General features: G+C 45.5%; 1 protein-coding gene across 1 annotated transcript; it reads left to right on the forward strand.

Annotated features, from left to right (window-relative positions):
* Positions 1-28,845: 28,845 nt before the first annotated feature.
* st6gal2b (ST6 beta-galactosamide alpha-2,6-sialyltranferase 2b) lies at positions 28,846-41,711 on the forward strand (the record flags this gene model as incomplete). Its single annotated transcript, XM_084446475.1, has 6 exons — positions 28,846-29,246; positions 29,340-29,722; positions 33,581-33,678; positions 34,530-34,631; positions 37,117-37,291; positions 41,464-41,711. The coding sequence occupies 6 exons, from the start codon at positions 28,846-28,848 to the stop codon at positions 41,709-41,711; spliced, it is 1,407 nt and encodes a 468-aa protein (XP_084302601.1).
* Positions 41,712-72,089: the final 30,378 nt, after the last annotated feature.

The raw sequence follows: 72,089 nt of genomic DNA on the forward strand, positions 1-72,089 counted from the left end.
ACTTTTACTGTGATCAGATAGGGGTGTGAAGGGACTGACTGTGAATGCTCTTAGACAGTAGGAGTCTAGGTCTGTAATGCTATAATCGACTGTGCTGTTGCCAAGAGGAGAGCTGTGTGTGTAGTGACCAAAGGAGTCCCCTCGAAGCCAACCGCTAACAATGTACAGACCCAGTGTTCAACATACCTGCAGTATTTGGTGCCACCTTTTGTTAACAGTTTTGTCAAAGTTGTTTCTGTGGTGATGTGAAGGGAGGGGAATGCTGATTTGGCCTGGTATATGTTTGTCTCCATGTGGGTTAATGGAATCTGGTTCTATACCGGTCCTGGCATTAAGGTCCCCACAGATCAGTACACTTCCCTGGTCCTGGAAGTGATTGATCTCATCTTGGAGAATGGAGAAACTATTTTCCTTATAATGAAATAATCTCCCTCCCTCTCTCTCTCTCTTTATCTCTCTCTCTTTATCTCTCTCGCCCCCCCCCCCCCCCCCTCTCTCACTTCACGGCATATTCTTTGTAGCATCACCTTCACCAAACCACATCCTACTGTATCATAAGGACATTGATACCCGACTAGGTTTGGCTCATCAAACGGTATCATGAATGTACCAGTGACCTGGGTGATGCTTAGCCATAATCACTGATGGCTTCCTACATCAGTCCATGTTAAAACTGATGACAGTGGGCCTATCAAGCTCTCATACTGGATAAGTGCTTCAGGCTTGAAATAATTGTATATTTCCAAGGGTAGCTGAATTCACACCTCCATCCTAGAATATGAGAGACTGAATTAATATGGATGTTCTAATGTCTAGTGAGAATACACACCTAAAGTTACAGTATCACTTCACTTCACAACCTTTTCACTCAGCACACATCAGTACTTTCTCTATGAATTCTCTCTCCTGCTGTATTATGCCTTGTTAGAAGTCTCTTCTTCTGACACTCTTTTTGTCTGCTGAAATGTAGGCCTTCTCAAATATTACAATTTCATGAGACTTGCTTTACGTAAGAGAACAAGAGTACAGATGTTTGATCCTGATGTCTGCCAAGGTCATTTTTCTGTTTTTTACAGATTATGAAAGTGTAAATTGTAAGCGTTCAGATGATCTGCCAAACATTGAAATATGCAAATATTTGAAGATATGCTTCTGTGAATGTTGGTACACATGAAATCACTAAGCAGAGAGAAAGGGCTTCAAAGATTCAGATCTGTTCACACTTCTCACAGCTAGGTAATGGGTGGGAACAGTAGCTGGTTAACCCCGCCCCAAACCACTCCCCCAACCACTCCCCCACTGGACTAGCTGTCATTATCTGTCAGTGGTGGTCTGATGGGCTTTTCAATGACAATAATGTTGGCTGGTAAGTGTACCAGAGGAGGCTCGTCCATTGAGGTACAGAAGGATTGTCCTCCTCAGTTTTGGAGAGAAGAGAGGGATTACAATGTAAATATTAATATATATATATTTATTAATATTTGATATTTAATATTATCTCAGTTTTGTTTATAAATGTAATAAAAATCTAATTTTGAAATTCTAAAGATCCAACAGTGACATCTGCAAAAGGTGCAGCTAGAGGACCCATACATATCTTATGGAAGGGAGGACAGTCCTCCTTTAGGGCGGGTTCTTTTATATTAAATCAATGTAATCCCATTTTTTCTTGCAGTGTAATACCATTTTTTCCTCCGGCCCTGTCTGAACAGGATTTAAATATTGACATTTTGTTGGTCCAATCACATTCCAGATTTACCACAGTGAGTGTGACGACGTGGTGGTGAAGATGTATTAATTTGCCAGAAATTTACAGATGGTGCTAAATGCAACATGTAAAAAGTTAGTTGTGTCCAAAAGGGGTAACACCAGCAACCTTGTAAAACACTTACAAGTTTCACCTTCGGTAAATGTGAAGCAGTGCAGAATGTTTGACTGCTTTAGCGAAGCAGCTAATGCTAACGCTGTTGGCTCCGATAGCAATGCTGCAGTAGCAGTAGCCCCGATGTGACCCCAGAGATACGCTGTCGCTCCTCTAAGCGTAGAAGAAGAAGAAGCAGAAAACCCCTAAACGAGTGAAAAATAGGCTATAACAGTGGTTATTTCACCTATAAACGACCCGACAAGGCCCGGACATGACAAAAGACATCTACAGGAATGCATGGTGAGCAGATTCAGATTTGAAATTCGCTGCATGGAATAGTCCGGTCACCCTTTTCTATATCCTTATATACAGTACGTGACCATATGGGTATACCTCCATATGGGACAGGGTCTAGTCTGCCCTGAATCCAGAATGATACTCAACACATACAGAACACTGAACCAGCAGCCCCACAAAGCACTCGTGATCCCACACTTTTTGATCACCCAACCACATGGGCCCAGCCGGGGTGAGGTACAGCAGTGGTGCAGCCGGTGTGAGGTACAGCAGTGGTGCAGCCGGGGTGAGGTAGTGCTGACCAGATGATGGAGGCCATTCTTATGTGGTGCCGGCGTCTGCTTTCAATACCACACAGGAGACGAACAGCACAAAAAACAAAGGAATTAGAGAAGATTCTTGTCTGCAGTAAGTAACATTTTCAAGACACTACAATAGTGCTAACACACAAAAGAACTATGAACAATGTGCCAGTTTCTGAATCTTAAAAAATAAAAACATAATTACAACAACAACAACCATACATCAAAACATTACTGAGATATGACCACATTTCCTGTTTAGCAGCTTGGACGCCAAATTCGATTGGTGTAGCGAGCCAACGCCTTTGACAATCGAAAATCCCTGTAATACTATTGTGGACATTGGTCTAGAGAATGTGTATACCGAGTTTTGTGCAGATTGGTCGAAATTCCTAGGAGGAGATACATTTTAAGTGTTTTTCACAAAATCCAATATGGCGGGAAACCCAATATGGTGAAAATGATGTCATAGTTGAACTCGGCTTGAGCCAAGGGATCCAACAGTCTGTCGTTTTTGAAAATCGGGCTTACAGGTCAAAAGTTGCGTGCACAAACGCACCTCCAACTTTGACACGTTGGTGGTGCTAGAGGGTTCGAGCTGTGGACATGGGTCTTGGGACAAGACTCAGGGGACTGTCATGAATGAGTGTGCCAATTTTCATTTCATTTTCATTTCACTCTTTACCATACGGTTCTATGGGCTGCCTGCCATAGACTCCAATGGCAGAAGAATAAATAAAGAAAAATAAAAAAATAAGAAAAGGTACAAGAACAATGGTGGCCTATGCAGCTTCACTGCTTGGCCCCCAACAACAACAACAACAACAACAACAACAACAGTATGTTGCCTAAAGAGCCTGTAACATCAATACAGAAAATGTATTGAATTCCAAAAGATGTAAAAAAAAAAAAAAAAAAGGCACAGTTTTCTATAAGGACAACATGATAGGCTCTCAGTCAGAGGCGTCATGCCTATAGAACTTGAGGGGGCACGTGATTTGGGGGTGTATTATTATTATTTTTATTTTTTTTACATTTCTGTTATTGTTTGTTTACCATTACATTTTACAATGCGGAGCTATGAATATTTTCTCTACTGAGCTGAATGTATTATTTTAATTATTTCATAGACCACCTCGAAAAGCCACCATAACCTCGTTCAAAAAGCCAAACATACTCTTTACCGGTGGATTTGGTTTCTTCCAAATTAATACTGGACCTGGAAGCCCCCCCCCCTCGCCTCATCTCAGATAAACACGTTTTCATGGTCTGCTTGGCTGCATACATTTAGATTAAGGCCTGGTTCATAGTCAACGCAAGCTATGCTGACGCGGCTGTAAACGCGGATCTACGCAAGTATTTTGGTTCACTCTGAGCACGCGGGGGTCGCCGCCAGTGTCCCTATCGGTTCGTGTGTAAATAGCACTTGTGCTCGCTTAAAGTTAAAATTTTTGGCATGACACATGGGCCCTAAGGTTGTCCTTAACTGATGAACAGGTCCTCCAAATATTAGGCTATTCAGTATATCAGATTCAATATACTTCATAGCCTACTTCAGTATACAGTATATCATTTGGACCAATGCCAAGTGAGTAAAAAAAAGTAGATTAGTTTTCCCTTACTTTTATTTTGAAAGTCCTTGAAAGAACGCTACCGGTAAGTTTAATTTCACACTGCTTGAGTGGCAACTGGTAGTGTGCTGTGTCCTGATTTTAAACTGTAAAAATGCACAAAAAAACGAGTGCGCTGTGCGCGCTACTAACGCCTTGCTGCGCGCGCATGCATCGCTATCTCGTGCCCCCTCGGTTTTTGGGGTTGCATGATGCCCCTGCTCTCAGTGATTGGTTTTGCTCATTCATTTCACACTAAATTCACAATGAAGTCATGCTGCCTCTCGTTGAAGTTGTCTGAACTTGTCCACTAATGAGAGGAAGTGGTGTGTGGTTTTGCCAGGGGCTAAACAGACGTTAAAAGTTCACAGGAATATTTTAAGCACAATGCGGTCTCAAGTGACTTCCACTAGTGAGAACTACAATTCAACTCAACAAATAAATGGTTGATGTACTACAGGTCAGATGTCAGGCAGGTGTAAACTATTACCATGTGTGGTAAAGGACTCCATTTCCACAGCCAAAACAGTTTCTAAAGGCTTTCAATGAGCGGTGAAACAGCATGAGATATTTTAGAGGTCTGCTAGTGCTCACACAGCCGTGGGGAACAGAGTGTGGGTAATTACAGCTGGGTTCATTCAGATTCCAGGAGAAGAACCAGCACATTCAGACCACTGAAAAACACACACGCGCACATGCACACACACATACGCACACACACAAACACACACAGGCACACACACATACACACGCACAGGCACATGCACAGGCACACACACACACACTTCCTCCATTACCAAAGTTGTCATGGAAACAACCTAGTTCCGGCTGGCAGCAGGCTTGTGCTGCACTTCCAGGGTTTGAACCAAACACAGCGCTGGGGCTCTGCCCAGGACTCTGCCACATGGTCTGCCCCCCCCCGGGAAACAGAGACATGGTCTGCCCCTACCCCCAGAAAATGCTATTTACAAGGCTGGACTAGCTGATTTTTATTTATTTATTTATCTTCAACCACGTTGGCAAGAAGTTTTCAAGAAATCAGTCAATTAAATATTCAATTTCATATCACAGCTGTTCAAAATGTCAGTAATGTCAGCATCTTTTGGATGCTGAAGATAGCCCAATGCTGAAACGTCTGTCCAAAGTGGGCACCCATGCCTTTATTATGATTTTTATTGAATAAATACCCTGTTGGGTTTTTGCTGTGAGTGCTGGTACATTTTCTTTTTTCCTACTATTCCTAGACTGTGCACCCGGGAGTCTCTTTTTTCTACATGTATACGTTTTTTGAGTTGTGCGCACTTCTCTACTTCAAAATGTCAGTAAGGAATTCTGTGATGAGCATATTCTACAGTGTCATGATGGTCAAACACACACACACACACGCGCAGACACACATATGTTGTAGCTATGGTATTGAGACTGCAGAATCAAACATATTCTGTTGCCTTCTCAAACCATGCTGTGCTCCACGATCAGCACTCCTCCACAGGGCTGAGCAGAGTGATGGGCTTTCAGAAGCAGTGGTGGTCAGCCCACTGGTTCCAGCTAGTTCTGCCTGCCTGCTTTGCCAAACCCTGGAGAACAGTTTGGGGTGGACTCCAACTGCCTTTGATTTTACCAGCAGGTGGGTGTGTTATGGCAATAGACAGAAAATATTTGGGTGACCCAAAACAGTTTAGGCTGGCTATGGGGGCACAAGCCTTTGCATAAATACTGGGATTAACACAGCTCAATCACAGACCTTGTACGGATGGCCTCATTAGTTGCTGTTGCATGGGCAAATCTGGGATGGAACACTGGAGGATTGAAGGCAAGACCTGGCCCGGCTCTAGACCTGGCCCGGTTCTAGACTGGGGCTGCTCAACACAACCAACTGAGAAACGTTGGTTGTGTTGAGCACTTGTGTCATATTACACAGCTTTTTACATTTAAACCCACCTCACTTCTCTTAGGGGGACAATTCTATCGTAATTTTACATGGTGAACAGAGACAGGAAAGTAGTAAACCATCTTAGTGAACACAGATGCCCAAGGTAATGCTCTCAGTCCTTGTACTTTCAGATAAGTGCAGCATTTGACGCGACAGATCATGATATCCTCATGGATAGGGCTGCAACAAACGGCAATTTTAATTGTCGATTAGTCACCGATTATTGAAACGATTAGTCGACTTATCTTTTCCTTTTTTTCCTTTTTAAAAAAATAACCAGGTTAATTGCATGAATATAAAACGGCTCTTATGGTATATTTAGCCATCAGCTTCTAAATCTAGCAAGACAAGAAAGAACAAACTTTATTCAAAAATGTATCTTTTAATTATTACCCTTCTGCTGATACTACAAGTATAAAACTATAAATAAAATAAAAAAATTGTCTGTGCAGTGTGTATAAACTATAAATAAATCTTTCTCCATTGTTTTGAACAAGGACCGGCATAAATTCTGTAAACCAAGGCACATTAAATAACATTAAATTAAGGTTAACATAAACATGAGGCCACATGTGAAGGCAGTCGCCTGCTGGGGAGTGCATGTCTGCTTCTTCTGCACACGTGTCCAGTGTGCTTCTGCTGTTTTTCACGGTGCATAAATGGGATACAATTATTTTGTCAGGCAGACAGGCACAGTAAACATGTTGGATGTGTCAGCCCTATTTCAGAAGAAAAGCGATTTTTTGTACATGATTCTAGAAGCAGTCTTCTCCCTAATAGAACCGCTATCCTGGCTTGCTAGTGCTAGCTGGGATAACTTTACCAAAAGCAATGCAAAAAACTAACGCGGGCCAACTCCAACTAGTTAACTAACCTTAAACTTGAAAGTTGAACCTACACGGACATCAGAATGTTCACACGTTTGTGCTGATTCATAAACTGTAACGTTTAATATCTAAGCTGTGCAATGTATACTTTTGAAAAGGCAAGTAAGGGCTAGTGTTAGCTATGTGTTGCTACGATAAGCTAACGTGCATCTTACCTTGGCGTCGTTGGTGTCCGCTCCAACATGCTTTCTCTTCAAATGATCATGCATGACCGTCGTACTGCCATGGTAGGCTAGCTCTGCTTTGCATAGCTTGCATGTAATCTTTTTCCCTGCAGCGTGTAAACCGCTCCTAAACTTTAGATTTTTGCTGCGTGTTGGAGCCGAACTCGTAGATTCTTCTTCTTCTTCGTTTGGTTTTATGGCGGTTTGCAAACAACTGAAAGGTGCATTACCGCTACCCACTGGTCTGGAGTGTGGACGAGATCCCCACCCCCTATCCCCTCACATTCCACTCCTCAGATCCTACGGAGCAGGTTCGTCTCCCTCAGAAACTCCAGCAATAGATCCCAGCTCTGATCCCCTGAGCGCCTTGCCAACACCCCACCAATACAACCAACTCCAACCCCACCTAAAGCCCTCTGCAATACCTCTCTCTCCCCAACATACTGCAAGACAATAACACATGCTCCACCGTTTCCTCCTCCCCACAGTAATCACACCGCCCAGTTGCATGTTTCCCTTAACAGAAAAAGCAAACTATTTAACCCCGCACGCCCACACCTCAGCCTCGTGATGACCCTCTCCTGTGTCCTACTCCGACCCCCATACCCTACGGTCCCAACCACTGGTGTGTACCTGAACAGACCCCGGCCCCTCCGCTCTGCACTACATGCTGCCTGCCACCTCCTCTTAACCTGCCGCTTAATAATGGCCTTAGCTTCCGTTTTCCCCAGTTTGACCTCCACCCTGCCACTGCTCCTCAGCGCCCTCTTCGCAGCCCTGTCCGCCCTCTCATTCCCCTCCAACCCCACATGGGCAGGGACCCACACAAACCGCATCACCAGCCTCAGCTGCCGGATCCTGTACAGCGATTGGAGGATCTCATACATCAAATCCTCTCTGCTCTCAGATGTCCCAGACTGCAAGCTAGCCAGCGCTGCACAGGAGTCCGACACAATCACCACCCGCTCAGGCCGCACCTCCTCCACCCACTGTAAAGCCAGCACCACAGCCACCATTTCACAGGCGAACACAGATATGTCATCCATGAGCCTCCTCCCCTCCTCGATGTCAAACTCTTTCGAGCCATCTGTATAAATCTGCAGGAAACTGTAGAATTCCCGCCCCACATATGACCCCAGACCCTGAAGACCGACCCCACTCCCATCCCAGTCCCATTCCAGCAGTCCGAAGTCTATCACCGGCTCAGGCAAAAACCATGGTGGCACTGCTGGCCAGGCCACAGCCGGAGCAAACAACCCCAGATCACCCGCCTTCTGCGCCGCCACCGAACCAAGACTGTTTACCCGATACCTCTGATGTTCCCAGCAGGGCTCAAGCACTCTCCGCACTGGATGCCTCCCCTCATGACCCTGAACAGCCACCAAATACGTCACCAGAAGCTGAAGTCTCCGCAGCCCCAGAGGCATCTCCCCTATCTCTACCTGCAACGCCGGCACCGATGTCGTCTTAAAGGCCCCACTGCACAACCGAAGAGCTCGAGCTTGAAGCACATCCAACCTCCCCAACAAGGTTTTAGACGCCGACCCCTACGCAACACACCCGTAGTCCAGAGCAGACCTGATCAAGCTCATATAAATAGTGTGCAGCGCAGCCCTGTCAGCCCCCAACTCCATACCCACCAAACACCTCATCACATTCAACACCACGTTACACTTATTAACCAGTGCCTCTATATGCACCTTCAACGTGAGCCTGGTGTCAAACCACACCCCCAGAAACGACTCCACCCTTTCAAGCTCCTGGCCATACAAAAACAGCTTCACCCCTGCCCCAATTTTCTTCCGCCCAAAGAAAAGCGCCTTTGTCTTGCCCACAGAGAACTTGAAGCCCCACCGCAAGGCCCACTGCTCCACACGCCGTATCGTGTCCTGCACCTTCTTCACCACATGGCCCACATTCCTCCCCCTTTTCCGTCATCCGCGAACAATGACCTCCCCACACTAGGCTCAATGTCAGCATACACATCATCAATCATGATGGAGAACAACAGAGGGCTAATGACACTCCCCTGCGGCATACTGGTACCCACCTCCTGACCCGAGGAAAAACTCCCCACCCTCACCTCCATAGAGCGCCCCGACAAAAAATCCTTCACCCAGCTGAACATATTACCCGACACCCCCAGCCTCCTGAGCTTAATCAACAACCCCTCTCTCCACATCAGATCATAGGCCTTTTCCACATCAAAAAACACAGAGACCACTACCTCCCTATTCACCTGGGCTTTCCTCACCTCTGACTCCAAGCTCAGCACCGAGTCCATCGTTCCCCGCCCTTTCCTGAACCCACTCTGGTAGGTCGCCCTGAGCCCCCTCACCTCCAAAAAATATGTCAGCTTGTCAGTGACCATACGCTCCATAACCTTGCACAGATGAGAGGTCAGCGCGATAGACCTGTAATTAGATGGATCTGAAGGATCTTTGCCCGGCTTCCTAATAGGAACATGTGCGCCGACCACAAAGCCTTACACGCCCTGTTCCGAGCCTTGATCGCCTCGCTGCACTCTGCAGACCACCAGGGAACCAACTTCCGCCGTTTCACACCTGCTGTCTTCAGTATGGTCTGCTCTGCCACCCCTATAATGGCGTCCGTCACTTGCTCATTGACTAGACCAACTTCCTGCTCCATACCTACCTCCTTAAGCCTAGCCTCACTGACCTCCCCAAACCCCTCCCACTCAACCTTCCCAAAGTTCCATCTAGCCAAAGACACAACCTCCCCTACCTCACTGTCACTTCCCACTGTACAACTGATCAGAAAATGATCACTCCCCACCGTTGACTCAGCTAAAACTTCCCAGTGACAGGAACCTGCTAAGGCCTGCGAGGCTAGCGTCAAATCCAAACTGGACACCTTACCTGTCCCATAATCAATCCTAGTACCAGTCCCATCATTCAAAAGATGGTTGATATAACTGATATAACTGTTTAGCTACTACATGTCACCCCTTGTCAGCATCATTCGGAAACATGGTATTGTTTTCACTGTTGTGTAGATGATACTCAACTTTACATATTGATGTCACTCAAGGATTTTACCCCCCAAAATCTCTCCACCTTAACAAGAAGGAAGCCAAACGTGAGCTCCGAGTACACATCGATGGAACACTCCTGCCATGCTGCGCCGGAACCAACCTATCTCTGTGTGACATTGGACAGGTCGCTCATGTTCTGCCGACACCTCGAGTCACTATGCAAGAAGTTAACAGCTCGTGTGGCATTGATGAGGCGACTGGTCCGATCAGGCTAGGGTGCCGGCGCAAAAACACTGCACAGGGCAGCCCTAGCCCTGGTCTACTCGACCAGTGAATAATGAGCACTGGTGTGGAGTTGCAGCGCTCACACCTGCCTCATCGATCCGCCTATCAATGAAGCCTTGCGCATTGTGACAGGATGCCTGCGTCCCACTCCTGTGGACAACCTTCCCATCCTTGCAGGCATCCAGGCTGCTGTCCTCCGATGCACAGGACCACAGGACGTCTTGCCTGCCGAGCCGTGGAGCCTAACCACCTGCTCCATAACAGGCTCACTGCAACAGCGGAGCCTCCCGGTGACTCAAGTCGAGACACCCTTTTGTGCCTGCTGCACGGGATCTCCTGCAGCAATGCAGAGACCTTAACATCAGCAAGGCAGGATGGGCGAACTACACCTGGCATTCGGAGTGGGAGGTGAACACCTCCTGTCCTTCCCCGGTCCTTCCCCTCCCGGGATGGACTTACCCAGACTGGCGTGGGTGAGGCTTAATCATCTCAGGACCGGTGTCAGACGCCGCCGCTCATCGATGCACAGATGGGGCTTGGCATCCGGAATTGTGGCACCGTGGAACAAACTGCAGACCATGTCGTCCAGGACTGCCCAATATATCAGACACCCAGTGGAATGAGTGGCCTGAGGGCCGTGGATGACGAAACGGTGACGTGGCTCCTGAGCGTGTGCCCGGATATATAGCCCGGGTGACCCCCTCATGCAGGCTCGGGGTGGTAAAAGGATAGCCTCTCGGCCCCAAGCCTGGGGGGAGAGGACAAAACCAACCTACCCATACGACGAAGCAGGGCCTGTGGCTGTTCTGCGCATGCACGTACAGTACAACTCATTACAAAGTCCTTATATAGGATATAGCTATGCATTATTACATTTTACTTAAAGCGGTAGTGTGCTTTTTTAGACATTTAGCCCTATTTATGATGTCTAACATCAATCTGAAACATAGAGACCATAATATCATTGATCGCTAAAATATTGAGCTAGATCAAGATTTTCGTTAGACTCAAATTTCTTTACAATGGAAGTGGCCAGGGCATTTTAATACGTGTTGAAAAACTCAAGAAAAACTAGCAGGAAGCTCAGTGTGTAATCTTACCGGTCTCAGTATGCTGCTGTACTATGAAATGTATCACAACCCCCCCCAGAACACCAGCCCTAGGCCAGACTGTTTTGGCACTGGGCCTGAGAGTCTGCAGGAACAGCAGAGTGCGGTCGTGGAGTTTTGTTTCACTTGTAATCAGCAACAATCTTTTACTTGGCAGGTGCAGCTGACAGTTTATCCGTGTCTATGAATAGGACTTGCACAACAGCAGCATAGATTTTGGATTGAAATATGATGATGGGTAGCGTACGCCATCAGCTTCTCCTGCAGGTTGTTCTTCCTGAGCATCCTCAAGAAGTAGAGTCGCTGCTGCGCCTTCTTGACTACTACGGTGGTGCTGGTAGTCCAGGAGAGATCTTTGGCTATGTGCGTGCCCAGGAACCTGAAATCAGGGACCCTTTCCACACAGACCCCATCGATGTAGAGAGGATCGGGGTCTGCCCTCTTCTGCCCTCTTCCTCCGGAAGTCTATTATGACCTCCTTTGTTTTTTGAGCCTTTCAGGACTAGGTTGTTCTCTGAACACCACGGTGCCAACCTGTGGACTTCGTCCCTGTAAACTGTCTTGTCTCCTCCTGAGGTGAGCCCTACCACAGTCGTGTCATGCACAAACTTGATGATGGAGTTGCTGGGATGGGTGGGGACTCAGACGTGTGGAGGAGGGGACTCAGCACGCAGCCCTGTGGGGAGTTGGTGCTGAGAGTGATGGTGGGGGGGAGGTGGGAGCCGAGCCTAACAGACTGTGGACGGTTGGTTAGAAAGTCCTTGATCCAGTGGAAGATACACTATATGGACAAATGTATTGTGACACACCTCTTAAACATTGAATTCAGATGTTTCATTCACTCTGCCTCTACAAACATTTGTGAAAGAATGGGTCATTTTGAAGAGCTCACTGAATTCCAGCATGGTACTGTAATAGGATGCAACAAGTCAGTTTGTGAAATTTCTTCCCTTCTAGATATTCCACGATCAACTGTAAGTGGTATTATTGCAGTGGAAGTGTTTAGGAACCACAGCAACTCAACCACGAAGTGACAGACCACATAAAGTTACAGAGCGGGTCTTCAAGTGCTGTAGCACATACAGTAATGCATAAAAATTACCAACGCTCTGCTGACTCTGATAACTGGAGAATCCAAACCTCCTTAACATCAGCACAAACACTGCGCTGGGAGCTTAATGATAAGGGTTTCCATGACTGAGCACCTACATGCAAGCCTTACCATCACCAAGCGCAATGCCAAGCGTTGGATGGAGTGTTGTAAAGCACGCCGCTTCTGGACTCTGGAGCAGTGGAAACGTGTTCTGTGAAGTGACGAATCAGACTTCTCTATCACTGTAAAGTTTGGTGGAGGAGTGATAATGGTCTGGGGTTGTTTTTCTGGAGTTGGCCTACGTCCCTTAGTTTCAGTGAAGGGAAATGTTAATGCTTCAGCTTAACAAGACATTTTGGACAATTCTATGCTTCCAACTTTGTGGGAACAGTTTGGGGAAGGCCCTTTTCTGTTCCAGCATGACTGTGCTCCAGTCAGGGTTGCCAGATTGGTGGGATGTTTTCAGCCCAATGAGTGCTCAAAATCCGCCCAATGTGATAAAAAACCGCCCAAATATTATAGTATATAATATATAGCAGTGCATGCTAAGAAAAATGCCTTTCAGTTGGAATACCGAAAATAATAATAACTCGTGGTAAACTGCAACACACGCCTACACATATGGCACACACACAGCCTACGACAGAGAGAAAGATGCGTAATCCCATCAAATAGTCAAAGAAATGATAATGCAGGCAACAAATGATAATAACACATGAGAGGCATGGCTATATCATGAATAGAGGAACGGCGGTGCTGCGGTCATAGACAAGAGAGCAACTCAAGATAACAAGCTTTAGTGGTGACAAGAAACCGCTAGAGAATGTGACAAGTGGACTAGGCTACACAACTTCCAATGGTAGGCCTATATAACCACCTGTATAACCACCCATGAATAGCCTGCCTGCTCGCCTACAATAACCGAGTCAGGAGTGTGACACTCTGGCAGGCAAGCAGGCAGAGACACAAGTAGGCTAATGAATCACTCAATGATGCGACATCCAGAAACACCTGCTGTATTAAGTAAAAATGTCTTACCGTCACGCCGAACAGGCCAGGAGTCCATTCCAACTTCTAACGTAACTCGTCAATGTAAAATTATGTACATGTGGTGAACTTGCTAATTAGCAAGTATTAATAGATGGTTGAGTCAAAGCTCCCCAACAACTGTCGGGGAGGGTGGAACGTTGCAGCCGTCAAACCGCTCCGTTAGACCGAGCGCACGTCCACGAGAGCAGAAAGCAGCGGTAATCCCATGCGATTTCTGGCATCATCTTTAGCGTCACTTGGGAAAATTCTCTCTCCACATGAGCATTTGATATGGGCAGAGTGAGCAATCTGATTGCGCCAAGTGCCACATCCTGAAAGCACGGATTTCCTCCGGTATTTTTAAAGGCCTCTACCTCCAGACAAAAGGCATCGATGCGGTGATCATGACAGAAACCTGCTGATCCCACATCCCCAAATTGGCATCTTTAGGTTTCTTCAGGGGTAGCTAGCTAGATTTGACTCTGACCTCGACCTTCTCCTTGACCGTGTGAATCAAATGCATTGAACAGGGAGAGCTCCCTCGCCCCTATTGGACAGGTGCACATCTCCCACCCTATTAACATCATTGGATAAAATTGAAACGTCTGTCCCGCCAGTTTTAAAATATATCTATTTTTAAACGCCCGCCCAATGCTATTTTTTCCAGCCCAACCGCCCAATGCTATTTTTTCCGGCCAAACGTGATCAAAAGAAGCCCAATTGGGCGTGAACCCACCCAATCTGGCAACACTGGCTCCAGTGCACAAAGCAAGGTCCATAAAGGCATGGTTGGGTGAGGTTGGTGTGGAAGAACTTGACTGGCCCGCACACTGCGCACAGAGCCCTGACCTCAACCCCATCAAACACCTTTGTGATGAACTAGAACAGAGATTGTGAGCTAGGCCTTCTTGTTCAACATCAGTGTCTGACCTCACAAACCCTCTTCTGGATGAAGGGGCAAAAATTCCCAAAATCTTGTAGAAAGCCTTCCCAGAAGAATGGAAGCTGTTATAGCTGCAAAGGGGAGACCAACTCCATATGAATGCCTATGAATTTAGAATGGGAGTGTCATAAAAGCTCCTGTAGGTGCAATGTGTAGGAGTAGCCTAATACTTTTGTCCATATAGTGTAGTTTGGGAGAAACCTACTGTAGGCTTGTGAGTTTGGTAACCAGTCGCCTGGGATTATTTTTTTTTCAGTGTAATTGTGGAGTAGCTGGGGAAACTCAAACTCAAAACTCCTCAAAGGAGTGCTGACAGTTACTGACATGTTGCTGACATGTCCCTATTGGTGCAACTGTCAGCGTATTCGCCTCCCAAGCGGTAGACCCGGGTTCTAATCCCGCCCTTGGCATGCTGAAACAGATGGGTTACATTGATGCCGTGACCCGGATGTCCAGTAGTGTGGAGTGAGTTTGGAGTGTAACCGAGTGAAACATGGAGTAGCTGGTGAAACTCACTCCTCTCACACTGCTGACAGTCCCTCCAAGAGGGACGTCCCTATTGACGCAACTGTCAGCGTGTCCGCCTCCCAAGTTGGAAAGGTATGGGTTACACAAGACACACACTACTTAAATAAACCACTGCTTACACATTCACTTATGCCCCGCCCCCCTCACGTTCACTCTCAAACACCCTAGTGACGCGATGCTACTCAAACACTGAGGAAGGACAAGCGGATTGTGGATGGCATTTGATCGACCGCTACTGCTTTAGGGGTAGCCTTCGTTGGAGATGGAGCGAAAACGTACATTCTCCGGAATTACGCACATCTCGGTTGTAAATTGAGACATGTAGCGCATTTGTCTGGGAACCCAAATTGGATTAGATCAGGTAAGAAATTCATGACCGCTGTTTAAGAATCTTTTGAGATTTTGATTTCAGACAGAGCACGGCCACTTATAATGGAGAATGAACGACTGAAAGCATGAGCTGTTAAAACAAGCAACAGCGCTACTCTCACTATAATAGGCTAACTTTAATAGGTTAAGAATATTGAAGTAAGTGTTATTTGAAAATGCATGTAATTAGTTTGCAATTAGCTGTCACAGCAGATAAAATATTTATTAAGCCAAAATCTATGACTAGGGTAGTAGGTATCCATTTCTCCTGTTCATTTTTATTATTGCTACCAAGTGGTCAACGTGAATACGATTTTCTGTGACATAGGGTTTCCCATGCCCCTTCTGGGGAGTTACTATAGGCGTAGACAGTCCCACCTCGTCAATAAGGATTACGCTTACATTTATAGAATGCATAAGTAGCCTAGCCTATCTTCTCCATCACAAGAGATACACCGCCTTAAGTCCAAATTCAAGTGTTGGATTCATTCATTCGGAATCATTATTTGTTAATCGCACCTTATTTGGCAAAACGATCCCTTGAGGCGGATTGTATGGTTTAATATTTGCACTTTACAGTATTTGTTTTTAGGCTATCAGTACACAGATAAGGGGAATAGCTGTTTCACGTTATGAAGTCGAGCTAATCGGCCAAGCAGAACTCTGCTGGCCTGATATTCACTATAGAGTTTCTGGAGGAACAATAGGAGATACCCTGTCCTGAGCAGTTTTGTTCAGCTTAAGGCACCCTGGTGTGAAAAGTATATTTGATGTTGATTAGATGTAGATTAATACGTTGTCAAGATGACATGTTGTAGCTGTCATGATTATGTTTAAATTTTATTCTATCCTTTCTTAAAACACTCCCCAAAATGGAACATTGTGTACAAAGCAGAAAAGCATGAGAGAAAGACGAGAGAAAGAAGATTGCTGATGTGTGTCACTCCACTGATTGCTTCTGAATGTCAAGTAATCCGAGCAAACATTGGTATTCAAAGATCATTTTTATTTTTTCTATTCAGAGCCACTGTAGATGTGACTGCCAAAAGGATAATGTATGAGACTAGACCAGGCAGGAATATGCTGGCACATGAGATCTGACACAAACACTGTAGGCTACCTTGCACAAGGGCTTGAGGGAATGTTGTCTGTTGTAGTGTAAAATAATGATAGCGTTTATGACCTTTCAAATACACAGGGCATCACTGCACTAACCTTTAGTCTGTTAGTCACTCTCTGTATAGCATCATCCTGTAGCAAGAAATATTGGCACTGATCAGAGACCAGCTCTAGTCTCTTTTCTGATTACCCTGAAGCCCTCGCTATGGCAAACCATGATATTTGTAGTCTCGGAGTCAGACTCTCTACGGAGGAGAGAGTCTGGACTTCAGCCGCTTAGAATTTGTAAAAGGAAGTTTAAAAAAAAAAGCTCATCACTTCCGGTCCGGACTGTCTACTACTCTCTACGGAATTTTGACGGGATATCCACCCGTTTTTTCTCTTCTATAACTTCCTTCATCAAAATTTCTGCATCTGAATACCAGACGTAGTTGACAGTCCGGGCCGGAAGTCGACTCATCTGGCTCGCGAGACTATGATATTCGTGGACACCAATGAGAACCCGATCGGATTTTCAATTGGATGCTGATTGGCCTGCGCAGATAGTGGAGTGTGCAGAAAGGCTGATTTGACCTCTGATTGGTCACTCACCGCAGATTTCCATGTTTAAAGTAATGCTAACGAGTCCTGCACTCTAACGAGCTGACAGTAGCATAGGCTATCTGGCACCCAATTGCGATTTACTTGGACTTTCTTAATTAGTTAGCCTAATAAGGGGGTTCCTGCCTCAGAATGGGTCTTTAGGGGGTGATGCGCACGCACATTTTACTACCAGCATATAAAGTCCTATATTCTTTGGGGGTCATCCATATATTCCCCAGGTCCTATGTTCCCCGGGTCCTATGTTCCCCCAAAAAAAGGGTCTATGTTCCCTGCGTCCTATGTTCCCATCATTTCTACTGCGAGCGGATACTCTCTCCACAGAGATTTTTCTCCCAACGGATTTGCGCTTCTCATGAGCTATATCCCAACTCACAGCAGGATGGGTTTGGACATGGACACTGTCAACTTCACGAAGGCATCAAGCAGCTATTGCTTTGGGTAGCCTACTGAGGCGATATGCATTGCACATCCAATAACTAGGCTAGGCTACATCTGATCCATGTCAAGTTAACATGCAACATTTTTTAAACTTGATGTGCCTCACATATTTTGCACGGAATTCTGCGATTATTGCGGTGAAAATGCAACCTTTCTAAAATAGGCGCATAATCTGCCCCTTTTGGCATTAACATGCGATGGCATAATCATGTTTTTCTCGCGCGTTTCGGGGGTAACATAGGACCTGGGGAACATAGGACCCTTTTTCAGGGGGAAAAAAGGACCCGGGGAGCATAGAACCCAGGGAACATAGGACCCGGGGACTATAGAACCCGGGGAACATAGAACCCCTTTTTGGGGGGAACATAGGACCCGGGGAACATGGGAACATAGATATGTTCCCATTCTTTGCTGTCGTTCTGACTGAGCTCACTTTTCACAATCGCAAGAAGTCTCCCAACACAAAATTGATATGAAGCCAAAATGTTAAAGATAGCCTACTGATAGGATTAGGGATGGGCTGCACTTGAAACAAGCTATCAAACACATTTGGGCAGGATTTGAATTGCTATTTTTATTCTCAATTTTTAGCATTTTGGCACTGGTGATTTTCCTTTGGCTCTGGCTAACATCTCTTTGGGGGGTGCCAAAAATTGTTCTATGCAGGAAAAACCCTGCGTTAACTCTCACTCCACCAAGGTTTTTATTACACACACAAAGTGTATTACCTAAATGAGTTTTTCATTTAGTCCAGACTATACGATCCTGAAGAAATAATGTTCAAATGCAGCTGGATTTGAAAGGTGCTGCCTCCGCCCCCTGCCCATGCTTTACTACACCTGCCCTTCCAGTCCTCTCAATATGGGAACGCAAAAATCTTAAGAGTTACAGAATAAACACTGATGAAGCTCAAAAGGGTGAAACGTTTGTTTCTCGAGTTAAATGGGATTCATATTTTATTTTTATTTCATACATATTTAATTTTAAATGGGATACATATTTTATGGGACATATTTTTAAATGGGATACATATTTAATGGGATATATATTTTATTTTTGAAGCATATTCTTCAGTAGGGACCAGTAGTTATGTAGCCTACTTGAGAGACAGTGATGATGGATAGGACTGACATCAGGACATGCACATCTGTTAGGCTGGAAGACACATTTACAGGCTTCTATCGGACTTTTATCCACCCAGAACATTTTCCAGAAATTAGAAAATAATGTGCCAATCGGGGACTGTGTTCTGACTGCTGTTCTGCCCCCCATTGGGTCGCTGTTAAAACAGTCTCCCGAAGCAACGAGCGGTATCGTTAACGTTAGTAGAATAAACAGCCATACGTGCAGTTATCCCCCCACCCCACCCCCGGGTTGCTGCTACACACAGGATGACGTGTGAAAGTCCTGCCCCATCCTCCTGTCCCTCTTTACAGCCTCCCTGACAATCGGTCACACACATGACTACCTGCTTCCTACTGTACACACTCACACATGACTACCTGCTTCCTACTGTACACACTCACACATGTCTACCTGCTTCCTACTGCACACACTCACACATGACTACCTGCTTCCTACTGTACACACTCACACATGACTACCTGCTTCCTACTGTACACACTCACACATGTCTACCTGCTTCCTACTGTACACACTCACACATGACTACTTGTTTCCTACTGTACACACTCACACATGACTACCTGCTTCCTACTGTACACACTCACACATGACTACCTGCTTCCTACTGTACACACTCACACATGACTACCTGCTTCCTACTGTACACACTCACACATGACTACCTGCTTCCTACTGTACACACTCACACATGTCTACCTGCTTCCTACTGTACACACTCACACATGACTACCTGCTTCCTACTGTACACACTCACACATGTCTACCTGCTTCCTACTGTACACACTCACACATGACTACCTGCTTCCTACTGTACACACTCACACATGACTACCTGCTTCCTACTGTACACACTCACACATGACTACCTGCTTCCTACTGTACACACTCACACATGTCTACCTGCTTCCTACTGTACACACTCACACATGACTACCTGCTTCCTACTGTATGCCCAGTCATGTTTTACCTGTTTGATGCAGGTGGTCTATTTCCTGAGAGTCCTGGCGGAAAGCCAGCAAGGAGAACTGTAAAATGTTGGTAGGTTGCCCACAATAGAACACACATAAAAACGTTTTTGACACTCAATGTCTCAACATTTTATAATGCTATTATGTTCTACTCTCGTTTTGATTCCATTGCTGGTATTACAGTAGTTGTCAGATCATGTACAGTACCTGGCATGTGATTCAGATCAGTTTATTGTCATGTATATGGCTTGCACATACTGTACTAGGAATGTGTTTAGGTTGATGGTGTTTAAACTGATGGAGACAACATAAGACAGGGTGCAGGACAGGATAGGACAGAACAGGATAGGAAAGTTCAGGACAGAACAGGTCAACACAGGACAGAACAGAACAGGACAGAACAGGATAGGACAGAACAGGGCAGGAGAGGACAGGACAAGACTACAGGATAGGACAGAACAGGAGAGGACAGGACAATAGTACAGGAGAGGACAGAACAAGACTACAGGATAGGACAGGATAGAACAGGTCAGGTCAGGACAGGACAGTGCAAAGACAGGACCAACCTAAAGGAGATCGTGTAGAGATCTCCATTCCCCTCTGCCAGGCTTTCAGAGCACAGCTAGAACAGAAGGTTTGTCTCTCCTGAGCGCTGGGTAGCTGAGAGAAGTGGCTGGTGATGCCAGTGTGATTCAGTGTATTTAAACACAATAAGAGTCTTGTTGTATAAACTGCTGATCTTCTGAAATATAATCTCAATCTCAATATTTCTTTAAATGTCTAAACTTGCAGGTCTTTGCCAAATGTACTGTTCAATATGTGAATGTCCAACATCGTCATTATTACTGAAGGAGGACCAGGGATTGTAAACGTTACTTTTACATAACCAGGACCGTATCGTGATTACTATGTGACATAATGCTAGAGCCGGGAGTGTTCTTCTACTCGGTCAAATGCTTATCCAATCCCACCAAGCCTAGTGGTTAAGCTACAGCCCAGCAATGGTGATGAGACAGTATTTTTTGATGATGAGTCTGGTGGTTGGGAGGCAAAGACTGTAATTCCTTTGTTAGTGTGAAGAGTCAGAGTACCTCTGGTTGATCAGCCCATCTGTGTACAACCTCTGGTAGCCTGCAGACAGAACATGACTCACTCTTCCTCCGTCACAAACCCCCTACTGATGCCTCACTCCAGCCTACACTTGGCTGGAACGTCTGTGCTTAGATTATAATTTGGGCGTCCTTCTATTCTCTAGTCTGGAAACCAGAGTTCCTTGCAAAAAAAACAAAAAAAAACAATACAGTCTGGACTTCAAGCCGCCCAGAAGGATTTCAGTGGGTTGGGAGTACTTGCCTTTAGCTCCTCCTTCAGCATGCATAACAAAGCGTTTTAAATCCAGTCAGAAGAACGTGTCTTTCCTCCGAGAAACTCCACTAGTGCATACTTTTGTTTTTGTTTAATGTAATTCAGCCTATTTCTGCAATAACTGCACTTATGGCTGTGTTAATAACTGCAATAATAATAATAACTGCACTTCTGGCTGTGTTAATAACTGCAATAATAATAATAACTGCACTTCTGGCTGTGTTAATTCTAGTAACGTTAATGTTACATGGCTTCCGTAGACTGTTTTGCCAGCAGCTTGCATTTCATTTTCACGCACTACAGGAATCAATTAGGGGCTGTGTCCCCACTGAACGGCAGAACAGCATTTACAATGCAGTCTCTGATTGGCCCATTATTTTGTCATTTCTGGAAATCACGTGATCAGGATGGTAATGCCAGGCTAGCTATTCTGTGTGGGATCAAAAACAATCAGTGACAGTTGTGTTGTTTTTGCAGTAGCATCTGTAAGTAAACTGTCAATGTCGTCAAGTTGGAAGATGGAACTTTTTTGGGGGGGGATGAGTGAGCGGAGTGATTTGTATATCCTTGTTGCTAGGTGGTACTGTAGAGCAGGTCATCCGATGATCGCGGTTCGAATCCCGGCTCCTCCTGTCCACATGTCGAAGTGTCCTTGGGCAAGACACTGAACTCCAAATTGCTCCCAGTGAGCAGGCTAGCACCTTGCATGGCAGCTGCCACCATTGGTGTGTGAATGTATGTGTAAATGGGTGAATGAGAGGCCATTGTACAGTAAAGTGCTTTGGATAAAAAGTCCTATATAAGTGCAGTCCATTTACCATTTACCAATGAAGGAATGAAAACACAAGGCTGTTTATTGGTCCTACATTTTCCATCTTTTATTGTTTTTTTGACAGTGGAGTTCATAGTGAGTGAGACTCGTTTAATTTGGCTTCAAATACATGGTTCTTTTTGTATTTACCCAAGATGCAGAGGGTTGCTAGAGCCTGCGACTGAACAGTGACATGCAGCAGGTCGGGTCTTGTGGGAAACTCTCAGCCTGTGAGGATTCTCCTGTTCACCTCACAGTACTTCTAACGGCCATGGGACCAACAGCAGATAAACGTCTTTCAGCGTCTCTTTCTGTCCTCCTGGTTTTACTCTTGAGAGATAAGAGCCTGGAGTATCATTCCAGCCTCTCTCTTGCTCACTACAGTATGTTTGCAGTTTCCCACCTGTTTTGAGGGAACTTAATTGATATCTCCACATATCAGTGATATCTCCACATATCAGTGATATCTCCTCATAGGTAGACTGCATGTTGTATTGAGGTAATGACGTCGTTATATAACGTGTTAATAACGTGTTATTCTCATCCTTAATTACCCTCCAAGCCCCGCAGATTGCAGAGCCTGAGTCATTCTCGCTAAAGTATGTGTACCCTGTCTCCTACGCTAAGAGCTTAGTCGTCTGCGTTTTCTATGACTGTGCCATTAACATGCCAGGGCGATTTCAAGTAGCCATTGAACACATGAGGGGTAATGAACGTGGCAGTGCCTGGTGGGGAGTGTCATGAAAGACTGAAGATACTGGTTTGTCAGCAGATAAAATACAGGGCTATCATTCCCTCCACAGACCACGCTGCCTGTTTGGAACGATTTCCTTTGGTGTGTGTGTGTGTGTGTGTGTGTGTGTGTGCCGCCATTGACTTTGCTGTGGTTGATGTGGCCAATTGTGAGAGCAGCTGGCGTGTTAAGAGGGGTAGTGGTGCCCAGCAGGCCGTAGCTGGAGACGTCTGTCTACCAAATAAAACCTCCTCTGTCTGTGGAGACATGCAGGGTAGCAGGAAGCAAGGTCTCTATGCACTCCTTCATTTGCTCTGCTCACTCACTCACTCTCACTCACTCACTCACTCACTCACTCACTCACTCACTCACTCACTTAATCAGAATCAGAATTAGTAATTCACTCCCCCCCTTCTCTATATTCCCCCCCTCTCTCTCTCTCCCTCCCTCTCTCTCTCTCCATCTGTCTCTCTCTCTCTCTCTCTCCCTCTCTCTCTCATGCTTAGTTATCTCAGTCACACAAGGACACATCTGAATCTGCCAGTTGTTTTTGTATTTATTTGATGTTTTTTTGTGTTGCGTAGGGTTTTGAATGTGATCTTAATGTGAGCTGTATGTGTAATGAGGTGTGCTATCAGAGGGTGCAGTTACTGTGTTCAGGCTAGCAGCTGGCAGCAATGACCGAGCCCTGACACCCACACAGTCAGAGAAACCCCCAAAGGCCAGAGCTTCTGAGGAAAGAGCACGTAGAGACAGATGTTTCACCTCTGATCTGAGTGTCCTTAGCGTGGGTGCTGTCATGGAATGAAAGAGTCACTTCAGCCCTGCAAGCTTTCTAAGGCTTTTTGTAGAGCTCTGATTCTCTTAGTACTTTCAACATTTTCACTAGCAGTCGTTTGTTTTTGTGTGCATGTAAAATATAGAACACTGAATATTGAAGGAACCCATAAGGTTTTCCAACACATTCTCTCTCCAAGACTACCTTAAGCTCCACAAACAGACTTCAGACTAGTCTCTCATCGGAATACTGCTTTACGCAATGGAATTTCTTTGTATTGTATCTCTTTTCTCTCTCTGCTTCCTTTCAGGTCCTCTGTTTTTCCTCTTCCTCTTTTGTGCCCTGATGACGGTAGGCGGTTAGTTTCCAGCTGCAGATAGAGATGATTATTTCTGTTTAACCTCAAGTCAGAGATGAAAGGTTCTTTGAAGAGGTGCTTTGTGGGTAAAAGCCTGAGAAGGCCTCCGCTGGTTCGCATGTTGTGAGGGGACTGGGCTCTGCTTCTGACTGCACTGCCCTGTTGTTCAGTCCCCTTTTGACCTTGTAATTACCCCCCCCCCCCCAGGCAGGGGCAAGCCCAAACTAAACCAATCTCACAGGTTAATAGTTTGACCCCTAGGCACTTGTCTTATCTCCTTCGTTGTCTCTTTGTCTCTCGATCTCCTCGTTCCCCCATTCCTGTTGTGTTGGTAGCCAAGTCAACAACAAGTTCTTCAATGTGTCTTGAAATAACAATTAAATTATCTGATATTTTGTAAAATGTCTGTGTAAAATGTTAAAGTCTCAGGTAACATATGGCCTAGGTAAAAAAAAAAAAAAATCTTGGTTATTTATTAATTTAATTATTTGACCAAATGTTGTTTTACTTGCTTTGTTTTACAAAGCAGAGGAAATTACAAATCAAAAATATTAATTAATCGGTCCTCAACCCAACCTAAACCTAAGCTGACACATCAGATAGTTTGCTTCGCATAACCGTCTGGGAACTCTCCACTGGAAACGGTTTGGAAAAGGGTGGGCACTCTCAAAAATACTTGGCAGGTGATTGGCACACCTTCGACCCTCACCAGTTCGCCTACCGGGCTAACAGATCCACTGAGGATGCCATAGCCATAGCTCTCCACTCTGCACTGAGCTATCTGGAACATCGGGAGAGCTATGTGAGGATGCTCTTCATCGACTACAGCTCAGCCTTCAATACAATTATCCCAGACATTCTGATCACCAAGCTGCTAGTTCTAAGCATCCCCCCACTCACAGGCTCCTGGTCAAAGACTTCCTGACTGACCGCCCCCAGTCTGTGAAACTCGGTGAATCAAGGGCTGGAATTAGGGGGCTAAATCACCAAATGATTCCCGAGCGTGGCACCGCTGCTGCTCACGGCTCCCCCAGGGAATGGGTCAAATGCGGAGAACTAATTTCACCACCCTCAGGTCGGGTGTGTGACAATCATTGGGACTTTAACTTTGAACGAGTCTGCTTACCGAGATGAGATCCTGAAATTAACAGCGTGGTGCTCATTGAACAACCTGGCACTGAACCCCACAAAAACAAAGGAAATCATCTGCGACTTAAGGAAGAACAGAGTGTGTGGAGAGGGTTCACACCTTCAGATTCCTGGGCACCCTCATCTCTGCTGACCTTTCCTGGTCTGACAACACCACAGCAGTCATTACGAAGGCCCAGCAGCGATTACACTTCCTGAGGGTCCTCAGGAAGAACAACCTGGATCCAAAGCTAATAGCCATAAAAAAAGCTATCACCCAGGCTACCAACTGTCTTGCTGACATCCACCATTGGATGAACAACAATTCTCTCCAACTCAATGGAAGCAAGACAGAAGCCATCCTCATCAGCACTCCCCATCAAACCAAACAGGCTAGCATCTCCCATATCGCCATCGACGGTCACACCATCCCTCTCTCCTCACTGGTTACCAGCCTGGGTGGCAAACTTGACCAAACGTTGTCATTTGACTCACATGTCAAAGCTTTCTGCCAAATGTCATTCTACCACCTGAGAAACATTTAAAAGTTAAGACCCATACTCTTACCGCGTGATGCTGAAAAACTGGTCCATGCTTTCGTCACTTCCCGTATTGACTATTGCAACTCCCTGCTTGCAGGACTCCCCACCAAAACCATCCAGCGATTGCAATATGTCCAAAACAGTGCTGCCCGGGTTCTCACCAAAACCCGAAAATCAGAACACATCACCCCCGTCCTTCACTCCCTCCACTGGCTTCCCATCAACCAACGCATCACCTTCAAGCTCCTCCTGGTATTCAAAGCCATCAACCACTCTGGTCCCACCTACCTCCAAGAACTAATTTCCCTCAAGTCCCCATCTAGGTCCCTCCAGTCAGACAGCGAACTGAACATGCTAGCTGTCCCCTGCACCAAGCTGACCATGCCTTCTCCACCCTGGGGCCACGCCCCAGGAAACATCCAGGCCTCACAATCCATCACTGTATTTAAATCGAGTCTAAAAACGCACCTGTTCCGTGCCACCTTCTACTAGATTATTATTATTGTTATTATTATTATTATTATTATTATTATTTTATTTATTTTATTTTCATATGTAATATTTGTCATTAATCTTAGTTTAGCAAACCCTTTGTTTTATGTTGTTTTTTACTGCACTCTGTGGAGCACCTTGAGATTTGTCCTGCATTTTAAAGTGTGCTATATAAATAAAATGAATTATTATTATTATAAAGCTGCTGGTGACCTTCTACCGCTCCTCTGTCGAGAGCCTGCTGGTGTACTGCATAACTGTGTGGTACGGCAGCTGCACCGAAGCAGACAGAAGAGGTCTTCAGAGAGTGATCAATGCGACACAGAAGATCATCGGCCGCCCTCTCCCCTCCTTGTTGGACCTTTACAGCTCCCGGTGCCTCAGCGGAGCAAAGAACATTCCAAAAGACGGCTCTCACCCTGGCTTCCACCTGCTGGACTTGCGGCCCTCCGGCAGGCGCTACAGGTGCATCAGGGCCAAAACCAACAGACATACAGCATACAGTGGAACACTCAAGAACAATGAGGAAAATCATGAGAATTCTGAGCTTTCATGAAAGTTCCTAAGATGATTTGACTTGACAGCTTTCTTTTGTGACACAAGAATTACCATAACAACGATGACAAACAAACTCTTTGGATCATTCTATAAACTTACTAACACAAATCTCACCCATTGAGTGCAGTCAGTAATCAAATTTCCTCCGAACATTTCCTTCTGGCTTTTCTACGTATGAAACTTCTCCTTGTGGTCTCTTTGTTTGTGATGAGCATCAAGATTGAGCCGGCAGATATCGAGGCCATCTGAGACGATGATCCCCAGTGGGGAGTGGGCAGTGGGCTGCCCCCCACCCATCAGAGCAGAGCACCTGGTTCTTACCCTGAACTTCAAATGCCCTGACTCTGACTTCCCCACGCCCGGCCACTGAGACCATCACACCCAGCCACTGAGACCACCGACGCCCATCAGAGGACGAGAGAAGCTCTGGGAGCACCCAGCCTGACGGGCTGACCACTCACCCAGGAGACTGACCACCTACCCAGGAGACTGACCACTCACCCAGGAGACTGACCACCCACCCAGGAGACTGACCACTCACCCTGGAGATTGAACCCTCACCCAGGAGACTGACCACTCACCCAAGAGACTGACCAATCACCCTGGAGATTGAACCCTCACCCAGGAGACTGACCAATCACCCTGGAGATTGAAACCTCACCCAGGAGACTGACCAATCACCCTGGAGATTGAACCCTCACCCAGGAGACTGACCACCCACCCAGGAGACTGACCACTCACCCAGGAGACTGACCACCCACCCAGGAGACTGACCACTCACCCAGGAGACTGACCACTCACTGAGGCCAGCAGCAGCTCTGGGAAGGAAGCAGTTGTCCAGGTGTCCCCCAGGACCCGGGCTTGGCCTGAGCAGTGGGGTGGAGATGAAGACCCCCGTGTTCTGGCTGCTCTTAGCGGAGAACTTGGGTGAAATCTCTTGTGTTCTTCTTGGAGGACTAGTATAGTCCTAGGAGGGATCTTCTGTGTTCTTGGTGGAATGGGGCTGCTATTCAGTATTACAGCCAGGGCAGTCCTACAGGTAGGCTGGGCTAATCCAGTGGGAGGAGAACCAATACAAATTTTATTTTTGTATTTTTATTTATTGATTTAATAGGGTCTAAATAAATTCAGTAAATTGCAAATGTAACATAGTAGTTGTTTATCACACGCCCTGTGGTCAGGTTATCACCAGAGCAGCCCTCTAGAGACTGGACAGAAGGAGGAGTCTGAATGACCAGTAGCACCAGCACTTGTACTGCAGATCAGTATGTCTTTCCTACAGAGAGATCTGTTCTGTTTCATTGATAATTCCCAACAGCATATTTTATTGACTAAATTAGGTTTGTGGTCAGATCCATTTGTACATCTCAAATACGTACTTTGCTTTTATGCTGTTTGTCCCTCTCCATGCATTCTATCGCCCCACTGTTCCCCCTCTCTTGACCCTCTCCTCACCCTCTCCTGACCCTCTCCTCACCCTCTCCTAACTCTTTTCTGACCCTCGCCTGACCCTCTCCTGACCCTCTCCTCACCCTCTCCTGACCCTCTCCTGACCCTCTCCTGACCCTTTCCTCACCCTCTCCTCACCCTCTCCTCACCCTCTCCTGACCCTTTCCTCACCCTCTCCTGACCCTCTCCTGACCCTTTCCTCACCCTCTCCTGACCCTCTCCTCACCCTCTCTAGACCCTCTCCTGACCCTCTCCTGACCCTCTCCTCCCAACAGGACATTTGCCTTAAGTGCAAAATATGAATGAATCTCTCATGTTTTTCCACTCCAGTCTGCTACAGAACAATGAGAGGCCCTGTTCGTCCTCCAGCTCGGTTAAGCATCCACAGCGCTTCTCTCAGAGACGTCCTAAAGGTGGCCAGGATCAAACCTGGGAACATGAGCAGGCTTTCACTCTGAATGTTGATGTAGAGAGAGCAATTATGTTGGCCAAGAAAGGAACGCTGCTCAAGTGCCCCAAATTATGTGTCATCTGTGGTTCTAGAAAGACGTCCTTCAGTACATAATGGCTTCTCTTTTTTTTTACATAGAGTATATACTAGTGTCACTCATCTTTTCAGTCTGCTACATGGGAAACAAATCAGTCATCCTCATACGATCCTCTGTCTCTAGAGCCCGAGGTACATGTGCACCAAAAGGTCACATAACAGTAAACTGAGGGGGATTGCCAGAATAAAAGCATCTGCTAAATGACTGTGATGTAATGAATAGCCATGTGGGCAGCCTGCCAGGAGTCAGTGCAGTTGGCCTCTGGGAGACGTGTCCGTTTAACCCTGCCATCCTCCTGTCGTGGTTGACTTTTCCCAGGCCTCGTTCTGAATGCTGGGAGGCGGGCCCCTGGGGGACGCTGACCGGAGGGTGGCCCCGGTTCCAGCTGCAGCTGCGGCACCATGACCCCCACCATCAAGCAGTGGAGGCGGCTGGTCCTGCTGGGGATGCTGGCCTGGCTCCTCCTCTTCCTGGCCCTCCTCTCCCACTTCCTGGACCTGCGGGCATTGGCCCCCCGCTCCGCCTCCTCCTCGCTCATGCACACCGAGACCCGCCGCCTGGCGTCCATCCAGGGCGGCCACAGAGACGCGCGGGCCCCTCCTCGTCCGGATGCCTCCGCCTCCCCCCCGGTCCACCTGGACCCTGACCAGGGGGAGCACCGGCCCCGGGGAGGGGCCCTGCATCTCGGCCTGGAGGGGACACAGGACGCCGGCCCCCTGGGGGGCCCTGAGGGGTTGGCCGCCTGGTCGGATTTCAGTGAGGGGGGGGCAGTGCGGGGTCAGGACAGCGATGCTGTGGTCCTGTACGAGCCGAGCCAGGAGGAGGACTGGGAAGAGAGGAGGAGGAGGAGGAGGAGGAGGAGGAGGAGATGGAGCTCAGCCGGATCCAAAACGAGGACCACCGACCCCGAAGAGGACTACTACTTCTCCAAGTCCAAGACGGTAGTGCAGAGACTGCGGAAGGGCAGCGCGTCGTCAGGCATGCTGGCGCCCCGGCTCCAGAGGGCCATGAAGGACTACCTGAGCGCCAACAAGCACGGCGTGGCCTACAGGGGCCCCCGGCGGGGAGGGCAGAGCGGGCGTAACCTGCTGTGTCAGCTGAAGACGCAGGCTGAGGTGATGGCGCTGGACGGCACGGAGGAGCCGTTCGCCGGGCTGGGCTGGACCGGGCTGGTGCCGACCTGGCTGCTGAAGCAGCCCCAGGGGTCAGAGTTCAAGACGTGTGCAGTGGTCACCTCTGCCGGAGCCATCCTCAACTCCTCCTTGGGCAGAGAGATAGGTGAGTGAAGGGTGTCAGTGCGCATGTACTGTGTGTACGTGTGTCTGTATTTTAGACCTGGGTCAGCTGCTATTTGCTAATGTGAAATGGTTAGGTTGCACTTGATTTATACATACAAGGGCTCCCCGACTAAGAATTTACTAAGAAGTCTTGCCTATCGTCGACTGATCGTCGAATCATGTTTTTCTATTTGAATAGGCCTACCTGTAGAAACAATTATCCTAAACAAAAACGGGTTAAATAGGTTTAAATAACAAGCGTACATGCCTTGCATTTAGATCAAATTAGATTGGCTAAAAATGCCTTTGTCTTTGGAATTGGAAGTTGCAGAGCAGTGTGTGAAAAAGCCGTGATAATCGGGTGGTTTGTTACGTTGAAGTCTCAATAAATACTCAGTAGGCTACTTTCATGTATGCAGGCCGGTTGGCAGTCAACTAGGCTATAAACACTTTGCACACACATCACAAATAAAGAACTTAAACTTGTCAAGGCTAATATCGTTAAACATAAGGCCTAACCCTAACCACAACTAGTCCTGTGATCATACAACAATATACCTGAATCCAAACACTGCACTCTCCCGACACACACACACACACACACACACACACACACACACACACACACACACACACACACACACACACACACACACACACACACTCACTCACTCACACCGCACAGCAGGCAGGGATCACAATTCAGTCACAGCAAACATGCTAGAATATTCTCTTACCTTAAAAAATACTTTTTCGAAGAAGTTATTCCAAAGTTTGCAAGTAGGCCTAATGAACTTTGGGTTTGTTCCATACTTTTAACCCAGACCAGTGATCTGTCCTGATGCCTTTGTTTTTTGTGTGAATGGCTTGTTTGGCTAGTTTGCATATCATCACACTCATGTCTGTTTAGCCTATAGGACTGGCCCTGCACACCAAAGAGATCTATCGGAAGCACATGAGTTATTTTAAAATGTTATTAACAGTTATTAATAGGCTGATATTTATACCAAAATAGGCTATATATCATGATTCACTGGGAGAAAACAGGTAATTCTATGTAAAAGCAGACACTCAGCACCCCCATAGAGCCTGAATGGAATGATCCTGTATTTTATAACCATATTTTCCCGTAACTACGATGTCGTCATCAGGGTCAGCCCTAATACTGCAATACTGTACTGTAATAAAGCCACTTGGACCACTCTCAAGGACTAACTGTGAGGCAAATCAAACTCACCTCACTTATTTACTAATTCTTTCTATTATATGATATGTTTATTATAGTGTTATGCACTCCAGGTGCCCAGCCTGCATGGGCTCTAGTAATTGATATGTAATTGATTCATCAGGTCTGCTACAGAGAGTAGGTGTGAGAGTAGGTGTGTCAAGTGAAGTCACTCCTTCTTTGATGACCTGATGACCCTGGAATGGGGTGGTTCCACTGTAAGCCAGCCATGTTGGAGCTGTTCATCATGGGTTCTCTGTTAGCAGTTGCCCAGGTGCAGCCCAGGTTCTGTAGACACCAAACTGGACCCCACAGCCTGATTTGTCCTGTGTTGTACTCAGTTTTGCAGTCTGAAGGAAAGGTTTGAAAGGAAATGTCTTTCTTTAGACAGTCCCGCTCTCCCTCAGCGCCTCGGTTCTGTTCCCCTCACCATCTCCTTCTCCTGGGCTCGCCGACATTTTCCACTGAGGTCAGGGAAAATTCACAAGGAAAGGAAAAAGGCTGCAATTTGTGACCATTTGATTCTAAAGTTAAAAGTACATTCAGTGGAGTGATGGCCCTGCAGACAGAGGGTTCTCAGAGATCATCCGGCTGTCAGTGTGAGCCAGTGTGATGCGTTATAGCTCTCCCTATACTCTATACATCACATATATATACATCCTATACCTGTGCATTATAGCTCCTTTTAAAGTTGACTCTCACAGCCAATATGTATTCACTATGTGAAAATCTCCAGGTAACTGAAAATCAGATCTTACCTCGGCTAATAGCCAAGATCAGAAGTGCCAGAACCATGATGTTGTGACGGCAATAAAAGAAGGGTTATAGAATATATACTGAACATTTTTACATCTATGGTTGTCCCTTTTCCGGGTATGACTCCACATCACTGAATATAACTTCAAGTAAGACCCTGACATGGGGGTAATATTCAGTATACTGTCCACAAACAACGCCAGCACCCCACTGATGCTGTGGTGACATCCAGAGCTCCAAAAAATGTGTTCTGCTGCCCCCCAGTGGTTGAAAGTTGTAATTGCCATATGAGGACAACATTTGTTAAAGTCAGGGAAGGTAAAATATACCAGGTACGATAGAGGGCGCTGTTCACTAACAGTATTGTTTTCTTTAGTTTATTTATTATTTTTGACCAAAAAAAGCAAAATTGTTTTCTTTCTTTCTTTTAATAAACATATAAAACACATTACAATGAAACATATGCACACGTTACAACATAATACAATAAAGTAGTAAAAAGAGAAGGCTATTTCGAACTCCTCTGTGACCAGGCCCTTCAAACTCCTCTGTGACCAGGGCCCTCAAACTCCTCTGTGACCAGGGTCCTCAAACTCCTCTGTGCCCTTCAAACTCCTCTGTGACCAGGGCCCTCAAACTCCTCTGTGACCAGGGTCCTCAAACTCCTCTGTGACCAGGGTCCTCAAACTCCTCTGTGACCAGGGTCCTCAAACTCCTCTGTGACCAGGGCCCTCAAACTCCTCTGTGCCCTTCAAACTCCTCTGTGACCAGGGCCCTCAAACTCCTCTGTGACCAGGCCCTTCAAACTCCTCTGTGACCAGGGCCCTCAAACTCCTCTGTGACCAGGGTCCTCAAACTCCTCTGTGCCCTTCAAACTCCTCTGTGACCAGGGCCCTCAAACTCCTCTGTGACCAGGGTCCTCAAACTCCTCTGTGACCAGGGTCCTCAAACTCCTCTGTGACCAGGGTCCTCAAACTCCTCTGTGACCAGGGCCCTCAAACTCCTCTGTGCCCTTCAAGCTCCTCTGTGACCAGGGCCCTCAAACTCCTCTGTGCCCTTCAAACTCCTCTGTGACCAGGGCCCTCAAACTCCTCTGTGACCAGGGTCCTCAAACTCCTCTGTGCCCTTCAAACTCCTCTGTGACCAGGGCCCTCAAACTCCTCTGTGACCAGGGCCCTCAAACTCCTCTGTGACCAGGGTCCTCAAACTCCTCTGTGCCCTTCAAACTCCTCTGTGACCAGGGCCCTCAAACTCCTCTGTGACCAGGGCCCTCAAACTCCTCTGTGACCAGGGTCCTCAAACTCCTCTGTGCCCTTCAAGCTCCTCTGTGACCAGGGTCCTCAAACTCCTCTGTGACCAGGGTCCTCAAACTCCTCTGTGACCAGGGCCCTCAAACTCCTCTGTGACCAGGGCCCTCAAACTCCTCTGTGACCAGGGCCCTCAAACTCCTCTGTGACCAGGGCCCTCAAACTCCTCTGTGACCAGGGCCCTCAAACTCCTCTGTGACCAGGGCCCTCAACTACTGTAAACACAGAACTGTCCCAAGGGGAGCAGGGAGTCCAGTTTTGTGGTGCATTGTGGTGTGTCGTGCAAACAGAAGGTGCCCACTCTGTTGCAATCAAATGGAGTATGAAGAACTAGCCAATTTTTTGGGAGTGAAGTATAGGTTCAAAGTGGTGTGAGGTAATGAGGTTGTTTGTGTATTTTTGTTAGTTTTGTAGATGGGCAAAATAATTTTGTGAGGGACTGTGACTGCTGTTTTGTAAAAGACCCTACTAGTCAGCTATGGTATGTAGTTTTATATTGTATTGATATATTGTAAGATGCATTTATTGACTAACATAGCTCACATTCATTTTGACTGGACTTTGTACGCAGATTCCCATGATGCAGTGCTCCGTTTCAATGCTGCGCCCACCCAGGGCTACGAGAACGACGTGGGCAACAAGACCACCATCCGCATCATCAACTCCCAGGTGAGTCACTGCCTCACAGCTCTCTCCTCAGGGCCTGGCTGGACATCCCTGGTGCTCTAACATCCAGGTTTAACATCCAGGTTTCAGTTGAACCAGTCTTACATCAACTATATATACATGTACTATACACAGCTTGTTCTAGTTGTTATATTGTACAATTGTATAATTTTAAGTATTGATTTCATACTGTCATTTATTTTTTATTTATTTCCGTTCTATATTTATATGAATTCATTGCTGCATACAAGATTCTCAGTGAACATGGATTTGGCACACCTTGAACTTGAAAACTGACTAAATGTCTTCAGTTGAAAATGTTCAGGTGCTGTCTGATCTTTAGTTGTAATCAGAGACAGTTGTGAGGTGATTACAGTGCAACAGGTGGATATTGAACTGTTGACCTTTTGGTTGACTCCACTGCTTTTGCATGTGGGTTGACTGTGTGTGTGTGTGTGTGTGTGTGTGTGTGTGTGTGTGTGTGTGTGTGTGTGTGTGTGTGTGTGTGTGTGTGTGTGTGTGTGTGTGTGTGTGTGTGTGTGTGTGTGTGCGTGCGCGCGTGCGTGCGTGCGTGAGTGCCTCGGAGTGGTTATTGTCTCACTGGAGAGCTGGTGTGTAGGAGAGATCATTCTTAGTTCATGGTCATATCCATCATTAATATGAATACCCATAGGTTCTCAGATTCTCAATTTGCAGAAGACAAATTGGAACAGACCATCTGTACATGTGTGTGTGTCTGCTGGACTTTCTGCCTTCACCTCTGACCATCCAGCTTCCATGGAGGGTTACTGTCCACTCAGCCTGGGGACCCGGAGCGCTATCACAGAACCTTCTCATTCTCATTCCTGACCTAGATCCTGGCCAGGCCCAAGCATCACTTCAATACCAGCTCCTTGTACAAGGACGTGACTCTGGTGGCATGGGACCCAGCACCGTACTCCTCTGACCTGACCAGGGTAGGTGTCTGTCTCCCTGACTCTCAGCCAAACCTCCAACTCACTCACACTCCTCCAAGCTGCGCAACACAAGACATGGGTTTATTACATTAGTCCCCATAATGACCAGAAACCCAGCTTGCACAAATGCAGAGTAAACTCTGTTCAGATCAGCTTCATCCTTGTGTCGTCATCGTCATGTGAGCTGATAAAAGATGATCGTATTGCTCTATTATATCTGGGATTCAGCTTTAATCATTAATAGTACAGTACCACAGAAACAGTATACTACCACACACACACACATTTATTATTAATGTCTGAAAGCAGCCACAACCAACAAACACAGTTAATTTACATTAATTGTATTACAGCACAATGAATCACAATGTTCTATTTTTCTAGATGAATAAGGTTTACAGTTGACCACAGACGGAAAGCTGAAGGGTGGTTGAGGGGACAGAATATTAACTAATTTCATTGTCAGCATGCATGGTTCTGGTAGGGCTTGTGTGATGACCTCTCCATCATGTATGCAATCAGCCATTACCTGCTTCCAATTACTTCACACAATGACACAGCATTAATGAGATTCCACCCCGCCATACAATCCACTTTTGAGAGGGGTTGGATATGTGTGTGTGTGTGTGTGTACATGGCTGTAACACCTCTATTGTGTGATTTTGTTGTCACCCCAGCAGTATGCCAACTAAAGTTTTGGTGTTGGATCAATGTGTTCATTTGTTTCATCTAGATCATAGATGATTTTTGCCCCTGCTGCTAATATCACTATACTGATATTCTGACTTTCATCTGCGCACCCTGAGTCTGGCATGGACAGCTTCTTGTTTCTTGCCTTGGAGACATATTACTACCCTCTAGATGAGAGGATGACATTTACCATCCACTGCCAAAGCCTTAATCTGGAATCGCTGCAACTGGTCGGCTGTTGGTTATAGTGCAACAACAACACGTGTACGTCCATGTGTTCGCAGTTGCCACAGTCCTGGATGCTGTCACTTTCTCAGCACTGTGATGTCATCTCACCTACTCTGGAGTATGGCTTAAAAGAGTCAGCATCATTGTGTATTGAGGATCATAAGATCATGATCTTCTGTAGTCAAACCTGACTTGTTGTGGTACTTTGGCTGTTGCTTTACAGACCATCAACTGGTTAACCTAGAATATGAAACCTCTTTAATGGAAAAACGTTTTCTGGAAAATGTGTTCATACTGGAAGATGAATGCTGAATGACAGCGTGTTTTTCTTACTTCTTGTGTTGTCTACAGTGCCTGAATAGGCAGGATGTATGTTTTCAGTTAGATTTGCTTTGTAGCTCCCATCAAGGCTGTAACTAAGAGGTTTTTCCCACTCAAAGGTTAAACTGTGACATTGAAAGAAAGCTGAATTGAAAGATGGAGATCTATTCAGATCGGTTTCAGAGGTGAGGTGAATACAGTACGATTCTATTCAATTATCCTGGCCTTGGCTTCTGTGGAAATATTCTCCTGCATTATTGTTGAAATTGTTGCTTTAAAGGAAAATGCTCGTTTTTGACAACCTGGACCTTATTTAGGACATATTATAAGAAGTTTGACTCACCCAGATCACTTTTGTGTTGTTCGGAGGCCTGTAGAAGAAATTTAAAATCCAGCGCGAGCCAGTATATCCATGTAATGGCGGCGCACGGGGCAAAGGGAATGCAGTTTCTCAAAATCCATTTTCGGCCTCTAAACGGTTGTTTTCATCAATCAGATTGCATGAATCGACAGTTGATATTCCTCTACGCGAGCCATTCTTTCGGTTTTCAAATACGTGGTCTGTAGCCTCTGTAATATGATCTTTACACTGGCTATGCTCCCTCACATTCTCTGCGCTACGATCGGATTGTTGCTTACGAATGACGACGACAATATTCTCGGCACCAACTACGATCGTAGCGCAGAGAATGTGAGCCGGAGAATAGCAGGCTGCGCGCTGGCCTGTGCGCATGCGTGCTGGAGCAAGTGGGGGAGAGGCTTGTAAAGATCATATTACAGAGGCTACAGACCACGTATTTGAAAACCGAAAGAATGGCTCGCGTAGAGGAATATCAACTGTCGATTCATGCAATGTGATTGATGAAAACAACCGTTTAGCGGCCGAAAATGGATTTTGAGAAACTGCATTCCCTATGCCCCGTGCGCTGCCATTACATGGATATACTGGCTCGCGCTGGATTTTAAATTTCTTCTACAGGCCTCCGAACAACACAAAAGTGATCTGGGTGAGTCAAACTTCTTATAATATGTCGTAAATAAGGTCCAGGTTGTCAAAAACGAGCATTTTCCTTTAAGTAAGTGAGTCAAATTCGACTGGCATATTGTCCTGAAGCTTGGACTGACGGTAGTCCTCTGGGACAGGAGTTGGCGGAGGTCTCTGAGGGCAGGTTTGTGAGATGACCGAGTGGCTGTGAGTGTCGGTATCATGCCTGTGCTAACCAGGCTGCTGCCCCCTCCTCCACAGTGGTATCGGAACCCAGACTACGACCTCTTCACCCCCTACGTCCAGCACCGCCTCCTCCACCCCACCCAGCCCTTCTACATCCTCCACCCCAGATCCATCTGGCAGCTGTGGGACGTGATCCAGAGCAACACCCAGGAGAGCATCCAGCCCAACCCCCCATCCTCCGGCTTCATAGGTGGGCAGCAACCTCTCCTTCTTTAAAGTCATTATGAAGCCCTCACAAACCCATCATTATCCTTCACAAAACCTTCACGGACGCCTTTCCGAGGCATGAATGTGTGAAAATCATATACAGTACAGTAAATGTAGATGGTGGCAAAAATGTCTTCAAATGAACTCTTCAAAATAATATACATTTGCTCATACATTTCTGCAGGGCCTCTAGACAGGGTACATACTGTAAAAGGTTTATGGAGTGAAGGTTTTATAAGACAGTGTTTTAACAGCGGTTTCATCAGGTGCTGCATACATTACATCCACGGATTCGCCTTATTCACTTCAGCTGCCATATTGGTCAGTCTGACGTAATTGGTGGTGCAGATGCGGGGTTACAAACTCATCATTACCGGACTCTAATTGTTTTTCACTGCCGTTGTTTTCGCTTTTGGAAATACATGGGAGTGAATGCAGATGACGGCTAACTATGGCTCATTCACCTCCATGTATTTCCAAACGCGAAAACAACGGCAGTGAAAAACAAGTCTGGTAATGATGAGTTTGTAACCCCGATTGTGTATTCAGCCTGTTATTTTGACTATTTTGGTTCTTGAAGTGGTGTTTTTATAGTGAACTTTTAACATTGAAGTCAATGGCCACTTCCACATCCGCACCACCAATTACGTCAGACTGACCAATATGGCAGCTGAAGTGAATAAGGCGAATTCATTGGCTCATATTCTTCTAATTCTTCTTCATCCAAAAGAGGACCCAAGTCTCCTAGCACTGGGCTTACAGTAAACTTACTGTGTATAACAATCGTAAACATACAGATCAGTCCTCCAGGAGAGGATATTGAGGACACAAATGTCACAAAGAAGGTCTTGATTGTGATTCTGCATATATCGCTCCCAGCCTGACACCTAACTGGTTGATGGTGATGTTGATGCAGGTGTTCAAGGGTGTAAGTATACATGTAGACACCATAGATATAGATCCATTCTTTATAGATGCGCCATTGTTTCAGAAGTGTGAACAGTATTGATTTTTGGGAATGTTGGGAAGGGCACAGTGTGATATATTTAACTTTTTCAGAATCTCCTCAGACTAGCTCCAGAACCATGAGCTCCAGAACTGTAACACCAGTCCTTAGGGAACTGTAACAGCAGTCCTTGGGGAACTGTAACACCAGTCCTTGGGGAACTGTAACAGCAGTCCTTGGGAAACTGTAACAGCAGTCCTTGGGGAACTGTAACAGCAGTCCTTGGGGAACTGTAACACCAGTCCTTGGGGAACTGTAACAGCAGTCCTTGGGGAACTGTAACAGCAGTTCTTGGGGAACTGTAACACCAGTCCTTGGGGAACTGTAACACCAGTCCTTAGGGAACTGTAACACCAGTCCTTAGGGAACTGTAACACCAGTCCTTGGGGAACTGTAACACTCCATTTTTCTGTAAGTCTCTGACTTACAGTACTGCACTAATTTTTAACACATTCAAGACGGTCTGTTGGTTTGATGTGTTATTGTAGGACTGGATTGGAACATTACTGGATTGGAACATTACCGCATGATTGGGACTTGGAAATAAAGGCAAATTTCAACATGTAAAACCAGACAACCCCCTCAACCAGATAACCCCCTCAACCAGACAACCCTCTCAACCAGACAACCCTCTCAACCAGACAACCCCCTCAACCAGACAACCCCCTCAACCAGACAACCCTCTCATCCAGACAACCCTCTCATCCTTTCTACCAGACAACCCCCTCATCCTTTCTACCAGACAACCCGCTCTACGTCAACATAATAACTTGAAGAACTTGAAAAGTGATTTTCCTCCTGGTTTCCAGACTAAATACAGTCCATTCACCAGCACTTCACATCTCCATGAATTTGCCCATTCTATACTGATTAAGTCATTGCTCCCATTAATCTCTAATTGATTAATGCATCAATTGTGAGGTGTTGTTTGATCATGAACTTCATCTCATTCATTTTCCCTTACTTGTTTGTTCTCTGTGCTAACCCTAACCCTAACCAGCATCAATTTATCAGTGTAGGAGCCCTTTCTGACACCAGTACATAAACACTAATCGAAACAGCTTTACATACAAACACAAGTAGTGGCAATTTTAGAATGGTATTTCTGGACGGGCAGTTTTGTATAACGTCACCATCACAAACAATAAAGGTAGCACATTAGTGTACAGTGACAGCACACTGTTCATCGTCATGTCCAACAAACACAGAGGCTGAGGTGCAACGGTGTCGCCATGCTACGAACGGACACGCACTCACTCACTCTCACACACACACACACACACACACACACACACACACACACACACACACACACACACACACACACACACACAGACATAGTAACGTTTCAAAACTATTGTGTCTCTTGATGCCGGATTGTAGCTGCATTGGAAGCTTCGGTTTCCTCACCTCCACCATGATATCATGAGCTAAAAAACGCATGATATCCATAGACGCCGGAATAGTTAGCTACTACTGTGTTGTTTAAGCCCAACGTTGAGCATGCGCACTTCGTCTGAATGCTGTGACCGGGGGCGTGAGTTTTAAAAGGTAATAAATGTCAATGTATTATCTTTCTGAGTAGACTGTTTGGACGATTCAGCTTACTTTTAGTAAATCTAATTGGAGAATTAGCACCAGACATGTTTGTAAAGGTCCAAATATCACAATGTATTGCTTTAAAGTAACACAATTTGCATAATTAATGTATCTATTTAGCACATTCAATTGACAGCCCTAATGTAACACATGACCATGTATAATCTTTTTTTCTTTAGGGGGGGGGGGGGGGGCTGACGCCATCACACAATTGATCACTATAAAGAGTTCTTGCAAAAAATGACCATGGTTTATATTTTTGGGAACACCGTGCAAAACATCACAAGTCTTTGGATGACACTTGGAAAGAGGCAGTACTGAACATGCCGTTTTTGGCTGATGACTTGTAATACACATGGGGTTTTTGGATGATGCTACGACAGATTGTTGTCATCCTGGGAACAGGCCAGGGCAAGGAAACGAGGAGACATTGTTGTCGTTTCCTCAGGAAGTGATGCACAGTATACAGCATTCGTTCCAGAAGAGATGACAGGCAGCTCTAACTTATCGGAGGCGTCGGGACCAGGGCACCCCTGGCTCTTCCTGCTGGGTTTGTACTGGTCAGCGCCAGGTGAGAGGGGGGCGTTGTTGTAGACCCGGCGGTTGAGCTGGATGACGGCGGTGGTCTTGGAGAGCACGGAGGTCTTCCAGGGCCCTGCGTCCTCGCCCCTACAGCGCAGCAGGACCAGCAGACACCGGTAGAACTGGGGAGGCCAAGAAAAGGGTGGAGAACGGCTGTCAGCATTGCGTGGCCTTAATTACACCAACATGCATATTCAGGAATAGAAAGACAAAAAGGTTGTTCACTCTGGTCCTCAGGTGACAGGATAAAAAAAATTACATGAAAAAAAAATCCTGAAAGAACATTTAATGTAGATCGATCCATTTGACAGTCACAGCCCAGTTGTAAAGTCAGTCAAAGGAGAACATCCACGCCTCCTCTGTGGCCATGGTATTAGGGTGGAGAGCCTTGGAAGCCAGTAGACGGGTTTTACATCGGTATCAAAGCAATGCCGTGTTAGGGCTTTCCCTTAGCGTGATGTTTCACTGATCTGAGGAGTCGGAGCTCCTCAGGCCCCAGGGGGAACTGACAGACAAGAACACAGAAGGACCCCAGTTCAGTCTAGGGACCGGGGCTCCCACAGAGCAGGGGCATCTTACATAATATACCTTATTACACTGTACCTTATAACATAGTTATAACAGTATATGTGTAATACCCGGATAACACCACAGTAAAGGGCAACCCTGAGTGTTGAAATGCACCCAACAAATAATGTAGGCAATAGTAATTAAGTTACTACAGTACACTCCCCATAAACTGAGAGTGAGCGCTACTATTTAAACTGTTAAAACAAATAAATGAGTCAAGCGTATTTAAAATTGGGGTTGTGTGTGGGTATTTGACTCCTCAGTTGGAGGTTTGTTATAATAAAGGACTGTAATGCGCTTTGAAGAGGACTCTTTTTTCCTAATATTGAGCCACATTGAGAACAATTGGAAGGCATTTGCAATGAATATAATCTCCTGATAGTTGGTTGTCATTGCAGGTATCCTCCTGATGATGGCGCTCTGCCAGGAGGTCCACGTCTACGAGTACATACCCTCCCTCAGGCAGACGGACCTGTGTCACTACCACGAGCTCTACTACGATGCCGCCTGCACGCTGGGTGCCTACCACCCCCTGCTCTACGAGAAGATGCTGGTCCAGAGGATGAACACGGCCTCAGAGCAGGACCTGAAGAGGAAGGGCAAGGTGACGCTGTCTGGCTTCAGCACCGTGGACTGTGGGCTGTGAGCTCCCGAGGGCCACTGTGTCCACTAAGCGGGGAGTGCTGCGCTGCAGTAGCAGCCTGGCTAAACGAACACTAGAAGAGGGTTCACACATCGCTCGCTCGGCATGGCAGCTGCGGCTGGGAACTGCCTAGGAACTGTTTTGTCACGGATTGACTGTTGAACCGTCTCACAAGTCGTTAAACAGACTTTGAGAGAGTTGACAAAAACATTTTCCAATTAAGGGGCAACCTCAAAGTAATGCCTGCAGACATTTCACATTCCCAGTTTTAGTCGAGACAAAGAAAAACTGAAAAACTGGAAGTGGTGCTGATTAGGATAGCTGTTAACATTGTTAAAGGGTTCGTTCAAGGCATGTGGACGTCGTTTTGTGTTAGAAAACTAGTTCTACAGGGGTGTTCTTAATAAGACATTGTACACTAGTTTGAAGGGGTTAGGGTAAGAAAAAAGATTTCACTGGATATTGTTTTAAAAGAAGTATTGCAGAGGCGTTTTAGAGACAGGGTATGCATTTCAGTTGATTTGCTAGAAAACGGTGATGCTGTTTGACCTTACAGTATGTTATCAGATCAGGGATAGAAGAATAGGCCACAAATCAGGCCTCAGCCATTGTTTGACCAGTTTAAAAAAATGTTTAAACAGACAGTAAGTTTTATCCCATTTTAATTCAGAGAAGGTACCCAGTGAAATACACAAATACAGCTTAAAGCCTCAGAAATTCCTTTTTGAGCTCTGCGGAGCAAGTGATGTATCGGTCTTACTGTACCTTGGTCTGTAAATTGAGTATTGTCCTGCAGTCTGTGGCTTGGGGACATTGTGGTCATATGAAGAAGGGAGGTTTATTGATTGTTTCTCACAGAGATTTAGCACATTTTTGACGTCAACTTTGTTGTGGGTTTACACAACTGTTTTAACTTTGTTTTGAATTAAATGTGACTTAAGAATGTATAATATTAGAACATTTTCCTACTGTGCTTAACACCAGGAAACAGCATAAACTAACTAACCCTGGTCACTAAAATAGAACTAACACTGGTCACGAAAATATTGTGGGGTTCAAAAAACAACAACTGAAACATCTCATTCAAATACAATAAGTGGTGGGTATCAAATGAAGGGCGTTTGTCCTGTCTCCTGAAGGCTACACACTGAATAAAGAGCACAGCCAGTTCAACAACCACCAGCGGGTAAAACTTAGCGCCATTCTTTTTCCTGACCTTGACATCATTCTTCAGACATTTTAAATAGTGTGCACTGTACATGTGATTCGTTCTGGGTGTGAAAACTCAGTCAACTGTAACATAATGCATCTATGAATAGTTTTGAGGCCCCTTGATGGAATGTTGTGTTTTGGGTAATGGTAATAGACTTGATATTGTGCCAAATACTTGTGTGTGAGGTCTCTGCTGTACTGCTGCTGCTATGGTCTCATGGGTGTATACCACTAGACATGGCATAGTTTCCAATACGATGACAAATCTGTCTCCTTATTGATGTTGTATGTTATGAAAGGCCTTCTCAAAAAGAAAGCAATTGAAATGTCCTTTTATTTGATAATTCCCAGATCAATGTGTTAACTAATATTGGTTGGCTGTGGATATTCTCATATTTGGGGTCTTTTGTGTTTTTACAGCTCATTTTCTATAGACTGACTCAGTTTGCACTGAACCTAATTTGATAGTTTCTCTAAAACTTTTGTATTTTCCCCATTGTTTTATATTTAAATGGTTGTGAATAAAAGATGTTGTCCCTGAATTCAAGAGACCAGTTATGATTCTGCTTACCTGTTTGTTCATGAGGATGTAGATTAGCGGGTTAATGACGGTGCTGCTCTTTGCCAGAATGGACGGCACCACGCTGGCAATTGGCGAAATGAGGCCTGGGCGCCCGAAGGTGGCCATCATGGCCACCACGCCATATGGCATCCAGCACAGGAGGTAGAACACCACTGATGTGATCACCATGAACAGGATGTGGTGCTCTCTTCTCCTGGCGGCTGACTTCCGGAACTTCCCCACCTGAGGCAGAAGACTGTAGTTTACATTGGGTAGTGTGTAAAGAACAGTACATACATTATCCCGACCCTATCATTAACCTGATAACGGTACGTCTATGGTAGCGTCATCTACTGTTTAGTGAAACTATTTTTCTGTATTGTTTCTGCACAGTTTTACAAATCCAAAAGATTCCAGAAAAGGACACCAGTAAATGGTCAACTTTACTCCGGCCTCATTGTCTCTGGGACAATGTTATGTCCATGTACATGACAATGCTATCTGTCTAACTGTGTACTGACACACACATTGAGGACAGAATAGGAATACACTTCTACTGGAAAACACTTCTACAGGAATACACTTCTACAGGAATACACTTCTACAGGAGGCACACTTCTACAGGAATACACTTCTACAGGAATACACTTCTACAGGAGGCACACTTCTACAGGAAGCACACTTCCACAAGAATACACTTCTATAGGAATACATTTCTACAGGAAAACACTTCTACAGGAAAACACTTCCACAAGAATACACTTCTATAGGAATACATTTCTACAGGAAAACACTTCTACAGGAATATACTTCTATAGCAAGCACACTTCTAGATTGAAACAACTCTCATTAGAGGTTCTCTTGGTTTTTTTATTGCTTAATTTCGGAGGAGGAAAGGGGAACAAAGCATCCTGATATTTCTGCTGAAAAGGAAAGAAACTTTGAAAGCCCCTCTCTCTCTGTCTGACTCTGTCTCTCTCTCTCCCTCTGTCTCTCTCTTCCTCTCTCTGTCTCTGACTCTCTCCCCCTCTCTCTCTGTCTCTCCCTCTCTCCCTCTCTCTGTCTCTCTCCCTCTCTGTCTCTCTCTCTTCTGTCTCTCTCCCTCACTCTCTCCCCTTCTCTCTCTCTCTCTCTGGACGACCCTCTCAGCTTATCACTGCTGTAGGACTGTCCAACCCAGAGGGAGGAGGGAGGGACCCCAGATAGCGCCAACAGCCAACACCCTACCATAATGAACACGTCAGCATCTGCCACCATGCTCCCTCTCGCTCTCTCTCTCTCTCTCACACACACACACACACTTTGTGTTTGCGCTGCTTATCAGTACTCAGTTCACAATCAGATACTGAACTCCTAGCAGTTCCAAACACCAGGACCAAGAGACACGGAGAGGCAGCTTTCAGTTTCTATGCCCCCAACCTCTGGAACACCTTGCCAGAGTACTTAAGAGGGGCTGAAACAATGAAAATCTTTAAGCAAGATCTTAAGACTTCCCTTTTCAGTCCAGCCTACAATCACTAGGCAGGACCTAGAGACATAGAAAGGCAGCCTCTAGCCTGCTAGTGAATCTTTCATATACATTGGTGTATATTCTGTTATAGACTGTGTGTATATATAGATGTACATACAGATGTGGTTGCCCTGCGACTGGCATGGTCTGATGAATATCTGTGTTGCTCATGTGGCTCTGCGTGCTATTAACTCTGTTCTACCTCCCCCCTCCCTAGTTCCTCTCACTTCTTTCTAACCAGGTCCAGTGGAGGCCCCTTTGTCATCTGCAGACCACTGCTGTAGATGTCCAGCGCAGCCACTAACCCTGTCCTCCTCCCTAGTGTCTCTCCCTCTTATACTCTAAACAGGTCCTGCGGACAGCCGGACACCCTCCTGTCTCCTGCAGGCCACCCTGTATCTGGTAGAAATCCCCCTGACTGCTGCAAAGACCATGTGCAGCTACTAACCCTTAGGGGTTAAGCTTCCTTTCTCCTCCCTAGTGTCTCCCCCTCTTGTACTACACCCAGGTCCCGGACACCCCCCTCCTTTTCCTGGCCAAGGTCCTCCTAATGGCTCCCCATGGCTCCTGGAGAGGTCCCCTGCCATCCTTGTGTCCAGCTCCATCCCACTTTGTGTCGCCAGCTGTCCCTATCCAGCCAACCCCTCACCCCCCCATCTTTTACTCTTGGCTTTCTGCTTTTTGTCCCCCCACTTCTGCTTAGCGGCTATACACAGTTTACTCTATATTCTCTATGAGCCTGTCTGCTAAGTGCTTATTGTGCTTTGCTATATGATTCACTTAAATATCCGGTAACACTTTATTTTAGGGGGTTGAAATTACCTAGTAATTTCCTCATAATAAGGTGGTAATTATCAAGTAATTTCTTAGAAACTAGGTTTGTAGGAACAAACCTTTTGCACATCTGTATGGGCAGGTGCATCAGAGAAACCATTCAGGCTGACTGAAATAAAGAAAAGACTCCGGCACACTGTCCTCTTCACTTGCAGACAAACATTTAATCAACAACGTTTCGGTCCTAGACCATCGTCAGGTTGAAATGACAAGAACACTGAATTCAAATGTCTTAAATACAGGTAGGTAGGACTGTTAACCAATGAGGGTTAAATTGATGATGACATCACAAAAAAGTTTGTCTGACGATGGTCTAGGACCGAAACGTTGTTGATTAAATGTTTGTCTGCAAGTGAAGAGGACAGTGTGCGGGAGTCTTTTCTTTAATTTAGAAACTAGATTGAAATTACCTATTAATTTCCTAATAATAAGGTGCTAATTATCAACTTATTTTTTTGAAATAAGGTGGTAATATACTATATATATACACCTTATTTAATATAAAAATAAGGAGACCGTAAGCAGCAGTAATGTCAAAGTAACGAGGTGATACAACTCCTTGTAAAGTGGAGAGAATTATCATAAGTTAATTTGTAATAAGGTGATTGTTTCTTAGTAATTTCTTGGTAATTTCTCAGGAACAGCCCCCTAAAATAAAGTGTGTTCCTAATGCGTAATTTCCAAGTAATTTATAGGTAATTTCTTATGAACAGCTTGCTCAATTGTCTCGTTGAGAGAGAATAATTTTTACAGCAAAATTTTCTGGCCCCTGGGTGAAACTGTTTTTTTTTTTGCTTCCCTCTGGAATATGTAGGGATGGGACCTATGCCCACCCCTCCCCCCAATTGCTCATCAGTCCTCTTAGGGTCACTCTGACCCACTTAAACTACTTAAATGCTTTCTTATCTTCTGACGATGTATTCACTCAAATATACTTGGCTCAGTCCTAAGCCTGGACCACCTCCTCCTCTGTCCACCACATGATCCCCCAGCCCCCACCATCCAATGGATGCTATGCCATATACTGCTGCCCGTCAATCCTACTGTTTAAGAACACAAGGAACCAAAGAACAGTGGAACTTGTCAGACGGCCGCTCACCTGCTTGACGGTGAAGAGCAGCCTAGCGTAGCAGTAGACCATGACGAGGATGGGCAAGCCCAGACAGAAGATGAACAGGCAGATGATGTAGGAGTGCGACAGCGTGGTCCGGGCTGTCCAAGTAACCGAGCAGCTGGTCCCCACTCCCTCCAGGCCGTAAGTACTCCAGCCCAGCAGGGGGGGCACTGTCCAGAAGAGAGAGTAGAGCCAGGCGCCTGCCACGGCCAGCAGGGGCTTGTTGTAGTCCAGGGTGCGCTTGTTGCAAACAGTCAAGGTGCTGTAGCGGTCGTACGACAGCACGGCAAGGGAGACCAGCGACACGATACCTGGAAGATGTAGGGGAGAGAGGGGGGGGGGGGGGTAACTGATGTGTGTATGTGTGGTGATAGTGCTGGTTTGACAGTTTGTACTCCCTGTGAGGTTGTGAGGACCAGAGCCACCCTGTTGACGTCCCCAGGGTCCTCGCATCAGCCAGTTAGTTCCTCATGCTTCCCCAGTACTCATGTGGAGCTAGGACCTTCTACAAACCCTGTCACTGTCCACAGACCAATTCCTGTTAGAATCACTACTAGGGTGAAGCAGGTTTCTAGTAGTAATACAAAATGTAAGCACTCAAGCCTGTTGTCATTCTTCAAGCAGCCTTGTACCCCTCAGCCGCTACAAAAAACAATTGAAGCAGCACTATTTAAAGTAAGGTCCTTCAAATAACTCAAATCAAATACATCTCATCATTACTCATCATTTACTAAGGCCATTGATATCAGACCATTTATATATTTTCTTTGAGCTATTTTTTTTTTCTCATCTCCAATAACTAAAACCTTGTTAAGAAACGGTACATCTGTGAACGTACTAGCACAGGGTTCATAGAAATCATGTTGTCTTCTCCCAGTCTCATGCCTGCCCCAGAAGACAACCTCCTACATGCTTTTGTCACAAAGACCACATATATATTAGATGATATTGCACCTGTCAAAACCAAGTTAATCTCTGGTAAAGAAAGCTCTGTGGAGAAATGAGTATCAGAAAGCTGAATGCACATTGCGAAAATCCAAACTCCATATTCATCTTGAGCTGTACAAAGAGAAACTACACTCTTACAGTGTTGAGTTAAACAGAGCTAGAAAACTCTTCTTCTCTGATGCCATTAATAGGAACGCTCATGATGTACAGTACGCTGTCTTTTTGCCACTGGTGCTAGTCTAACCAAACCCACGTCTCAAATAGCTCCTGAGCTTCTCTCCACTGAAAAATGCAACAAATTTGCGTTCTTCTTTGGCAACAAAATAAATAAAATCAGACATTCTATTGTGGCAGCTAGCAGTAGCAGTAGTAGTTGTGTCTTTTTTCTAAGCTTAAAACCTCTACTTGCTGTTTGGATTCGCTACCCACAACCTTTTTCTAAGCAGTTTTAGTAAATAGTTCCCTTCAAACAGGCATTTTTCCAAAAGCCCTAAAAACGGCTGTAGTTGTACCCCTGCTAAAAAAGAGCGATCTCGATTCCTCTGTATTGAATAACTTCCACTCTATTTCCAATCTGCCATTCATAGGTAAAATAATTGAGAACTGTCTTTAAACAACTTAGTAAGCAACTTTAATTCTTGACTGCAGATAACCTTTTCGATCGTTTTCATTCTGGATTTCGACCAAATCGCAAAGCACAGAGACTGCTCTTATCAAGGTCTTAAATGACATTCACCTAAGCACAGATGCAGGCAAAGTTTCAGTCTTTGTCCTATTGGACCTTAGCACAGCATTTGACACTATTGACCATGAAATACTCCTGGTTCGAAACCTGTGTAGGCTTAACTGACAGTACTACAGTGGGTCAGATCCTACTGACAGGATAGATTAGATACCTGGGTAGGCTTAACTCACAGTACTACAGTGGTTCAACTCCCTACTGGATTTCATTGAACAAATAAATAACTGGATGAGTCAAAATTTCCTATAAGTAAACAAAGACAAAACTGAGATTATTATCTTCGGAGCTGAGGGAAATTGGTTAGGGGTTATGTTCACCTTAAAGGTCACTTTCTAAATTGCAAAGACCAGGTTTGCAGAAGCCTCTGTGTCATTCACAACTCAGATCTAAGCTTCAATGCTCACATCAAGTTAAAGGAAAATGCTCGTTTTTGACAACCTGGACCTTATTTACGACATATTATAAGAAGTTTGACTCACCGAGATCACTTTTGTGTTGTTCGGAGGCCTGTAGAAGAAATTTAAAATCCAGCGCGAGCCAGTATATCCATGTAATGGCGGCGGACGGGGCAACGGGAATGCAGTTTCTCAAAATCCATTTTCGGCCGCTAAACGGTTGTTTTCATCAATCAGATTGGATGAATCGACAGTTGAGATTCCTCAACGCGAGGCATTGTTTCGGTTTTCAAATACAGGGTCTTTAGCCTCTGTAATATGATCTTTACACGCCTTTCCCCACTTGCTCCAGCACGCATGCGCGCAGACTGGCTATTCTCCGGCTCACATTCTCTGCGCTACGATCGTTGTTGGTGCCGAGAATATTGTCGTCGTCATTCGTCAGCAACAATCCGATTGTAGCGCAGAGAATGTGAGCCGGAGAATAGCCAGTCTGCGCGCTGGCCTGTGCGCATGCGTGCTGGAGCAAGTGGGGAGAGGCGTGTAAAGATCATATTACAGAGGCTAAAGACCCTGTATTTGAAAACCAAAACAATGGCTCGCGTTGAGGAATCTCAACTGTCGATTCATCCAATCTGATTGATGAAAACAACCGTTTAGCGGCCGAAAATGGATTTTGAGAAACTGCATTCCCGTTGCCCCGTCCGACGCCATTACATGTATATACTGGCTCGCGCTGGATTTTAAATTTCTTCTACAGGCCTCCGAACAACACAAAAGTGATCTCGGTGAGTCAAACTTCTTATAATATGTCGTAAATAAGGTCCAGGTTGTCAAAAACGAGCATTTTCCTTTAATAACCAAAGCAGCCTATTTTCATCTAAAGAGTATAGCTACAATTAAAGGTTACATGTCCAAGCCCAATCTAGAGATAATAATTCATGCTTTTATATCCAGCAGACTAGACTACTATTGTCACGGTGCTAACTTAAAAGTACTGAGTTTAAGTACAGGACGCTGAGTATAGGAGCCAAAAACAAACTTGCTTTAATCCAAAAGAAGGTCCCACAAAGGGTAACAAAGGTACAGGCGTATCCTAGAAACATATGAGGCTCGAATGCATGGCAAAACACAGACACGTCTTAAATACAGGTGCATGTAATCAGCAACCAAACAGGTGAACCCACTTAGGGTGAGCCAAGCCCGAATCAGTCCACAAAATCCAAGTACGGTGCACTCTGCCGCCATCTGCTGGACATCTTGGGACACTACGGCGCAGTGCTGACAGTGCCCCCCTCCCGACGACCACCTCCAGGTGGGCCAGGTTTGAGAGGGTGGGCGCGGTGAAAGGCGCGGATGAGGCCAGGATCCAGGACGTGCCGGGAGGGCACCCATGAGCGCTCCTCCGGGCCGTAGCCCTCCCAGTCTATCAGGTACTGGAGGCCCCGCCCCCACCGCCGGGAATCCAGCAGCCTCCGGACGGTGTAGACCGGGCCACCAGCGATGACCCGCGGAGGGGGCGGCAGCGGGGCAGGCCTGGACAAGGGTGAGGAGAATAGAGGTTTCAATAAGGAGACATGGAACACCGGTCTCACCCGGAGAGTCCTAGGAAGTTTGAGTTTGTAAGCCACCGGGTTAACCCTCCTCTCCACAGGAAACGGGCCGATGAACCGGGGAGTGAACTTGGTGTCTGTGCGCAGAGGCAGGTTCTTGGTGGAGAGCCACACTTTCTGTCCAGGGCGGAACGTCGGGGTAGGCCGTCTCCTGCGATTGGCCTGGATTCGATGGCGTTCGGTGGTGCGCGTAAGCGCAGCACGGGCCTTTTTCCAGGCCTGGCGGCACCTGGCCACAGCAGCATCCGCAGAGGGGACCGCTGACTCGGACTGTTGAGAGGGAAAAAACGGTGGGACAAATCCATACTGAACCTCAAAAGGGGACATACCGGTGGATGACCCACTCAGTTGGTTGTGGGCGATTTCAGCCCACACCAGCTTCCGACTCCAGGCACCCGGATTGGATGAGACCATACAGCGCAAGTATTTCTCCAGTTCCTGGTTCACACGTTCCGTCTGTCCATTACTCTCGGGATGATAGCCTGAAGAAAGACTGACAGATGTTTCAAACAAGGACCAAAATGCACACCAATACTTGGACATGAATTGGGGGCCTCTATCAGAGACAATGTCACTTGGGATGCCATGGTAACGCACCACCTCCCGGACCACCACATCGGCGGTTTCCTTCGCTGAAGGCAGCTTAGGTAAAGGGACAAAGTGGGCAGCTTTAGAGAACCGGTCCACGATTACAAAAATCACAGTGTTGCCATCAGAAGGTGGCAGGCCTGTGATGAAATCCATCGAAATGTGGGACCATGGTCGATATGGGACCGGCAGGGGGTGAAGCAGGCCTGCCGGGGCTTGGTTCCCTGACTTCTGTGTAGCACAGACTGTACATGCGTGGACATATTCCTCAATGTCGCTTCTCATGCGCGGCCACCAAAAGTGGCGGCTAACTAGCTCTACCGTGCGGGCAGTCCCCGGATGCCCCGTCACTGGTGAGTCATGCCCCCACTGTAGAACATCAGAGCGGGCGTTGAGTGGGACATACAGATGGCCCAGGGGTACTCCACCAGGACCCGGATCCTCCTCTTGCGCACGCAGGATGGCGTCCTCCAGGGCAAGCGTCACCTGTCCCACCACACAGCTGGGGGGAATGATGCACTCGGGGACAGGGTCAGTAACATCAATGTCATACTGTCGTGATAAGGCATCAGCCTTGGCGTTCTTGGTTCCGGGGCGAAACGTGATGATAAACCTGAATCGGGTGAAAAACAGAGCCCACCTGGCTTGTCGGGGGTTCAGGCGTTTGGCTTCACGGATGTACTGGAGGTTTTTATGATCCGTGATGACAGTGAATGGGTGGCGTGCTCCTTCTAGCCAGTGTCTCCATTCCTCAAGCGCCCGTAGGATGGCCAACAGCTCCCTGTCACCGGCGTCGTAGTTCCTTTCAGCGTCACTGAGCTTGCGAGAGAAAAAGGCACACGGGTGAGTCTTATTGTCCATACCTGACTTCTGGGAAAGCACAGCTCCAACTCCAGAACTGGACGCGTCCACCTCCAATACAAACGGTAGGGTAGGGTCAGGATGCCTCAGCAGGGGAGCCGACGTGAACTGAGCCTTGAGGTGCTCGAATGCCGCTTGTGCCTCCGGGGTCCATCTGAGTTTGGTCGGTGCTCCACGGGTCACTGCTGTGATGGGTGCTACAATGGAGCTGAAACCTCGGATGAAACGACGATAGAAGTTAGCAAATCCCAAAAAACGTTGTACCTGTTTGAGAGTGGTAGGAACCGGCCAGTCCAGTACTGCTTGCACCCTGGATTGGTCCATGATCACACCGTCAGGGGAGATGACATACCCCAAAAAGGAGGTGCGTGTAACATGGAACTCACACTTCTCTAGTTTGACAAACAGCAGATTGTCCAGTAACCGCTGTAGGACCTGCCGGACGTGCTGACGATGTTCTGTAAGGGACTTGGAGAAGATGAGCACATCATCGAGGTAAACAAACACACTGCGGTTGAGGAAGTCTCTGAGCACGTCGTTTACAAAGGCTTGGAACACAGCGGGTGCATTAGTCAGACCAAACGGCATCACATAGTATTCATAATGTCCACTAGGGGTGCTAAATGCAGTCTTCCACTCATCATTCTCTCTGATGCGGACCAAATGGTAAGCGTTCCGCAGGTCTAGTTTGGTGAACACTGTAGCTCCTCCAAGGAGGTCAAAAGCAGAAGACATGAGTGGCAACGGATATTTGTTTTTCACTGTGATGTTGTTCAGTGCTCGGTAGTCTATGCATGGTCGTAGACCACCATCTTTCTTCGGTACAAAAAAGAATCCTGCTGACACGGGTGAGGTCGAGGGCTTAATAAGCCCATTGGTAAGGGACTCACTAATGTAATCCTCCATGGCCTGAGTCTCTGGGACGGAGAGAGGGTACAGTCGTCCCCGGGGGGGAATAGTGTTAGGCAACAGGTCAATGGCACAGTCATAAGATCTGTGAGGGGGTAGTTCTGTAGCTCTAGTCTTACTAAACACTTCAGCTAAGTCATGATACTCGGCAGGGACTGAAGTGAGCTCAGGAGATGAACAGGCAGCGGAACACTCTATCACAGGTGTAAAATGATTGGCTGAAACACACTCTGAGCTCCATGACAAAATTGCCCCAGTGGACCAATTGATTAGGGGGTTGTGCTTCTGGAGCCAGGGAAACCCTAGTACTACCGTGTCATGGTGGGATTCGACTAAAGCCAAAGAGATAGTCTCTTTATGTGATCCAATCTGTAGCGATAAGGGGCGTGTCATGTAGTTGATCTTACCGGAGCCTAGGGGTCGTCCGTCGAGTGCCTGTATTCTCACAGGATTGGGAAGAGCCATGACCGGTAGACCGAGGCGTGTGACCAGAGCAGAGTTCATCAGATTCTCCTCTGAACCGGAATCGATCAGCACAGTGATTGGGATGTTCTCAGGGTTCTCTGGGGTCCAGGTGAGTTGAGCACTCAGGGATAGGCGCTTAGCTGGGTTGGGGGACTGAGATCGGACCAAACTGCTCACTAAGCTGTCCCCTTCCCCTAATGAGCGTTTTCGTTTCCCTGCAGCTGGGGGCATCGGTCTCTGTAATGACCAGCCTCACCGCAGTAAAGACAGCATCTCTCTCTGCGGCGACGCTCTCTTTCAGCAGGTGTGATGCGGTACCTGCCTATCTCCATAGCCTCCGCTTGAGTGGGCTGAGCAGCGGGAGCTGACGCGCTCTGTGGCGAACGCGCTTGGGGCTGTGCGGAGTTGGGAAGCCTGTGCTCACGCCTCCTTTCGCGTATGCGCTGATCGAGGCAGATAGAGGTGGTAATGAGCTCATCTAAAGTGGCACCCCACTCCCGACTAGCCAAATCATCTTTGACCGCCTCAGACAGGCCGTTATAAAAAGTGGTCAAAAGTGCTTCGTTGTTCCATTTACTCTCAGCTGCCAAGGTACGGAATTCTATAGCATACTCAGAAACAGCTCTGGCCCCTTGGCGGAGCGTGCTGATGCGGCGTGCTGCTTCTCTGCCACTCACAGGATGGTTAAAAACCTGGCGTAGTGCTTTAGAGAACTCTGCTGCATTAGCACAAAGTGGGGAACTAGCCTCCCACAGGGCAGTAGCCCACACTAGAGCTTTACCTGAGAGCAGAGAAATCATAAAAGCGACCTTAGCTCTTTCTGAGGGGAACTGATCTGGCTGCATAACAAAAAACAGGTCACATTGAGTCAAAAATCCCTGACAGGTCTCTGGGATGCCATCATACCGCTCCGGTTTCTGAAGGAATGTCTTGCCGCCTGGGGGGTTCTGTTGATGCATTTGCTGTGTTATCCAGGTCTGGATCTGCTGGATTGAGGATCCTTGGGTTTTCAAAGCTCCGAGCACTTGGGATAGGCTGATGTCCGCTCCTTCAGCGCCTGTTAAACTCATGTTGATGATTCGAGCCTACTGTCACGGTGCTAACTTAAAAGTACTGAGTTTAAGTACAGGACGCTGAGTATAGGAGCCAAAAACAAACTTGCTTTAATCCAAAAGAAGGTCCCACAAAGGGTAACAAAGGTACAGGCGTATCCTAGAAACATATGAGGCTCGAATGCATGGCAAAACACAGACACGTCTTAAATACAGGTGCATGTAATCAGCAACCAAACAGGTGAACCCACTTAGGGTGAGCCAAGCCCGAATCAGTCCACAAAATCCAAGTACGGTGCACTCTGCCGCCATCTGCTGGACATCTTGGGACACTACGGCGCAGTGCTGACAACTATTGCAATGGCCTTTTCTCTGGACTCTCCTAACAGGCACTTAGACAGCTTCAAAATTCTGACAAATACCAGGAAGACTATTCATATTACTCCCATTCTTAAATTCACAACACTGGCTGCCCGTATCATACAGACATAGACGTTGGCTAAGGTTTTTTTTTTTTTTAGAGAATCAGTTCTTCTGACTCATTTTTCCTGTAGGCTATATGGGCATTCATAAAATACGAAAAAATAATGAATGAAAATGTCTGCAGTCAGTAAATGGCACCAACACGAGCATACAGTATATGCAGTCTGAGTGACTACTAGCTGATGCAGCTGGATGCTATTGAGCTGATGACTATTAGGCCCAATCCCAATACTCCCCCTTAGCCCTAGCTCCTAGTTTTGGAGTGCCCTCGACTGGGTAGTGGCCCTTCAGAACGGAGCCACAAGAGATAGGGGTTGAAATCTTTACCTAAGAAATGGGACACCGCTACGTCTTCAATCAGAATTTTATTAGTTGTCTGATTTTCTGTGGAGTCCCTGGGATGTTACAGTATGATTACTATTATTATAGTGACAAATCTGACCACATTTCAGGACAGAACAAGACAGATTAATCACTTGTACAGCCAGGAATGTTTACACATCGGCTGTTAAAGTTAGTCCTGCCCATAGAAATGCACTGATCAGATGAGCAGAGAAGTGCAGAAAAAATGCTACTGCTGGATTATTTTTCGGACTTCATGAACGGGATATGGAATCAACTGTCACTCAAAAATAGTTGTTTACACAAAGTTATGTTGATTAGATTAGATGCAACATTGCACCGTAGCCTAATGGAACATCAAAATGCTGCTAGGCTAACAATGAAATGCAGTTGACATCGTGAATAGTGATTTTTTTCGGAAATGCGTGTCATAACAATCCAATGACCTGTTCCTTTGCATCTACTTTAAACTAAGCTATTCCGCATATTTTTTTTATTTTTTATTATAGATTAAGATATTGGGCTTTTTCCCCATGGTTATCACGACACCGGCAGCTATGTTTCATATCACTGCCTCAGTTCGCAAAGCATTGTGTGAATTTTTATCTACCCCTCGGTTTCAAGTCAGCATCTGAAAACCCTCGTTTTGGAGGGCTGTTTGAACGTCAACTAGCCCTAGAAGCTTAAAGGAATGGGACACACTATCCTACACGTGAAAGCGTGGGGAAACAAAATGTAGGGGTAGGGCCAAGGGTTAGGGATAAGGGGAGGGGTATTGGGATTGGGCCTTAGTCACGTAGACGTAGACTATTTTGCATGCAACTTTTGATGCGTGCGCACGTTCACATGGTAAGCGTTATCTAGCAAGTGTTGTGAAAGTATTCTAGCTTTGTAGTTTTCTTGATAGCAGTACTAGCTGAAGAAAATTCACCAGAATGTAGGAAATTAAGTGTTTGACCTAAAAAAAAATCCACACCCCCCGCTAGCTGTTGAGACACAGACATGGTCAGCACCCCCCCACAGAAAATAGTTCCAATGTCACTGCATACAGAATCGATTTTAAGATTCTGCTCCTTGTTTTTAAAACTCTTAATGGCATGGGCCCGAAATACATCTCCGACATGCTAATACCGTATGAGCCCACTAGACCTCTCAGTTCTCTGGAGAGTGGCTTTTTAACTGTCTCTAGAGTCAGAAGCAAATGTGGCGAGGCAGCCTTTAGCTTTTATGCCACCCAGAGCTGGAAACAGCTTCCATATAACCTCAGGCATGCACCCACCACAGACTAAAAACGCTACTTTTCTCACAGTCTTTGAATGACTCACAGTGCATTGTATTTCTCTTTTATTTATGTTGGAGCCATTTTATTGATTTTATTGTTCTTGTATCTCATTGGTTTACTGATTTTATCATTTTATTGTATTGTATTTTATTGATTTTCTCCCTTTTTATTTCACTGTATTGTTTTTGTATTGCCTTTTGTTTTATTACTGTGAAGCACTTTGAATTGCACTCACTTGTATGAAACTGCTATATAAATAAACTTGATTTGATGGTTAAGTTTATTGGACTACGCATACAGTATTTCCACTAAAACAGAAATCACATATGTGCTAACCTTCCCCAGTTTTTAATTTAACTCAATTCAAGGATCTCTTAAGCATCATGCTGTGATGAAAAATAAACATCAAGTAATCCTCAGAGATATATATTTCATATATTTCAATAAATTGCTTAAATAATAAATTAAGAGCTGAAAAGGGTCTCAAGCAGAGAGGTCTAGGTCACATGTGGCTATTGTGATTATAAATGCATGACTTCTGTTTAGCTTGGAGCTCTGAAAGGAAAACCTAATACCCAAGAAATAGCATCAATGTTGGAAACAAACAAGTTGGACCCCCCCCCCCCCCCCCCAACACACACACGCACATCACACACACACCCTCATGTGCTCAGCTATTTTCAGACACAGTGGAAATACAGCAGTTAGTAAGCCATCTGGATGTGGAAAAAGGTTAGATTTCATTTACTGAAGATTTGAAAACCCCCTAGAGCAACCTTTGGTACATGGGGGGTATGTAATTCATCTGAGAAGGCTTGCTACTTATCCAAAATGATATTGGTCTTATATGTGGCTTCTCTTTAAAGTATATAACTAAATTAGCTTTTGACATGTTACACATGATCAAATTAAATGAAAGTAAACAATTAAAATAATTACATTGTACAGTACTACACATATCCAAAAGTGTTTATTTAGACAGAAAGTGGTGTTTTTGGGAATCCATTAATTTGTCTTAGTAATACTGCTGCTATCAAGGGTACATATTGTTGTTCAGTAGCTGATGTCTAAACAGCGCAGAAACATAAGCAAGTTTTTGTTCGGACTGAACACTGATTAAATGGAGCACAATTACTGCAGAATTGTAGGGCTCTTTTTTTTTATCCGACACAAAACAGTGTTTGTGTGAGACCTGCTGAGATGCTTCATGCACATGTCATATTATTTGAAGTCTGATTTATATAAAATGTATCAAAACGTAATGACTTATAATTGGTTCTTGTCCCAATTGTTCACTGAGGTAGGTGCTATTTGAGAGGAATGACCCTTAACACCTGAATATTCATCAGTGCTGTGGGTAGAGCTTCATGGCATGCCCACCATAATCAGGAGATAATGCATTTTTGTGACTTTACTTTGTAAGTTACATAAATTACCCATAAATTGTATCATGTTTCATCACACATGACTGCTCTGTATTAATTTTAATTTCAGTGACATTTAACTTTAAAGTCAAATGTCTCACAAGTGGAATAAGGAGTGAGATCTTTTCATTTCAAACCTGTGAACCCATCCAAATATTGAGTTATCTTCCTCTTTGATGAAGTTTTAATGTACTGATGTACTTCTTTTAAACATAATTTAATTGGTTTCTCATGTTTTATCAGAGAACCACATGGCTGATGCACTGGTGTACTCTTCTTATTGTAGGTCTTGGTTGTAGCCTACTGTACCATTAAATGGACGTGCTTTCCTGCAAAGCCCTGTTTTGGTGTCTTTCACTAAAGTGTAATGGAAACATGTCAAACTGTAAACATGTCATCCCCATCATTGATGTACCGGTCCTGTGTGTCGATGAAACAGTGGAAGTCAGTCAACTGTATTTACTGTATATAGCACTGTTCATACAAGTAAATGTAGCACAGTGTTTTATAGAATAAATAAAACGATTATAATAGTAGATAAAAAATAAAGCTGCAAGCAGCAATGTGGGGGCCAAGCAGGACGCGCGACCAGCGCATCAAAGACAACAAGTGAAATACGCCATAGCTGCATTCGAATCTCTACTGCGGTTTTGAAAATCGGGCATACGGTTCAGAATAAACGCATTTCCAGCTTTGACAGGTTGGTGGTGCTAGAGAGTTTGAGGTGTCGACATAGACTTGGTGACAGGGGTCACGGGACCATCCCCGATGAGTGTGCCTAATGTGGTTATGATACATTAAAACGTTACTGAGATATGACCACACTTCCTGTTTGGCGGCTTGGATGCCAAATTCGATTGGCTGTAGCGGGCGAATGCCTTTGACAATCATAAATCCCTGTAAAGCTTTTGTGGACATTGGTCTAGAGAATGTGTACAGCCAGTTTCATGTAGATTGGTGAAAATCCCTAGGAGGATATTCATTTTAAGTGTTTTACACAAAATACTAAATGGTGGGAAATCCAATTGGTGGAAAATGACATCATAGGGTGCGATGAACTCCGCACAAGCCAGGAATTCCAACGATACCTCATTTTTGAAAATCGGTCACATGCACTTCCAACTTTGACATGGTGGTGGCACTAAAGGGTTTGAGCTGTCGCGATGACACTTGCTGACAGGGGTCATGGGACTGTCCCTGATGAGTCTGCCAAATGTGGCTTTGATACATTAACAATTTGCTGAGATATGACCCCATATCCTGTTTGGCGGCTTGGATGCTAAATTTGATTGGCTGTAGCGGGCGAACTCTTTCGAGAATTGACAATTCCTGTAAGACTTTTGTGGACATTGGTCTAGAGAATGTGCTCACCGAGTTTCGTGCAGATTGGTCGAAATTCCTAGGAGGAGATACATTTTAAGTGTTTTTCACAAAATCCAAAAATGGCGGGAAATTCAATACGGCGGAACATGATGTCATAGGGTGCGTTGAACTCGGCTTGAGCCAAAGAATCCAACGGTACCTCGTTTTTGAAAATCGGCTTTTCGGCTAGGTTAGAGCTGTGGACATGGGTCTTGGTGACTCAGGGGACTGTCATGAATGAGTGTGCCAATTTTCACAACTTTTTACCATACGGTTCTATGGGCGGCCATAGACTCCCATGGCGGAAGGAAGGAAGGAAGGAAGGAAGGAAGGAAGGAAGGAAGGAAGGAAGGAAGGAAGGAAGGAAGGAAGGAAGGAAGGAAGGAAGGAAGGAAGGAAGGAAAAGAATAAGAAAAGGTACAAGAACAATGGTGGCCTACGCAGCTTGGCTGCTTTTTTAAAGCAATGCATAGCGTTTTCTCGGAACTGCGCCCCCCACAGGCTCTGCGAGTAAGTGCACTGTCGTAACTTTATCAGATTGTCTTTTTCTGGTTTCCTCCGTGATGTTTCGCTTTGGTTTTCTCACCTCCACCATGATATCATTGAGCTAAAAAACGCATGATATCCATAGACGCCGGAATAGTTAGCTACTACTGTGTTGTTTAAGCACAACGTTGCGCATGCGCACTTCGACTGAATGCTGCGTCCGGGGGGCGCTAGTTTTAAAAGGTAATAAATGTCAATGTATTATCTTTTATTATCTAGTACTGTTTGGACGATTCAGCTTACTTTTATTAAATCTAATTGGAGAACTAGCACCAGACATGTTTGTAAAGGTCCAAATATTGCGATGTATTGCTTTGAGTATAAAAGAGAAAAATGTTTGCATGTGTAAACATTAAGGAGTCGTCTACAGTTTGATTCTGCTGATATAATCAATGCAGATGTCATCAGGAGCGCACAAGAAAAAAAAAACACAATGTCAATGCTATGAGAACGTGACGCTGTGACGTCAGTAACAATTTTTAAAACAACGGTGGACAAATATCTCTGCGAGACAAAACAAGCTACAACAACACCACTATTCCCTAATGTATCTGACCCAAAACAATGTAGAAAGTTGAATCAAGCACAACAACTGCTCGTGGTGCATTATTGTTGCTATTTATGCACAGCTGGCATTAACCGATTGGCTTATCATTGTTTGTTTTGAGATTACGTCCCATTCACCTCTCTTAACTGCACAACTGTGTCTACAGAGAGTAAACAATAAGTAAATAATTACAAGTACCTCTTTTATTAGCCACATGGCAGTGATACACACAAATACGCACGTGAATGAGAGGCGACACACAACACACACACATGCATCTGCGGTCGCCAGTTGAATTTATCCTCTTCATTTCTGCCATCCCAGCTGTCATCCTCCAGGGGCAGCCAGGAGCAGTGTGCAGCCTCGTCAATAGCCCGTCACTCCGAGGCCCATGCGGCGGATCGATGCGGTCACGGCTCTTCTCAGTCCTGGCCCCGCAGTGGTGGAACGAACTGCCCCCTGACGTCAGGACAGCATCTTTTGCCACAGGATCAAAATCAATCAAAGCAAATACCACAGGATCAAAACTCACCTCTTCAAGAAGAACTACAACGATCCCCCCTCTTAAGCACCTATTATATTTTAAGTTTGCTATTCTTGCATTTTGCCTTCAGCACTAGATTGTGCTCTTAGTCACTTGTTTTAGAAAGGAGATGCACTTTGAGTTCTGGCAAGTAGTAGTAAATTGGCTTTTCCTGGTAGTACATTGTCTTTTTCCTTAAATGCAATTATTGTAAGGCTTTGAATAAAAGTGTCAGCTAAATGACTATAATGTTATGTAATGTAATGCAATGCATAACCAGGCCAGGTCCAGTCTGGCTTATGTGTGTTGGCTGACTTGTTTCTGTGCGGGACTGGTAGGACGGTAATGTCTGATAAATAAAGATGGGTCTTGTCGCCTGGACACATCCGTTCCAATGCTTCCAATGCTAATCCAGCACAATAAGAGCGGGATAGACAGTTAGCTCATGGGCTCACAACAACTAGCAGCAGCTTCCATAACATTAATGGTAGCGGTCAGTGGCTAAAGCAGTTACACTGATGATAACATAAAGTCATCCCCACCAGGAACCCCGGTCTCCTGGGTGGGAGTCCAATGCTCTCACCACTACTCTACTTGTGCAGTGGAGATTGGCGAGTGGGTTTTGGTGTCCTTCTTCCAGTCCCTAGTGTGGGTTGGGGTTAGAATATGGGTTGGGGTTGGGACAGGATCTGATCTATAAGGCAAGGGGTAAAGGTTGGAGTGAAAGGATGAACATGTGGAGGTTTGGGGTATAGTCCCATAAAGTCATCCCCACCGGGTCTTCAACCCCAGTCTCCAGGGTGGGAGTCCAATGCTCTCACCACTACTCTACTTGTGCAGTGGAGATCGGCGGGTTGATTTTGGTGTCCTTCTTGATTTTGGTGTGCTGGGACTACTGCCTCTTGTTGTGCCAACAGAGAAATGCAGGCCAACATTGTCCGCAGTAACGGAGGGGAGGAGGGAGGGAGTGATAACCGGATGAACGCTATACTAGGTGCGCTGGCTTACAGCCACGCAAAAAAAAGCATCAATACATTAAGCTAATTTCTCCATCACCACCTAAAGCTGTGCCAGTCAACAGTCAGTGTAATCACTGAAAATAAACCACATAGGCGTAGAGCGACTGGTGCATCACATCCTATACATAAATTAATTACTATAGGATTTGAAGTGTCCTACTCCTATTGTAATGAGGACTGTCTGTCTATAATGCAGTAGCGTACCATGGGGTCTTGCACAGGGACTTCTCCGACATTGTTATTACTCCCAATGTCCCCCAACCCCCCCCCGCCCGCACACCCCGTACACACACGCAGATAGGGAGAGAAACTACGCACGTAGGGGTCAGTGGAGTCTGGTGGTTCCTAGAACCGGGTAATCCAGGACCAACGAAGCATGCACGCACGCGCAGCCACACGATTTTTTGGGGGGTGCGCTGTCAAAGCATGCCCTGATGGGTTTCACAACACCAGAAGGGGGCTAAGCATTGGCATTTATATGTAAAAACATACAGGAAAACTATAGTAGCCTAGGCTACTGATGTTTTTTTAAACACATCAACAAAGGCCAATAATTTGAGAGCGAGCGAATAAGAGGGCAATATTTAGGCCGAAACAACCAAGCTTTTAGGGACACACTAAATAAACTACAGAGCTATTATGACAACAATGGCCAAGCACCACGAAGAGAATGACAGGACGATTAAATACACCCCCTTAGGACACAGCACTCAATACCCTACTCCCCTACTTCACTAATCAGTGTTTTGACTACTAGCCTACTAGGCTACTAGGCGTATTAGCCCACCGATCCAGGTCTTGATTTGGTCTTGATTTGATTTGATTTGATTTGGTCTTGACTTCCGTAAGCTAGAATCATTTTATCTGGCCTACAATGTTAAGTGAATAACGAGCTAGTAAGACCGTAATGTGGACTGTATTTTCATGAGGACTGTAGGGGGCGACGGAGCACTACCAAAATGCTAAACACGGATGAAAATGAAGCGATATAGCAGAATACAACACGCATTTAAATCAAAAACAGACTGAAAGTCGATTTCTGGCTTCCCCTTATGGTGTCAGAACGATGGCTTATGATCAAGTTTTCAAATCAAGTTTTATTTGGATTTGTATGGGTAAGCCAGGATTACCCTGGTTTATAGGAGCAATCGCCACTGGTAGGGGTACCAATAATTTGCAACACTTGGGACAATTTAATTGTTCCTATCAAAACGTAAACAACTATAATTCCGCACCAAAACAAAGTCCATTAGGATACGACAACTCGTGCTCAAACACCCCAACGCCTTTTATCAAACTGAAATAGCCCTGCCAGTGCTAACCATCTCTGGGCTACTGTATTTAACATAATAACATCACATTCATAAGCCATCGTTCTGACACCATAAGGGGAAGCTTGTCAACGACATGCGACAACAGGTCCTAGCAGCAAATTCACTCATTGCCAACATGATCAATCTGAAATGCATACGGTTGAGTGTCCACCGACAAGCTGTATTTTAGGGCGCTATAGGGACGAGAAAATAACTTACCTGATATAAAATGGGCACCGCAAACGCGGGCATTTCTGATTATGTCCTCAGTCCAGTCCGTAGGCTATGCTTAGCCACAGGCGCCGATTTGTAGCCTACACCCGTAGACACAACAGCCAGACATATTGATGGTATATAAAATACTAGTCTTTGCACTAAAATACGGCTCGCTCTGAACTCGTCTGTCTCTCTGCTTCTGCTTCACCGATTTACCGACACCGATTTATTTTGACGGAAAAGTGAATGGACCAGCAAAGGACTGTTGTCTGGCATGAGCGAGCGGAATGCGACAACGGGACTGAGAAGGGCTACATTTCAACCAGACATTCCAGTGAAACCAGGTAGTCAAAATAACTTACCTGATATAAAATGGGCACCGCAAACGTAGGCATTTCTGATGATTTCCTCAGTCCAGTCCGCACGCTTATAATGGCGATTTCGTCTGTCTTCCTCTGCTACTGTTTCAAGAATGCGCGCACATAGGCTACTTGTGCTGATTAGGCTGTAAAAGGGTCTATAATTAACAAAAATGACCCACGCTCGTTACATAACTTCTACAACATCCAGTGACAAAATATATCATGGTACCTTGGTATGTCCACACCAAGGATTGAACTCACAACCTTCCAGTGATAGGCAGCGCACTATCCACTCGGCCACCGCTGACCTGGGAATTCTGTGGAGTCTTTTGGTTTTGATGTTCTGGGACCACTGCCTCTTGTGGTAGCAACAATGGAACTGCAGGTGAACAACACGATGGAAAGAGGAAGGGAGCGACAAATAGGATTCCCTCTTCTTGGTGTGTCGGCTTACAGCCAACACACAAAAAGAAGCACAAGGACTATACAGTACATCCATACGTACAGCATGTGTAGAGTATACCGTAGTATAGAGTAAATATGTAGATACATAAATCCAATCTGTATAAATAAATATGTCCAGGCTGTATATAGTAGATATGCCTAGTAATACACATACATACAGTATACATACTATACATGCATACACGTCTTGAAGCCTTAAACGTGGATTTGAAAAGTAAAAGGGCCCCTGAGTATAAAGTTCCCTTTGACTGAGAGATGTTTTTTGTGTACAAAACAATATGTACTTTATTGGCAATGGGAAAAATGAATTGTGGCTAGCACCCCCAGAGATGGCTCAAAAGAACAAACAAATGAATGACCATGTGTTTAATATGATCCTATGGAACAGTTTGGTCTTTCAACACATAAATGAAAGAAGCTTATACACTGCATGAGTGCTATGAATGCATGTGTGAATCCAGTTTCCACATACCATCAAGGTTGGGCAGAAATACCACTTGACCTTTTCAACTATTTAGCCTCATGACATACACAAGGAGAGAGCAAACCAATAGGACTGCAGACCCAGGAGTTCAAAGGAACATGTGACTGCTTTATATTTAATCTTGGTGGGAAAGTGGTAGGCAGCACATGAATCCAGCCATGAATCCAAGGTTGTAAGCGATGAGGTGACTTCAGTCAGTTGACCTCCTGCAGATACAGCCAGGTCTCACTTGGCAGACTTCAGAATTCGACGTTTGTCCATTGCCTCCAAACGTAATTTCTAGACGGCATCATACAGTTATAAATGTCGGCAGACGACGTTGGATAGGCCTAAGTTTTTGATTAGTTGTTCTCAGAGTTTTGTGATTGGTTGTTCACATTGGAACACGTGATGGAAGAGGGGTATAAATTTACGAGCGCTTATGAGGATGGGTTGGGTGGGTCAAACAACTTTGGTGAGGCAACACCGAGGGCAAAACTAGCTGGTGAAACTAGCAAATAACAACAACGTTTTACAAGCAACTAGCAAACAACACTACTAGCTAGCCAACTAGCTCACATTCTTACTGTCATTATTATTAGCTAGCATTAGCTACTGTTCTTATAGCTCATGTTCTAACGTGGACACAGGGATCACGCAAATTGACAAAACTGGACCCAGGAGTGGAACTACTCAGGCGGCGCTTAGTGGGTGCGCTCCACATATCGCAATACCCCTGCGTGGGCATGCACGCCTGGAGGCGTGCAGGCGTGCAGGGGAATTGCTCAATGCTCGCTGCCCGAGCGCCTCCACGCATACGTTATTTGCATCATTTGTATGATGCCGTCTAGAAATGACGTTTGGAGTTGTATGATGCCGTCTAGAAATGACGTTTGGAGGCGATGGACAAATGTAGAATTCTGAAGTCTGCCGGGTGAGACCAGGTTGGCAGATACTATATACTTGAGCACGATGGATGGATGGATGCTCCCAATGATCAGGCTAGCACCTTGCATGGCAGCTGCTGCCATTGGTGTGTGAAGATGTGTGTGAATGAGGGGCCTTCATTGTAAGGGCTTTGGATAAAAGCGCTATACAAGTGCAGTCCATTTACCATTTTTCTTGGGTAGAATAGATAGATCTGCTACTGATAAAATCATGCATTAGTCTTTCAGTGTCGGCCTGGGAGAGAAAAGGTTTCACCTTAGCAATGTTTCTCAAGTGATGAAAAGATGTCCTTGTCACATTCTTAATATGGGCCTCAAAATTAAGATCAGATAATCTAGAAAAGGTGTGTGCGTCACACAAACTGCTTCAAAAATGTGCTCCTATCATTGCCACAGAGGCATCAGTCTCATATGGCGCATCAGCTGCACCTGTACAGCTTCCCCCAAACCAACTCTGGAAAGGTTTCCACCATTCCCATCGAAGTTCTGAATGAGGAAATACAGGTATCACATACTGTGAGGCAGAAACTCCCAAAACTACAGAAAGTCAGTCTGACTTGAACGAACCTTATTCTGTCTCTCCTCTCTCTCCCTCCTTTTCACTCTTCAGTTCTGAATGAGGAAATACAGGTATCAATTACTGTGAGGCAGAAACTCCCAAAACTACAGAAAGTCAGTCTGACTTGAACAAACCTTATTCTGTCTCTCCTCTCTCTCCCTCCTTTTCACTCTCCCCCCTCTCTTCCTCCCCCCTCCCTCTCGTATCTCTCCTCTCTCCCTCTCACTCCTCCAGAATTCCAAACCAACATTAAAGAATTTGACTCCAAGCTCCAAGAAGCCACCAACTTCCCTCTGCAACCTTTTGTCAGCCTTCTGAAAATTTACTGTATATCTGAAAAAACATACTGTACATGTATACTGTTAATGCACAAAACCAGTGTGACTAACTAATCTTATTCTCTTTCTGCCCCCCCCCCCTCTCTATCTGTCCTTCCTCTCACTCTCTCCTCCAGAATTTCACTCCAAGCTCCAAGAACCCACCAACTTCCCTCTGCAACTTTTTATTTTGTCAGGCCCTTTCTGAAGTCATATATAAATTGATGATGGAAGTGTAGAATAGTGCCACCATTTCCTTTGGTAGTCCGAATTCCTTCAGCTGCCTCAAGATCTGATGTGCCTTCTTCATGAGGGAGCTGGTGTTTAGTTCCCATTTGAGGTCTTGGGAGAGAGTTGTGCCCAGGAAGTGGAAGGAGTCGACAGTGGACACTGGGGTGCCATTCAGTGTGATGGGGCGGGGGGGCTTGCTTCTTTCTAAAGTCTACGATCATCTCCACTATCTTGAGAGCGTTGAGCTCCAGGTTGTTTTGGCCGCACCAGGATAGCAGTTGGTCGATCTCCCACCGTAGGCGGACTCGTCTCAGAGATGAGTCTGATGAGGGTGGTGTCGTCCGCAAACTTCAGGAGCTTGAATGGTGTCTGGAGGTGCAGCTGTTGGTGTACAGGGAGGAGAGTAGGGGGGAAAGGACGCAGCCCTGTGGGGAGCTGGTGTTGATGGACCCAGAGTTGGAGAAGTTTTTGCCAAGCTTCACATGCTGTTTCCTGTCGGACAGGAGGTCGGTGATCCACCTGCAGTCCCCTCTTACAAATACTTAGGTATTTGGCTGGATGACAAGCTATCCTTTAATGTTCAAATCATTAATCTTATCAGGAAGCTTAAACCACTACTTTACTTTTTATTTCAGAAACAAGGTATGCTTCCGGATGGAAGCTACGAAAAAACTTGTCCAATCTACATTCCTATCAGTAATAGACTATGGAGACATACTTTATATGGATGCAGCTTCAACAGTTCTAAAGAAGCTAGACCCCATTTATCATGCCTCCCTATGCCTCATTACAAATGCCAAGTCACTAACTCACCACTGTACCCTATACCAACTGGTGGGCTGGTCCTCTTTGTACATTCGCAGACAGCTCCATTTTCTTTTATTTATGTACAAAGCCCTCATTGGTAAACTCCCCCTTTACCTTGGTAGCTTGCTTTCATTTAATGAAACCAGTCACCACTAGACTCGATCCGCTCAGTGGCTGCAGCTGAAAGCACCTAAGGCCCTGACAGAGTTGGGAAAGACCCCCTTCTCGTTCCATGCCCCAGAGGCAATGCCCCAGAGGCATGGAACAAGCTTCAGAGAGCCCTTCACCTCGAGATGCTAGTGTCTTTTGGGGAGTTTAAAAACCTTGTGCAAAAGGCAACTGAAGGAGTGTAGGTGTTCTTTTTAGTTCTCCATAGATAGATTAGTCCCTTGATGATAAATGTCTCTGCAGGCTTTGAGTTGGATTACTGATGTGTCACTGTTGATTTTACATATCGAGGGGTTGGAGCACAAGGGGCGTAAGTGACATTTTGGGGTAAAATGACTTTTTAGTATCATTGTCAAGGTCTATACAAACTCGTCCAATCATGTGACCTAAAGGCTTAAAAACATAAAGGTGTATGTAAAAACATTAAATTCAGTTTGGAGCAAAATAGGCGTAAGTGCACTGTGTTTGGTGCACAAAAGGCGTAAGTGCCACACTTACAGCTTTAGTGCACTGAACAGGTCTGCTCTGGCCCCTTTTGACTGACAATCATGGATGACAGAGAGGAACTCACAGCAGCAGAGCAGATGCTACTGTACCTCATTGGGGAATTTCCACATGGACAGTCCTTTGGTGAGTAAATGGCTGTATAATGGAAGTAGTATTGATAAAGATTGATAAAGATAGGCCTTTTGATCAAATGTGTTAACCTACCATCCTCACACTAAGCTAATGTTAGATAGCTAGCTAGCTAGCTAGCCACAGAAGCATGCTGCTAAAGATCAGCTTATATTTAGCTATAGCTCCCAGTTAGTGCTGATGACAAAGCTTTACATTGATACCACATTACAGCTCAGTAATAACATGCTAATACCATGGTAATAGCAAAACTATTACAAGGATAGCTTTAAGGTCAATATTAGTTACTGCCCAGTCCTATAGTTATGAAAATGGATGCTAGTAAATCATACATTTGGGGTGACTACTGAATGGAAATCAACAATGATTCAGACTGTGCTGACCCTTTAAGTTGGTCAGTATCAGTCAGTCAGTGTGATTTGATATTGTGAATAATAATCCATTGCCTATCTGTCAGATGAGGCTCCAGATGAGGCAGCTCTCGGTGAAGAACAGCTCTGGGGGATGGTAGAAGCCACTGAGGCCACAGAAACCAGGGAGAAAGCAAGAGAGATGGATGGTGGAGATAATGAAGCTAGGGGTGAGAGACAGGAGTCAGACCCCAGTGATAACATCAGAGAGGAGGCCAGTGAGGGAGAGGAGCCAGGAACCAGAGAGGAGGCCAGTGAGGGAGAGGAGCCAGGAACCAGAGAGGAGGCCAGTGATGGAGAGGAGCCAGGAACCAGAGAGGAGGCCAGTGAGGGAGAGGAGCCAGGAACCAGAGAGGAGGCCAGTGATGGAGAGGAGCCAGGAACCAGAGAGGAGGCCAGTGATGAGGGAGAGTAGCCAGGAACCAGAGAGGAGGCCAGTGATGAGGGAGAGGAGAAAAGAGGGAGAAAAAGGAAAAGAGACCCAGACAGTTGGAAAAGAAATCAAAGGAAACGCTTGGAAAATGCTGGCCTGAACTACATCAACAGCCAGAAGAAGGTAGTGCAGGGCAGGACAGTAAAACCAAAAGACTGCATGGCATGCAGAAGGAAGTGCAGCACTCATATCAGTGAAGAACAAAGGGCAGACATTTTCAATCATTTCTGGGGGATGGGGGACAAAAATCGACAGAGGGATTTTGTGATACATCATGTTCTAAAAGAAGAGAAGAAAAGTGTGTCAAAACTAGGCTCACGTAGACAGAACACTCTGGCATACAGTCTCACTATAACTGATGACAAGGTCAAGGTGTGTAAGGACTTTTTCTTGAAGACTCTTGATGTCTCTGAGAAGTTCACCAGATCTGCTCTTGCGAGATCAACAGCTGGCACGTGCCAAAGTGTGAGAGTAAGAAAAGAAGCACCAAAGAACAAGATCTCAGATGCTGCCAGAAACACAGTCAGGGAGCACATCAAATCCTTTCACACCATGGAAAGCCACTACTCTCACAAAGACACAGCAAAGGCCTATCTGGAGGGGACACTAAATGTAAAAAAAGCTTTACAAAGAGAAGTGCACAGAGTGGAACACAACACCAGTAAAAGAAAGCATGTACAGGAACATCTTCGACACTGAGTTCAACATGGCTTTCCACATTCCGAAGAAGGATGCCTGCAGGCAGTGTGAAACATTTCAAAATCTCCCTGAGCATGAGAAGGTCCTCCATGTTGATGAACACCTGGCACATCAGACAAGGAAAGAACAGGCCAGAATACACAAAAACCAAGATAAGGAGACAGCCCAAACCACAAGGTCACTAAGGACCTGTACATTTGACTTGGAGCAGGTCCTTACAACACCCTGGAGTAATGTAAGTAGCTTGTATTACTCCCGCAAACTAAGCACTTACAATCTAACAGTGTATGAAATGGACACAAAGGAGGCTCACTGCTACATGTGGCATGAAGGTGAGGGGGGAGAGGATCGTCGGAGATCACCACGTGCATCTACAACTACCTTCACAGCCTCAGTTCTGAAGTTGACCATGTGATCTTGTATTCTGACACATGTGGGGGCCCAAACAGAAATGTTGGGTTTAGCACAATGTGCCTTCAAGCCGTCCAAGACATTCCTCTCCAGATCAGCGATCACAAGTTCCTAGAGTCAGGGCACAGTCAAATGGAATGTGATAGTGTCCATGCAGCTGTGGAGACAGCACGGAAGAGTGTGCCTGTGTACACTCCAGATGGCTACTACACTCTGGTTAGAGCTGCCAGACGGAACCGACCCTACCAAGTCCATGAGCTGACCCACAAGGACTTCATAGATTTTAAAACCGCAGCAACAACAAAGATCAAAAACAAGAAAAAAGACACTGACGGACAGCAGGTAAAAATGTCAAACATTCAAAAAAGAAGTTCAGTAGCCTAATCTTTGAGGATAGACTTGCTTGATTGACTGATAGAAAAGTTTAAGAACCTTTTTGTATTTTTTTAAATTATGTTTAGTATTTATTGTTGAATATGATGAGCAAATAGAACACACTCTTTCTTTCTTTCAGGTCAGCTGGCTGAAGATGAAATGGATGCGGTACATGAAGGAGGAGAAGAGTGCCATCCTTTTCAAGTATAACATGGATGCCCCATTCCAGAAACTTCTTGTGAGTAAGGAGACAAGATTGTCGGACTCAGCATCATCTGCACCTCCGCCCACCCTATATAACACTCCTCCAGGAATCAGTGAGCTAAAGAAAAAAGACCTGCTCACCCTGTGCCAAAACGGCAGTATCCCACACACCTACCTGTACATGGACTTTTACAGATCCCTTAAGGTTGCAGACTGAATGGAAATTTGGAGAAGAGAGAGGAGAGGATGTAAGACAGGGTAAAAGGATGAGGGAGGAGGGAGAGGGAGGAAGTGGCAAGTGAAAATTGTTAAGTGGTTAAATAGATTAACATTTATACATTCATGGGTTAAATGGAATAGGGTTAAATTAGATGAATGTGTGGGGTTAAATTAATTTATGGAGTTAAATGCATTTTTAAAAGGGGGTCAAGTGAATTGATGATGATGAAATGGGATTGATATTTATGGATTCAATGAATTTATGGGGTTGAATGATTTTTTAATAGGGGTTGAGTGAATTGATAAGAGGTGAATTGATATTCATATGGGCTGAAATTAATTTATGGGGTTATATGAATTTATGGGGTTAAATACATTAATAAGAGGGGGTCAAGTGACTGTTGATGTTATTTATGGATTTTAAAGATATTTTGACTTACTCTGTCTCTGTTTCAATACTATCAGTGTTTCCGAATGTCACTTACGGCCTTAACAACTCATAAAATAGTAGAAAATGTTGGTGCACAAAAGGCGTAAGTGCCTTTTGTATACCCTGTTGGGCTTTTTGGCTAAAATGTAATAGTTTGTCAGAGTGTTTTGTTTATTATCCTTTAAAATATGAATTCCTTTCAACTTTATCTCTAGAACATTATAGATTGCTTAACTATATTCCTCTCTATGAAATAGTTACAATCAATGCAAAGTTTGTTTTTGCTCTCCTGTAAAATTCGGAAAATATGACTTCCGCCCCTTGTGCTTCAAGCCCTCTGTTCTATAACGCCCCTTGTGCTCCAAGCCCTCGATATGTATAGT

Source organism: Borostomias antarcticus, assembly GCF_949987555.1.
Source record: "Borostomias antarcticus genome assembly, chromosome: 12".
In the NCBI taxonomy this organism is placed as follows: domain Eukaryota; kingdom Metazoa; phylum Chordata; class Actinopteri; order Stomiiformes; family Stomiidae; genus Borostomias; species Borostomias antarcticus.